Source organism: Callionymus lyra, chromosome 3 (genome assembly GCF_982586985.1).
Source record: "Callionymus lyra chromosome 3, fCalLyr1.hap1.1, whole genome shotgun sequence".
Lineage (NCBI taxonomy): Eukaryota > Metazoa > Chordata > Actinopteri > Syngnathiformes > Callionymidae > Callionymus > Callionymus lyra.
The window spans coordinates 6,049,444-6,121,532 of NC_141820.1; the positions used below are offsets into that span (position 1 = coordinate 6,049,444).

Here is a 72,089-nt window from a genome sequence, read left to right on the forward strand (position 1 = left end):
ATTGTATTTGCAATAGTCAATAAAAGGAATTTAAACCTCAACCTCTCTCTCTCTCTCTCTCTGCTGCGAGGGTGAACTGGGGAAAAAGTGAGGTCGTATGTTTGAACGGTTGGCGAGACGGTCCCAGTTCTACCCCAAAACGTGGAAAAATGATTGTTTTAAGTATCTTGGTGTGTTTTTAGGAAACAAAGATTATGAAAGAAGGAACTGGGATTGTGTTTTAGAAAAGATAGAAGGAAAAATAAAAAAAATGGAAATGGATAAAAAAAGAAATGTCTTTTAGAGGAAAAACACTTGTTTTAAACAACCTTATGTTTCCTCTAATGTTTTTGGCGTCTGAGCAAACATCTCCCTGAGCGTCCCTTGTACCACTGTGAGCAACATCAGACGTACTGTCATCAGGCCAGTATCGCATCCATTCAATATTAACTTGGGATAATATAATTGATTTATATAATAACCATGTCATCTTTGACAATTAATATTATGCTTCCTAGCTACAATATTACGATTTAATGATCAATTTCTCTAAATTCTACATTGAAATGATATAATATTTTGTGGAATAGTCACATCTTCAAGAAGAGATCAATGTCAGTCCATGATTGTTACCCATGGAAAGTATTTATTTATCGTAATCTTAAATCTTCCATTTAAATGATCTAAAACAGGGGCGTCCACACTTCTTCGGTTTGCGAGCTACTTTTCTAATGATCAAGTTCAAAAGATCTTCATCAAATTTGCTCAACAGAAGTAAGAACATACTTCACTCAGATGACTTGAATGAAGTGAATGATGATCAGTGATGATGGAAGGATGTGTGGATTTAATCATCTTCATAGAAATGCTGACTTACATAAATAACTAGAGTCAAATAGTTCAGTCAGTGAGGAGCATATTTCCTCTTAAGAAGATACTCTGAGAGTAACTTCCAAAAATGTCTTCAGCTCAGTGTCAGCCTGTGTTAAATCTCATCCTCCACTGCAGACAAGTTCAGACTCGTATGTACTAAGAATTGCATTGATTTCCTACTAAAAATGGTCGTTCATTCGAACCCAAATGGTGCACAAAAAATATTCAGATGCAAGAATCTGTGCGTGACACGAATTCAAGCCTTTTTCTATGTCAAAATCAACAAAGAATTCAGACGGGTTCATCCCTTTCCATGCCTCCATTTCAATATGTCCATCGTATTTAAATGAAGCACAAGACTTTTTCTGTAATCATGAAAAACAAAAACAAATGAAAACATGAATTTAAACAGTTTACATTTGCTTATTTTAAACATGTCTGACATGAATCCCACTAATGTAAATGAGTTCAGATGTCTCCGGTGTCAATGTTTATATTTTACATACAGGGTTATTAACAAGAGTACCTGCAGGTGTCACAGCGTGTATGGACACATACACAAGCGCTGTGTGCTATGATTGGCTGCGTAAGTAAAGCGTATCGTATCATTGGCTGGACACCTGTCACTCACTGAGGTGCGCGGCAGAGATGTTTTTGTGCGCGGAGCATGTTCTAGAGGCGCATCTTAGAGGGAACATTGCTTGTGGCGTCACTGCTGTGGCACCAACTCACTGTGTTAAACCTCCCCCTGCTCCACAAGATACAGGCACAAATGTTTTTACCTGGTGAAGAAGGGGGCGGGGCCTAACCCACCTGGCCAGTAGTGTCCAGAAGTACTTGACCAGTCCCTCAGGTGTGGAGGGATGTGAGCAGCTGGATCTTAAAGCGTGTCAACGATCTGGGGCTGGACACAGCTCTGTTTTTTTACAGATTTTAACCTTTTAAACTTCAACAATGTACCTTCTTTTTAATCAAGGTGTTTTTAAAGCGTGTTTGTGTCTTTTTAAATGGAGCCACAATCATGTCTCGAACTCTCTGCACTGGTTTTTAAAGCAGCCGCTGATCCACGGAGCAAGGCTGGACATCAGCAGCAGTACTTTACCTGGGCTGACGGGGGCGCTGGTCAGAAGAAGGACCATATCTCTGCAGCAACTCGTGGACGCTGTGGGACCGGGCTGCCGGGACATTACTGGGGATACGCTCTGTGGGGTTCGCTGGGAGATCACTGGACGAATGAAAGAATCACGGCTCCAGAAAAAACTGCGGCGGGATGGAGCCGGACCCAGCGGACCTCTTCCCGGACCTGCACCTGAGCCCTGAGGTCCGGGACAACAACAACACTCCTGTCCACCACGGACAGAGACGTTTTAACACAAGGCCACAAAGAGGAGTTTTTAGGTGAACTGTGTGAAGATTTTAAAGCAGAGACTCTTTTACGACGACCGACCAACACATGGACAGACAGACTTGGGGACTGGAGGTCACAGTGGAGGTCACAGTGGAGGTCACTGTGGAGGTCACAGTGGAGGTCACAGTGGAGGTCACAGTGGAGGTCACAGTGGAGGTCACAGTGGAAGTCACAGTGGAGGTCACAGTGGAGGTCACAGTGGAGGTCACAGTGGAGGTCACAGTGGAGGTCACTGTGGAGGTCACAGTGGAGGTCACAGTGGAGGTCACTGTGGAGGTCACAGTGGAGGTCACAGTGGAGGTCACTGTGGAGGTCACAGTGGAGGTCACAGTGGAGGTCACAGTGGAGGTCACAGTGGAGGTCACTGTACAAGCCACCTCTGAGGAAAAGAACCGGTGACCTCCAGTTGAGGATTTTACACGCGGCCATCGCGAGCAACTCCTTTTTAGCGCGTTTTAACCCCGGGGTTTTAAACGAGTGTCCATTCTGCATCAACCAGAGAAGACTTTTCACATTTTAAAGAGTGTGGGAGGCTGGCAGGGTTTTTAATGTTTGAACTGTTGTTTTTAGTCTTTTTATCCTCGTGTTCTCTGTCCCTGTTTTATAGGCGGAGTCAGATACACAAGAAGCACAAAGAGAGAAGATCTTAAAGTACCTGGTGAGGTAAAGATGTGTATCTGACTCGCAGGAGCTGCAGACACTCACTGGATGTGGTGACTCTGTGGAGACAGAACATCAGATCCAGACTGAGGCTGGAGTTCTGCTTCCACAGAGTCACAACAACACCGAGATGCTTTTAGAAAATGGGGAGAAAAGGGACAAATTTGTGCAATGAAAGAAAACATTCTACAATTTGCACACTGGCTTGACTGAAGTATTGCACTTGTCACTTTATATGGAACTATTGTAAAAAAAAACAACATTGCAATAAAGTATTTTTAAAAGTCAAAAGTCTCCTTCGCTCTCTCTCGCTCTCTCTCTCTCTCTCTCTCTCTCTCTCTCTCTCTCTCTCCCTCTCTCTCTCTCTCCCTCTCTCTCTCTCTCTCTCTCTCTCTCTCTCTCTCAAAAAAGGATAATTGGTGAAAAATGATTCTACAGAATAGAAAAACACATTTGACAAATGAGAAACACAACTAGCCTGAAATGAAGAAACATTCATATCAAGGTGGAGATTTGAACACAGAAAAATGTCGGTCATTTTAGGGAGAACATTTGGATTTAAGAGATATGTTCATTAGAACTGTTACAATGTGGTAAATGTATGTATAAATCAGTGTCATCAGATTATTGATGGTTGAATGTTATTGAAATTGATATTAATTAGACAACTAATTCGAACTGTTACAATTTGGTACTTCACCATCAGTATCTGGAACTCCTGTGTTGTTCTCTGTGTTATCTTGACCTTTTAAGTATATATTTTATTGATATTTGTTTTGATTGTTTAAGTGCTTTGTGACCCTGGTCTGGAAAAGCGCTCTATAAATATAAATTACTTACTTACTCACTATCTTAGGAGGACTAAATGATTCAAGAGATCATAGAAACTGGTCAATGATCTTAAGTTATCATAAGTTTATTTATACATCTAAGGTAAGGTAAGGTAAGGTAAAACTTTATTGATCCCTCAGGAGGTCTCCTTTGGGAAATTGTTTTTTACCAATAGCCAGCAATTTTTCATAAACAATAAAAAATAATACATAAAAAATAAAATAAGAAGAACATAAAGAGGAAGAACAAGATGACACAATCTAAGTCTAAAGACAAAGACAAAGGACATAGGTCAAGGAAAGAAAAACAACAAAGACAAAGATACAGAGACTAACATGGAACAGAACATCCAGATACTTTCACTGCACTCCTGCCCCCGAACCCAGAATTGTACAATTTAATAGCCCGAGGGATGAATGAGTCCCTGAGTCTATTTGTTTTGCACCTGGGTAGGAGCATTCGTGCACTCATTCTGCTTCTCTGCTCACTGATGACAGTGTTCAGAGGATGACTGTCATCATCCATGATGGACAGTAGTTTGTTCAATGATCTCCTCTCAGCAACTGTCACCAGTGAGTCCAGCTTCATTCCAACCACAGAACCAGCCCTCCTGATCAACCTGTCCAACCTGTTGACTCTCCTCTTGGACACATTTCCACCCCAACACACCACAGCATAGAACAGGACACTGGCCACCACAGACTGGTAGAACATGCAGAGGAGCTTCTTGCAGATGTTAAATGATCGAAGCCTCCTCAGAAAGTACAGTCTACTCTGAACCTTCTTATACACATGGTCTGTGTTGCAGGACCAGTCCAGTTTACTGTCCATCCACACACCGAGGTACTTATAGTTGTCCACTATCTCCACCTCGTCGCCTCTGATGGACACTGGACGTGGCTTTGTCCTGGACCTCCCGAAATCCAAGACCAGCTCCTTGGTTTTTGAGGTGTTCAGCTGCAAGTGGTTCCTCTCACTCCAGTCCACAAAGTCACATATCAGACTCCTGTACTCGTCTTCGCTGTTGTCCCTGATGCATCCAACAATGGCAGTGTCGTCAGCATACTTCTGGACGAGACTCAGCTCTGAGTTGTAGCAGAAGTCTGAAGTGTAGATGGTGAAGAGGAGAGGGGCCAGTACTGTCCCCTGAGGTGCTCCTGTACTGCACACCATAGTGTCAGACTTGATGTCCTTCAGCCTGACATACTGTGGTCGATCAGTAAGATAGTCCGTAATCCAGGAGACCAGACCAGGGTCCACATGCATCAGTGTCAGTTTGTCCTGCAGCAGAGTGGGTTGGATAGTGTTGAAGGCACTAGAAAAGTCCAGGAACAGGATTCTCACTGAACCGCTTCCTTTATCCAAGTGGGAGTAGGTCCGATGCAGGAGGTGAAGGATGGCATCTTCCACACCAACTGCTGGCTGGTAGGCAAACTGCAGGGGGTCTTGCGCGTGCTGGACTTGTGGCGTGAGATGTTTGAGGACCAGCCGCTCCAGTGTCTTCATCAGCTGCGAAGTCAGTGCCACCGGTCTGTAATCGTTCAGCACACTCGGTCGGATCTTTTTAGGGACTGGAACGATACAGGAAGTCTTCCACAGAGTTGGTACTTTCCCCAGCCGTAGACTGAGGTTGAAGACATGCTGGAGTGGCTCAGCTAGTTCAGCAGCGCAGGTCTTTAGCAGTCGAGCAGACACCTTATCAGGACCAGCAGCCTTCCCTGGACGAATCCTCCGAAGTACATCCTGTACCTGGAGTGAGGTGAAGCTGGGAAGTGGTTCTGTGGAGCTGGGGGGGGCACAAGAAGGTGGGGCAGGTCCTGAGGCGGGCAGCAGTGAGGGTGAGGTGACCTGCTCAAACCTGTTGAAAAAGTTGTTCAGTCCATTTGCCTCATCCACCGTGTCCACTGCAGTCAGAGAGGCCTTGGTCTTGTGTCCAGTGATGGTTTTAACACCATCCCAGACCTCTCTTATTTCTTCTCGGCTCAGCTTCTCCTCCAACCTCCTCCTGTAGGTGTCCTTTGCCTCCTTCAAGCATCGCTTCACCTCCTGCTGAGCTGACCTCATGGCGTCCCTGTCTCTGCTCCTGAATGCCACTTTCTTCCTGTTAAGGACATCCTTGACCTCCTTTGTTACCCACGGTTTATTATTAGGGTAACAGCGGACAGTCTTAGTAGGGGCGACAACATCCAAGCAGAAATTTAAATAATCTGTTAGACAGTGTGTCTGTCCCTCGATGTCCTCACCATGAGACCTCAGCAGCACATCCCAGTCTGTTGTTTCAAAGCAGTCTCTGATGGCGTCCTCCACAGCTGGTGTCCACTTTCTGATTGTCTTAGTGGTCACAGTCTGTCTCTGCACCAGAGGAGTGTACTGTGACTGAAGGTGGACCAGGTTGTGATCGGACCTTCCAAGTGGAGGAAGAGGTTTGGCTCTGTAGGCGTCCTTCAAGTTGGAATAAAGAAGGTCAATTGTCCTGTTATTCCTGGTGGGACAATCCACGGCCTGATGGAAAGTAGGCAGAGTAGAGTCCAGGTTGGCATGATTAAAGTCTCCAGAGATGATGATAAACGCGTCAGGATGTTGATTCTGAAGTCGAGCTGTCATTGTGTGGATCTTCTCACAGGCAGATGCAGCCGCAGCGCTCGGAGGAATGTAGACACACAGCGCGATCACGTGACTGAACTCACGCGGTAGATAATATGGACGCATGCTGACAGCCAACAGTTCTAAATCTTGACAACAAGAGACTGTCTTTACAGTAACGTGTCCCGGACTACACCAGCGTTTATTCACGTACATGATCAGACCTCCTCCTCTGCGCTTCCCACACGCGCGTCTCTGTCCGCTCTGACGGAGCTGAAACCAGGCAGATCCACGTGTGAGTCCGGAGTCAGTTGAGTGAGCCACGTCTCCGTGAAGATCAACAAGCTGCTCTCTCTGTAGATCCGCTGGTTGTTGAGGGCAGACAGCTCGTCCATCTTATTCGTCAGTGAATTGACGTTCCCCATCGTGATCGTTGGGATCGTTGGTCTGTGACGTCTCCGATTGTCCGATAGCTTAGCCTTTAGCCTCCTCCCTGCCCGACAGCCTCTGTAACGGCGCTGAAGTTCGATCGGGATCTTGTGGCGATCTCCAGCCCGTGCCATTGACTTCAGCGACAGTAGATCCTCTCTTGAGTAAACAAGACGATTCTTTCCATGTTCAAAAGTATCCATTTAAAAAGATTATAGTAAAAAATTAATAAAAAACAGAAAATTATAGAAATTGCTGCGGAGCTACTGGAAGAGGCAGCCGTCCTCGTCGGCGCCTTCAATGATGATCTACTAGTAAAGTAAAAGTGAAATGACACTCTGTACCAGCAGGTGGTGCTGGTGCACCTTTAACTGCTATAGAAGAAGATTTCAGAAGTACTTTCACTTTCTCTGTCGCTGCAGTGACATCCGTTCGTGTTTTGAGAACAACATTCATCATCCATCTGTTGGTTTCCATCCTTTTGAGTGGCAGTAGAAGTAAGTAGAAGTATTGTGTACTGTATCCAGAGTATGTATCTGATGATATCTTAGTATTATTCTTGTTTTCTTGTCTTGTTTGAACATATTTCACTTTCACACTTCCTTGCATTAAGTCCTGTTCAATTCAACACTGTTCTGTTCAAAACGAGTCACATGTTGGACGTTGGACAGATATTCGCTCCAGACTAGTCTTTGTCCGAGTCTTTACATCATATGTCGCTGATCATTTCTGCGCGGGTTGGTTCGTGACATAGTTTCCGGTTTCAAAGTAAAACCGTTTTATTTTGAAAATGAGTAACCGGAACGGGAGCTGTGTGATGAACACTAACTTGTGTCGCTCACTGCTACGCAGTTAGTAATATGATCGCATCAGATACACGTTTAAAGAAGAATCTCGGTGTATTTTTAGTGTATTAACAACAAAAACTAACAAATAAAACACGGAACAACTTCGGTGATCGACGAACTCACAACAAAAGCGACAAAACAACAACATTAATCCACAGAAGTGAACATCCTGGTTCTTGGACAAAACGAAAGTCAAAGTAAGTGAACTTCATCTAATGTCATGTTCCGAGTGTCATAAATCAAGATATTTACGGTGTATTTGTATCTGTTATTATTCTGTTCTCCGTGTTCACGTCACTTTTAACTTGTCTTTATATTTGATGGGATTAAACTAACTTTATCTGTGTTCCATGATTGAACTGAATCAAAGTCATGGGTTTGTTTGTTTGTCTCTAATAATGTTTGAAAAAGAGACGAAGATCATTCTTTTTAAAAGGAAAAGGAATCAATGACAGAAAACCTGTAAACTTTGTTATTATTTATATTATTGAGCCTTAATGTAGTTGATTTGTCTTGTATCGTTGACGTCAGGTTCTGCTGTACCTGATGTTATAAGATTGTAAATATTTATTCGCCATCATTACATTCCACTGTGATCTTTTCACTGTCAGGAGCTTCTCTGCCGAGTTAAAAAGGAGGAAGTGCGGTGGGGATCCACACCTCTATAGGAAGTGAACTACACCCAGCTGGGTGAGAGTTCATAAGCTTCTCAGAGACGAGGATAAAACGATAACAAAGCAGTTAGAGGACGGAGATTGTAAATAAACCAGACGCAAACTTGTCTTTCTCTTTACTGTGAGGAAGTGTATCAACACATTTGTATTTTTGTCTGATGTTCTCATCTGTGGAGACTTCGTCAGCATTGACATGTGATCATCATCGCAAGCAGAAGTGTTGCAGAATTCTATACAGTGGTAAATACAAGATACTTCCATGCTTTACATTTGAAAAATATGTATTCATTTGTCTAAATTTCACTGAGAACCATGTATTGAACATATAATACTGTGCAGTCTTAAATGTCACCTAAATCGGGAAAAAAGTGTCACCTTTAAAAATGTTTGCCTCAATTAAACCATTTGAAATGAGAGTTTCTGTGTAAAGCATGAGCTATTGTACACCAGGATAGTAACATTATATTTGATGGACATGCATACGTTGATTTACGGACTCAATTAATGTGTCTCTGTTACAATGTTTGTGGTCAAAAACTGCACCTACTGCCTCTGAATGACTCGCATGTCAAATGACATACTTTCCATCTTGCAAACCGGGGGAGGAGGAACAACAGAGAATGTTAGGAAAACTATAAGTTACAGGTATTGTTACTTCTTAAATCACAGTTTCAAAGTATTGTTCATTTGAAAACACCAAGTATGTCAAGTGTGCTTAAATAAAACAATAAAACAAACAAACATTAAATGACAGATAAATAAATACATCTCATAAAGATAAATATACTGTATCTGCACACGTCACATAAAACAGTGATAAAGATAAAGGAATAAATATTGTAAAGATAAAGAAAGAAACATAATAAAATTGATTGTTATTGTTATTAAAGTTGTGAACTAAAAAGTACTGTGTGTTTTTCTTTAAACACAGTTAAGAAATGGTATTGAAGTATCTAATGTACTAGTATTTGTATCCACTACTGACATTAACCATGACAACATGGTTTCAAACACAGGGAGAGAAAAATGTAGCAGTTTCTGTGTATGTTGGACAATATTTGTATATTATTCTCTGAAAATCTATATCGTGGTAAATCTAATGGTGATATAAGATCATCCATATCATGATAGAAGATTTCTCGACTCGGCTTAACTCGTGACTTTGTCGCAGATCTCGTCTTTGAATGGAGACTTGCTGGCATCATGTGAGGATTTGTTTTGTTTTCCTCAGTGTGTAGGAACGATCTGAAGTACAGCTGAGAACTTCTAATCCAAAGTAACATGAATTTTACTTTAATATGAAACCGGCCCCAGCATGGGTGTGTGCCGATCCTCAAGTCCAAATCAGGCTTTGAATTTAAACTTTTTAAGGTCAAGGCCAAAGTCAAAGTGTTGCCTTAAAGAAGAGTACACGTTTTAGGGCACCAACGCAAACATTTCTTTCGAAGTAGCGGCACCAAAGCTAATGTGTGTATATATAGATATATATATATATCTATATCTATATATATCTATAGATATATATAGATATATATATATATATATATATCTATATATATCTATAGATATATATACAGTATATCATGCTCTTGTTAACACCTATTGAAAACAACAAAAAAGTAAAATGACAACTTCAATATATATTTCTTTAGTCATTTATTTTACTTACAACAAATAATGCAATAACATTTTTAAATAATGCACTCGGGTTTGACATAAGATCATTTTAGCATATCAGCTATGCATTAACATCTTGTGCTAATACTGCTAGTAATTATTCATTTATAACAAATATGTATTACAACAAATATTCACGAAGTTCCTCAATATATCTATATGTATAGATGTAGATGTAGATATAGATATATTGTAGAGGAAATTATAAACAAATATATAAAACACCATGCAATTATCATACCATAAATATTATAGTTTTCATGTGCAGCTTGTATTCAATGTTTACAAAAAGTATTAAAATCCACGTATGTTACACACTTTGTCGCTGACAGCCACGAATCAAAATAAACACACACATAAACTACATCGACAGGTTTAGGAAGCAAGTTTCGAGGGCAAACGAACCACTAAATACTTTGAAACAATGAAATAAACCTAAACAAGTTGTGTATTTTGCTACATTTTTTCCCCCAACAGCCTGTAATTCCTCGTCTTTCCTTTTTTCACCCTTTCCTTGCTCGGCATTTTCAAGTTGGCTGCCCGACCAACATTGACCTCCTGACCTCCTTGGAGACGCTGATGTAACGAGTGTATCACTCGGAGCCGTTCACTGTTTCTGTCGTCGGTTGACCTTTGATACAAGCTTCCAAAATGGCTGAACCCATGTTGTTTACCTTTTACCGTTAGATTTTGAACAGTTGAAAATGTTAAATTACAGTCAAGTCGGGTCGACTTAATTATGTTCATTCGACAAAACAATAACGCTACCAGTATTTATTAACAAATTAAAAACCAAGGGCGCTCACGGCAACTTGTTGCTCAGGTATATTTTTCAGGGCATTACGGCAAATGTGGAGGACGGTCGCGGCAAGTTACGTGGTTGCCACGGTTAAATTCGAACCCCGCCAATTACTAGTGAGTCCAAGCCCTAATTGCAGAAAACATTTTCTTGTCGTTTTTGAGGAAATATTGGAAACATTACTAATATTAATGAATACAAGTTATTAATCTTGCTGTAATATAAGTCAGTCATCTTTATGTATCATGTGTCCCCCTAAGATTTAAAGTTGATCTGACATCAATAGGTCACATTTCTAGGAAGCAATTGAAAAATGATATTACAAAAATGACATTGAATTTGTTGACGGTCCCTAACTGACACGTACTGAAGTAGAAGTGCTTCAAGTGAGAGACTCCGATCTGGTGCATTGAATATATGTCCAATATCCACCATTTGACTAACTTTACTCTGGTGCCTGTTCTTGAAGGATGTGGTTCAGAGGAGAGTTTAGTTTGCTGTGAACCTCCATATAAGAGTCACATTGAGTGTAAGAGTAGAAGTGTGTTTTATCTATTTTAATGACGTCCACTATTTCACTTTTGTACTTGAAATGATAATACTGGGTTTATATCAATGTCTGCTATGGTATTTTGTTAAAATTAATCAATAAAGTACATCTATTTTACAAAGACAGTGATGGGGTTAAATTAAAAATACATTAATATCGGGGTGGATTAGATTATTAATCTCAATGGCCCTCATGTTGAAGCTCTCGTGACCACTCCTGGATTCTTTCCTCTACTTGAACATTTTGACAAAAAAGTGTAAAACAGAGACGTCTTGACCCTCGTGGTAAATGTTTTGTTTTCATATTGTAACCGTGTGAATCAACAAACAATGTTGCACTGTTGGTCTCTGACAGGACACACCCCCTCACTCACGGGCGTTTTCATCGATCAGTGTTTCCCTGAGTCTGGATCAGAAGGAGCTGAGCTCACCTGGAAGTTTCATCTACAAACATGGACACAAGTCTTCAGAGCAGAGAGCTGCTCACAGGTCAGTGACTTTCTCACCGTCTACAATCTATCATGTCTGCCCAGCAAGAGTGAATGAATGAATCAAGAGTGTGGTCGTGAAGTGAATGAATGAATCAAGATTGTGGCCTTGAGGTGAATAAATGAATCAAAAGTGTGGTCGTGAGGTGAATGAATGAATCAAGATTGTGGCCTTGAGGTGAATGAATTAATCAAGAGTGTGGTTGTGAGGTGAATAAATGAATCAAGAGTGTGGTCGTGAGGTGAATGAATGAATCAAGAGTGTGGTCGTGAGGTGAATGAATGAATCAAGAGTCTGGTCAGGAGGTGAATGAATGAATCAAGAGTGTGGTCGTGAGGTGAATGAATGAATCAAGAGTGTGGTCGTGAGATGAATGAATGAATCAACAGTTTGGTCGTGAGGTGAATGAATTAATCAAGAGTGTGGTCGTGAGGTGAATAAATGAATCAAGAGTGTGGTCGTGAGGTGAATGAATTAACCAAGAGTGTGGTCGTGAGGTGAATAAATGAACCAAAACTGTGGTCTTGAGGTGAATGAATGAATCAAGAGTGTGGTCGTGAGGTGAATGAATGAATCAAGAGTCTGGTCGGGAGGTGAATGAATGAATCAAGCGTGTGGTCGTGAGGTGAATGAATGAATCAAGTGTGTGGTCGTGAGATGAATGAATGAATCAACAGTTTGGTCGTGAGGTGAATGAATGAATCAAGAGTGTGGTCGTGAGGTGAATGAATGAATCAACAGTTTGGTCGTGAGGTGAATAAATGAATCAAGAGTGTGGTCGTGAGGTGAATGAATGAATCAACAGTTTGGTCGTGAGGTGAATGAATGAATCAAGAGTGTGGTCGTGAGGTGAATGAATGAATCAACAGTTTGGTCGTGAGGTGAATGAATGAATCAAGAGTGTGGTCGTGAGGTGAATGAATGAATCAACAGTTTGGTCGTGAGGTGAATAAATTAATCAAGAGTGTGGTCGTGAGGTGAATGAATGAATCAACAGTTTGGTCGTGAGGTGAATAAATGAATCAAGAGTGTGGTCGTGAGGTGAATGAATGAATCAACAGTTTGGTCGTGAGGTGAATGAATGAATCAAGAGTGTGGTCGTGAGGTGAATGAATGAATCAACAGTTTGGTCGTGAGGTGAATAAATGAATCAAGAGTGTGGTCGTGAGGTGAATGAATGAATCAACAGTTTGGTCGTGAGGTGAATGAATGAATCAAGAGTGTGGTCGTGAGGTGAATGAATGAATCAACAGTTTGGTCGTGAGGTGAATGAATGAATCAAGAGTGTGGTCGTGAGGTGAATGAATGAATCAACAGTTTGGTCGTGAGGTGAATAAATGAATCAAGAGTGTGGTCGTGAGGTGAATGAATGAATCAACAGTTTGGGCGTGAGGTGAATAAATGAATCAAGAGTGTGGTCGTGAGGTGAATGAATGAATCAACAGTTTGGTCGTGAGGTGAATGAATGAATCAACAGTTTGGTCGTGAGGTGAATAAATGAATCTTCATCGTGATAATGTGTTGATTGAATAAATGAAAACATGCAAAAAAGAAATAAAACAAATTGAAGTGGAACAAAGAATGTTGTGTTTAAACAAGTGACTCAAACATTCAGATCCATGATGCTGTTGTGTTTGTGTGCAGGTGTGGACACAGAGGAGGAAGATCCTCCCTCTAAAAAACTTCAGGGTGAAGACCATGACAGTCAGACCAGAGCTCAGAGGTGAGAAGATCACTTCTCCTGTCAGACCTTCAAATACTGGAATCATTTTCTCACTGAAACTTGTGTGTTTTCAGATCAAAGCTACGTACATCTGCTGGACCTGGACCTGGACCTGGACCTGGACCTGGACCTGCTCCCAGCTGTGTTTCTCTGAAGAGTGACGTGTCTATGGGAAGATATGTTGACTTCAAAGGTGAACAGAAGCATCAGAGGTGAGAGACAACAGGAGCAACATGAGAACATCTAGTAGTTATTTAAATATGCAGAGAAAACTATACAGTATATCTTTACACATGAGAGGAAGAAGGAAAGAGAGACAGAGAGGGAGAGAATTAAAGCAGTGTTTGCAGTATTGCACTTAAATATTTGTTTTACATTCACCACAGAATATTGCATGTGATTAAGGTGAGGAAGTGTCTCGTGATTTTTTGCAGTGTTCAGTGTTTTTTATTTTTCCGCCTGGCTGTTGTCGGGAGAAAAAACTGTTAAAGCATCCAGGCCTGTTAGAACACTATCAACGACACTTGACAGCACTTTTTTGAAAATTGATTACTGTTGTTTTGTGGTAAAATGAGTGTTTTCTCTAGACATTTACGTCGGTATCTGCTCCAAAGATGCGTCGTCAGTGACCTAGCTTCAGTTTAGCTTCATCTACGTCACTAAGATGGCGGCTGTTAAGGGTGTGTAGCGATCCTGCTCTACCTAGTAGAATGCAGGACCCCGAATTCGCCAATTTACTTATAATAGACAAAGGCACACAAAACCCCACAATCAATTTAAACTAAAGATGTGACTTGATAAAGCAGTGCAAACTCAAAATAGTCACCAGTTTGTCCATCAGTATTCAAAATAAACGTTGCAGGCCTGAATCGTCGCTCGGGCGCGTTGAGTCCAAAAACGATGAGGCCGCTTCGCTTCGCAAAGCCAGTAAATAAAAAGGTACCTGAGCATCTGGTGGATCGGCGCGGGTTCCTAGTCGAGGGGACTTGGAGGTGGTTGGTTAGCTTATCCAGCTAACCGGCTTCAGGTGGTGTTGGCGATCCTGTCAGCTGTGAGACGTCAACAAGTTGTTACGCGAGTTGCGCAACGCCGCCAAACTCTTTAACTCTGCTCTGGACGCTTGGTCTCGACTGTCTGACAGAACAATCACCAATGCTTGATTCTGTTGTTCACACCCTCGGATCGCCGTTGTCCTCCATCAAAAACTCGCTGTGTCATGCTGTAAAACATTGTTTAAAAAGTCCCAGTCTCAGCTGACAGTCATGCCATCACCGAAAATAAATATTCAATGATAAGTTAAAGGGTTCATCATTTGAATATAATACATTTAAATCAAGCACAACACAAAGCACATCACTCAGTGTAAACAGTGGGTTACAGGTGGAATCGATCCACACTCAATTTTCCGGCCATTTGAGTGCACAGTTGAGTGCTCATTGCGCACTACATTTTTGCACACTGCTAATTGGGACATCCGTACAATAACGTGTAACAACAATCGCACTGGGATCGTACATTAAAAGCACATATAACTCACTTACCACGTACGATGCGCGCAACCGCTCACGGACAAGTGACACGTGTGGACCACTTACTTTCACCTTGTGCAACCGTGCGAGTGACATGCGTTCGTTGATGAATCTCCCCTCTATTCCAAAAGAAATAAGAAAAAAAAGGAATAACACATCTTAGTTTTAACACTTTTGAATAATAATAATAATAATAATAATAATCAACTTAAATACTGGCTCACAGAAACAAAAGGGCAACACAAGGAAAAGCCACTCATGGGCAAGTAGGCCGAGCAAAAATCTCATCATTTTGCAACAATGAGTTAGGTTTTTAAAGTTAGGTTTTTAAAACATCCAAACAAAACAACCAAAGTTACGGTACTTGGAGCTCACCTTTTCTGTTAGAGGCTAAATCTGATCAGTGGAGGTCGTAACGCATCACACCTTCAAATACTGGAAACATTTTCTTACTGCTACTTGTGTGTGTTCAGATCAAAGCTACGTACATCTGCTGGACCTGGACCTGGACCTGGACCTGGACCTGGACCTGGACCTGGACCTGGACCTGGACCTGGACCTGGACCTGGACCTGGACCTGGACCTGGACCTGGACCTGCTCCCAGCTGCGTGTCTCTGAAGAGTGACGTGTCTATGGGAAGAGATATTGAATTCAAAGGTGAACAGAAGCATCAGAGGTGAGAGACAACAGGAGCAACATGAGAACATCTAGTAGTTATTTAAATATGCAGAGAAAACTATACAGTATATCTATACACATGAGAGGAAGAAGAAAAGAGAGGGAGAGAATTAATTGCAGTGTTTGCAGTATTGCAATTAAATATTTGTTTTACATTGCATGTGATTAAGGTGAGGTATTGTCTCGTGATTTTTTGCAGTGTTCAGTGTTTTTTATTTTTCGGCCTGGCTGAAAATAGTGCAATATAAATATAAATAGAACAAATAAATTACGTATTAAATAGTGCATTGCTGGAAGTTATATTGCATTCAGCAGTCTGATGGCCGGAGGGAAGAAGCTGTTGCTAAATCTTTCTGTTACGCAGCGGATACTGCGGAACCTTCTGCCAGATGCCAGGAGAGAGAACGGTCCATAGAGGGGGTGGTTGGGGTCAGACAGAATCCTGTAGGCTCTGTTCAGGCAGCGAGATTTTGCAACGTCCTGATGGGGGGGAATGGTGTCTCGATGATCTTCTCCGCTCACTGGCTCACAAAAACAAAAGGGCAACACAAGGAAAACTTGCTATTTGTGTGTGTTCAGATCAAAGCTACATACATCTGCTGAACCTGGACCTGGACCTGGACCTGGACCTGGACCTGGACCTGGACCTGGACCTGGACCTGGACCTGGACCTGCTCCCAGCTGTGTGTCTCTGAAGAGTGACGGGTCTATGAGAAGAATAATTAACTTCAAAGGTGAACAGAAGCATCAGAGGTGAGAGACAACAGGAGCAACATGAGAACATCTAGTAGTTATTTAAATATGCAGAGAAAACTATACAGTATATCTTTACACATGAGAGGAAGAAGGAAAGAGAGACAGAGAGGGAGAGAATTAAAGCAGTGTTTGCAGTATTGCACTTAAATATTTGTTTTACATTCACCACAGAATATTGCATGTGATTAAGGTGAGGAAGTGTCTCGTGATTTTTTGCAGTGTTCAGTGTTTTTTATTTTTCGGCCTGGCTGTTGTCGGGAGAAAAAACTGTTAAAGCATCCAGGCCTGTTAGAACACTATCAACGACACTTGACAGCACTTTTTTGAAAATTGATTACTGTTGTTTTGTGGTAAAATGAGTGTTTTCTCTAGACATTTACGTCGGTATCTGCTCCAAAGATGCGTCGTCAGTGACGTAGCTTCAGTTTAGCTTCATCTACGTCACTAAGATGGCGGCTGTTAAGGGTGTGTAGCGATCCTGCTCTACCTAGTAGAATGCAGGACCCCGAATTCGCCAATTTACTTATAATAGACAAAGGCACACAAAACCCCACAATCAATTTAAACTAAAGATGTGACTTGATAAAGCAGTGCAAACTCAAAATAGTCACCAGTTTGTCCATCAGTATTCAAAATAAACGTTGCAGGCCTGAATCGTCGCTCGGGTGCGTTGAGTCCAAAAACGATGAGGCCGCTTCGCTTCGCAAAGCCAGTAAATAAAAAGGTACCTGAGCATCTGGTGGATCGGCGCGGGTTCCTAGTCGAGGGGACTTGGAGGTGGTTGGTTAGCTTATCCAGCTAACCGGCTTCAGGTGGTGTTGGCGATCCTGTCAGCTGTGAGACGTCAACAAGTTGTTGCGCGAGTTGCGCAATACCGCCAAACTCTTTAACTCTGCTCTGGACGCTTGGTCTCGACTGTCTGACAGAACAATCACCAATGCTTGATTCTGTTGTTCACACCCTCGGATCGCCGTTGTCCCCCATAAAAAAACTTGCTGTGTCACGCTGTAAAACATTGTTTAAAAAGTCCCAGTCTCAGCTGACAGTCATGCCATCACCGAAAATAAATATTCTGTGTGTCTCTGAAGAGTGACAGGTCTATAGGAAGAATAATTAACTTCAAAGGTGAACAGAAGCATCAGAGGTGAGAGACAACAGGAGCAACATGAGAACATCTAGTGGTTATTTAAATATGCAGAGAAAACTATACAGTATATCTATACACATGAGAGGAAGAAGAAAATAATAATAATAATAAATCTTATTTAAAACCACCTCTCAGGAGACTCAAGGTCGCTGCACAAGAAAATCACAAATACAATAAAATCACACAATACAATACAATCACACAATACAGGTGGTTTTGAGCTGAGCTGTAAAGAGGGAGAGAGAGTTCCAGTGTGGGGGTGGAAGTGACGAGTTGGGTTTGCATGGAAGGTAGAGCTGGGTGTCATCATCGAAGCAGTGGAAACTGGTGGTGAAAGAGAGACAGAGAGGGAGAGAATTAATGGCAGTGTTTGCAGTATTTCAATTGAATGTTTATTTTACATTCACCACAGAATATTGCATGTGCAGCTGCTGTGGGACAGACAGGTGCTGTTGGACTCATGAAGAAATCCACAACTTGATGTCAAATACAGTGAATTCATTTCACTGGATCATTCCATCTGTTGTTGAAGAAGTTTGTATCATGTGACGACCAACAGTCTCTTCAGTTGTTGAGTCAAGAAGAAGAATTCTAAATAGTGCAACTACTTTTCTTCTCCTCCACCTGAAGTATGTGAAACTTGACACACAACAAACGTGATGAAATATTCATCAAAAGTCAAGTTTGATTTGAGTGTTTTTCTTGTGATGCAACATTCACGTGGATCATATGAGCGCCTCAGATGAAGGTCACTGATAAGAGAAAATACTTCAAGTGATTTAAGAGTCACTGATTCAATGATTGAGGGAATGTTTGAGTCGTCAAAGACTGTTAGTTGATCCTCAACAATCATTCTTTCACTCACAGCTGTGTGTGTTTCTATCAGCAGTTAGTGACTCTTGGTGACTTCAACTGAAGATGTTCATGAGTCAATGCAGCTCAAAACTTCTCTTTTATTGAGCTTCACGAACTGCTCGTCAAAAGTGCTGCAGACAGTCGTGGAGGAAAGTCGACTCACAAGAGAAGAAGCAACAAACTGCAGCCATGAGAATGAAATCACGACTGAAGTGTGAGACAAACTTGTGTTTCACCTGGTTTTCCATGAATGTGGAAGATTCTATCTTAGGTGGTCTGCACATGGAAGAGTCAGAGTCTTGCTCAGATCATTGGTGTCCTTGTAGAAGTAGACAGAACTTATTGACGGCCTGATGTTCTTCACAGAGAGGATCAGCAGGTCTCGGATGTTCTCAGTCTCCAGTGTGTCCAGCAGCATCAGACAGATGTGGACTCCACACTTCAGGTACGTTCAAGTCTTCAGCCTCACCTGCTGACTACAACAGCTGCTAACTCACCAGTCAGCTGCTTCTGCTGCTTCATGAAGCTCTGATCCTGGACAACTCCACCTGTCAGCTTCATACATGAAGTAGAAGGTCTGGTGTGGCTGAGACTCTTGTTTAGTTTTAGAGAGAAGATGAGATTTGAATGTGACTCAGACTCTCTGGTCCTGAGACTGAGACATACCTCTGGTGACCTCTGTAGGTCACATGATCAAGTCACATGTTTGTGTTTCAGCTGCTGGAGGACAAGGTCATGGCCCTGGTGAATGAGGAACTGGAGAGAGTGAAGAAGTTTCTCAGACCAGGTGAGCAGAAACACCTGGATGATGAGGAAGAGGAGGAGTTGAAGTGTGAAGAGGAGCAGATGAGGAGCAGCAGAGAAGCTTTCCTGAAGATCATCCAGAACCTCCTGAGGAGCATGAAGCAGGAGGAGCTTGCTGGTCTTCTGTGGGGAAGTAAGAGGATTTGAACCTTCAACCTGCTGAAAATGAAGTCTTGAATCTATTAGAACATTTGAGATTGAAATTCCTGCAGCTGATGAGAAGATTGATCTTCAGCTTCTAGAATCTTGTGACTTCTCTTCTTCAGGAAGTCGTGCAGGAAAGTGTCAACGACGGCTGAAGAAGAGCCTGAAGAAGAAGTTCCACAGTGTGTCTGAGGGGGTCGCTAAAGCAGGAAACTCTGCTCCTCTGAATCAGATCTACACGGAGCTCTACATCACTGAGGGGGGCACAGACCAGGTCAACCAGGAGCACGAGGTCCGACAGATCGAAGCAGCCACCAGGAACCAGACCAGACCAGAAACCACCATCAGACAAGAAGACCTCTTTAAAGCCTCACCTGAGAGAGACCCACCAATCAGGAGCCTGCTGACGAAGGGCGTGGCTGGCATTGGGAAGACCCTCCTGACACAGAAGGTCACTCTGGACTGGACTGAAGGCAAAGCCCACCAGAACTTCCACTTCATGTTTCCTTTCACCTTCAGAGAGCTGAACCTGCTGAAAGAGAAGAAGTTGAGTTTGGTGGAACTTGTTCATCTTTTCTTTCCTGAAACCAAAGATCTCAGCAGCTTTGAAGAAGTCCAGGTTCTGTTCATCCTTGACGGTCTGGACGAGTGTCGACTCCCTCTGGACTTCCTCAACAGTCGGGTCCTCACAGCAGCTACAGAGTCCACCTCAGTAGACGTCCTCCTGACAAACCTCATCAGAGGGAATCTTCTTCCCTCAGCTCGTCTCTGGATGACCACACGACCTGCAGCAGCCAATCAGATCCCTCCTGAGTGTGTGGACATGGTGACAGAGGTCAGAGGGTTCACTGACCCCCAGAAGGAGGAGTACTTCAGGAAGAGGTCCAGTGATGAGGAGCAGACCAGCACCATCATCTCTCACATCAAGACCTCCCGAAGCCTCCACATCATGTGTCACATCCCGATCTTCTGCTGGATCACTGCCACAGTTCTGGAGGACATGTTGAAGAGCGGAGACACAGGACAGCTGCCCAACACCCTGACTGAGATGTTCATCTACTTCCTGGTGGTTCTGTCCAAAGTCAAGAAGCTGAAGTCCCATGGAGCAGCTTGGACAGACACAGTTTGGGATCCTGAGAGCAGCAAGATGATGGAGTCTCTGGGAAAACTGGCTTTTGAGCACCTGAAGAAAGGAAACTTGGTCTTCTATGAATCAGACCTGACAGAGAGTGACATCGACATCACAGCTGCTTCACTTCACTCAGGAGTCTTCACTCAGATCTTCAGAGAGGAGAGAGGACTGTACCAGGACCAGATGTTCTGCTTCATCCACCTGAGTCTTCAGGAGTTTCTGGCTGCTCTTCATGTTCACCAGAAGTTCTTCAACTCTGAAGTCAACCTGCAGTCAAGAATCGTTGACATAGAAAAGTTCTACCAGAAAGAAATCAATGATGCTGTAGAAAGTCCAAATGGACATCTGGACTTGTTCCTGCGCTTCCTTCTGGGTCTTTCTCTGCAGACCAGCCAGAGTCTCCTGACAGGTTTATTGAAACAAACAGGAAGAAGCTCTTGGACCAATCAGGACACAGCAAAGCTCATCAAGAAGAAGATCAGTGAGAATGTGTCTCCAGAGAGAATCATCAACCTGTTCCACTGTCTGAATGAAGTGAAGGACACTTCTCTGGTGGAGGAGGTTCAACAGCAGCTGAGATCAGGACGTCTCTCCACAGATCAACTGTCTCCTGCTCAATGGTCCACCCTGGCCTTCATCCTACTGTCCTCAGAGGAACATCTGGACGAGTTTGACCTGAAGAAATACTCTGCTTCAGAGGAGGTTCTTGAGAGGCTTCTGCCGATGGTTCAAGCTTCACATAAAGTTCTGTAAGTGGATCATTGGAACATCTCTGAAGATATAAACATCAACGTTTGATTTCCTGTTTCATTTTTTTCAGGCTGAGAGACTGTAAACTGACAGAGAGAAGTTGTTCACTTCTGTCCTCAGTCCTCAGCTCTCCGTCCTCTAGTCTGACTCAACTGGACCTGAGTTACAACGACCTGAAGGATCCAGGAGTGGAGCTGCTGTCTGCTGGACTGAAGAGTCCACACTGTCACCTGGAGACTCTCAGGTCAGAACATCATTTCTACAGCTTCAGAGCTTGAGTCACAAGTAACTAGTAGGAGTCGACTCTTGAATCACAAGTTAAAGTTAATTCTCATATCAAGTCACACATTCCTAGTCCCAGTGAACACTGAAGAGACAAATAACTAGTCCGAGTCAAGTCTCAAGTAACAGATCCAGAATCTGAGTCGACTCTCAAGCCCAAAATCACAAGGACGATTATGGTCTCGAGTCACAAATAACTAGTTTAGGTCAAGTCTTAAGTCACAAATCACTAGTCCTAGTCGACACTTGAGTCACAAATAACTAGTATGAGTCGAGTCACTATGAATAAGTCCCAGTTGACTTGAGTCACAAATAACGAGTCTCAGTCACGAGTCATAGGTGTGACTCGAGTCTCCATCTCTGCCAAAAGTATTGTCTTGAAACATGGAAGGAGATTATTTCCAAATATCAATGAAAAGGTGAGTAAACTCTTGATTTGACCCTCGCAGGCCTCCATATTCAAACCTGGAAATACAGAGAAAACATTTGAAACCTGGAGATTTAAAGAAACGACACATGTTTGAACAATGATGGAGGGAAACTTTGAAGACTTTGATGAATGAAAACATAATTAGAAGTAGAAAATAACAACTTTATAGAAAGAAAACTTTATAGAAATCTTCAATTGAGACATTTTCATGAATCACAAATAAAAGGTGTCACCAGATGAAAACAAGTTGATCGATGTATTGATTGATAAACAACCTTCAAAAATAATCTACAAACATCTTTGTTTTTCTCATGACTTTTATTCATTTATTTCTATTGTGACTTTAGTTTTTCTTCTTCTCTTGTGTTTGTTTCTGGTATAAAAACAACATCAATCCTCTCACAACAGTCTCTGTGTATCATGTGACACTTTTATAAATAATGAAACAAAGTCAGGAAAGTGTTGAACTGATGAAAACATCATTATTTCATGTGTTTGATCAAGTTGATCCTGATTGATAGAAAAGTCTTCAAATATTCACACAATCATGTGATGATCTTATGAATTTAAAGAGTTCAGTGTTTCCTCAAATCAAGTCTTTCAAGTCAAAATAGAGAAAAAGTCACTTGTTGACGACACTCGTCTCTTTCACAGGCTGATCGACTGTCGACTGAGAGAGAGAAGTTGTTCACTTCTGTCCTCAGTCCTCAGCTCTCCGTCCTCTAGTCTGACTCAACTGGACCTGAGTCACAACAAAGACCTGCAGGATCCAGGAGTGGAGCTGCTGTCTGCTGGACTGAAGAGTCCACACTGTCACCTGGAGACTCTCAGGTCAGAACATCATTTCTACAGCTTCAGAGCTGAAATGTGAAAGTCAGAGGTGAGACTCTAGAGAGTTTTGTCAAGTTGAGTCTTTAGTAAATAATCCTGAGTTCAAGTCACACATCACTAGTACGAGTCAAAACTCGAGTCATAAATCATTAGTCCGAGTTAAGTTTCAAGTCATAAATCACTAGTCCGAGTCAAGTCTCGAGTCATAAATCACTAGTCCGAGTCAAGTCTCGAGTCATAAATCACTAGTCCGAGTCAAGTCTCGAGTCATAAATCACTAGTCCGAGTCAAGTCTCGAGTCATAAATCACTAGTCCGGGTCAAGTCTCGAGTCATAAATCACTAGTCCGAGTCAAGTCTCGAGTCATAAATCACTAGTTCGAGTCAAGTCTCGAGTCATAAATCTCTAGTCCGAGTCAAGTCTCGAGTCATAAATCACTAGTTCGAGTCAAGTCTCGAGTCATAAATCACTAGTCCGACTCAAGTTTCGAGTCATAAATCTCTAGTCCGAGTCAAGTCTCGAGTCATAAATCACTAGTTCGAGTCAAGTCTCGAGTCATAAATCACTAGTCCGAGTCAAGTTTCGAGTCATAAATCACTAGTCAGAGTCAAGTTTCGAGTCATAAATCACTAGTCCGAGTCAAGTTTCGAGTCATAAATCACTAGTCAGAGTCAAGTTTCGAGTCATAAATCACGAATCCGAGTCAAGTTTCGAGTCATAAATCACTAGTCCGAGTCAAGTTTCGAGTCATAAATCACTATTCCGAGTCAAGTTTCGAGTCATAAATCACTAGTCCGAGTCAAGTCTCGAGTCATAAATCACTAGTCCGAGTCAAGTTTCGAGTCATAAATCACTAGTCCGAGTCAAGTCTCGAGTCATAAATCATTAGTCCGAGTCAAGTTTCGAGTCAAAAATCACTAGTCCGAGTCAAGTTTTGAGTCATAAATCACTAGTCTGAGTCATGTCTCAAGTCAAAAATCACTAGTCCGAGTCAAGTTTCGAGTCAAAAATCACTATTACGAGTCAAATTTCGAGTCATAAATCACTAGTCCGAGTCAAGTCTCGAGTCATAATTCACTAGTCCGAGTCAAGTCTCGAGTCATAATTCACCAGTCCGAGTCAAGTCTCGAGTCATAATTCACCAGTCCGAGTCAAGTCTCGAGTCATAAATCACTAGTCCGAGTCAAGTTTCGAGTCATAAATCACTAGTCCGTGTCAAGTTTCGAGTCATAAATCACTAGTCCGTGTCAAGTTTCGAGTCATAAATCACTAATCCGTGTCAAGTTTCGAGTCATAAATCACTAGTCCGAGTCAAGTTTCGAGTCATAAATCACTAGTCCGAGTCAAGTCTCGAGTCATAAATCACTATTCCGAGTCAAGTCTCGAGTCTTAAATCACTAGTCCGAGTCAAGTTTCGAGTCATAAATCACTAGTCCGTGTCAAGTCTCGAGTCATAAATCACTAGTCCGAGTCAAGTTTCGAGTCATAAATCACTATTCCGAGTCAAGTTTCGAGTCATAAATCACTAGTCCGTGTCAAGTTTCGAGTCATAAATCACTAGTCCGAGTCAAGTCTCGAGTCATAAATCACTAGTCCGAGTCAAGTTTCGAGTCATAAATCACTAGTCCGTGTCAAGTTTCGAGTCATAAATCACTAGTCAGAGTCAAGTTTCGAGTCATAAATCACTATTCCGAGTTAAGTTTCGAGTCATAAATCACTAGTCCGAGTCAAGTCTCGAGTCATAAATCACTATTCCGAGTCAAGTCTCGAGTCATAAATCACTATTCCGAGTCAAGTCTCGAGTCATAAATCACTAGTCCGAGTCAAGTTTCGAGTCATAAATCACTAGTCCGAGTCAAGTTTCGAGTCATAAATCACTAGTCCGAGTCAAGTTTCGAGTCATAAATCACTAGTCCGTGTCAAGTTTCGAGTCATAAATCACTATTCCGAGTCAAGTTTCGAGTCATAAATCACTAGTCCGAGTCAAGTTTCGAGTCATAAATCACTAGTCCGAGTCAAGTTTCGAGTCATAAATCACTAGTCCGAGTCAAGTTTCGAGTCATAAATCACTAGTCCGTGTCAAGTTTCGAGTCATAAATCACTAGTCCGAGTCAAGTTTCGAGTCATAAATCACTATTCAGAGTCAAGTTTCGAGTCATAAATCACTATTCCGTGTCAAGTTTCGAGTCTTAAATCACTAATCTGAGTCAAGTATCGAGTCATAAATCACTAGTCCGAGTCAAGTTCCGAGTCATAAATCACTAGTCCGAGTCAAGTTTTGAGTCATAAATCACTAATCTGAGTCAAGTTCCGAGTCATAAATCACTAGTCCGAGTCAAGTTTTGAGTCATAAATCACTAATCTGAGTCAAGTATCGAGTCATAAATCACTAGTCCGAGTCAAGTTCCGAGTCATAAATCACTAGTCCGAGTCAAGTTTCGAGTCATAAATCACTAGTTTGAGTCAAGTTTCGAGTCTTAAATCACTAGTTTGAGTCAAGTCTCGAGTCATAAATCACTAGTTTGAGTCAAGTCTCGAGTCATAAATCACTAGTTTGAATCAAGTCTCGAGTCATAAATCACTAGTTTGAGTCAAGTTTCGAGTCTTAAATCACTAGTTTGAGTCAAGTCTCGAGTCATAAATCACTAGTTTGAGTCAAGTCTCGAGTCATAAATCACTAGTTTGAGTCAAGTTTCGAGTCTTAAAGCACTAGTTTGAGTCAAGTTTCGAGTCTTAAATCACTAGTTTGAGTCAAGTTTCGAGTCTTAAATCACTAGTTTGAGTCAAGTTTCGAGTCTTAAATCACTAGTTTGAGTCAAGTTTCGAGTCTTAAAGCACTAGTTTGAGTCAAGTTTCGAGTCTTAAATCACTAGTTTGAGTCAAGTTTCGAGTCTTAAATCACTAGTTTGAGTCAAGTTTCGAGTCTTAAATCACTAGTTTGAGTCAAGTTTCGAGTCTTAAATCACTAGTTTGAGTCAAGTCTTGAGTCATAAATCACTAGTTTGAGTCAAGTTTCGAGTCTTAAATCACTAGTTTGAGTCAAGTCTCGAGTCATAAATCACTAGTTTGAGTCAAGTCTCGAGTCATAAATCACTAGTTTGAGTCAAGTCTTGAGTCATAAATCACTAGTTTGAGTCAAGTTTCGAGTCATAAATCACTAGTTTGAGTCAAGTTTCGAGTCATAAATCACTAGTTTGAGTCAAGTGTCGAGTCATAAATCACTAGTTTGAGTCAAGTTTCGAGTCATAAATCACTAGTTTGAGTCAAGTTTCGAGTCATAAATCACTAGTTTGAGTCAAGTTTCGAGTCATAAATCACTAGTTTGAGTCAAGTCTCGAGTCATAAATCACTAGTTTGAGTCAAGTTTCGAGTCATAAATCACTAGTTTGAGTCAAGTTTCGAGTCATAAATCACTAGTTTGAGTCAAGTTTCGAGTCATAAATCACTAGTTTGAGTCAAGTTTCGAGTCATAAATCACTAGTTTGAGTCAAGTTTCGAGTCATAAATCACTAGTTTGAGTCAAGTGTCGAGTCATAAATCACTAGTTTGAGTCAAGTTTCGAGTCATAAATCACTATTCCGAGTCAAGTTTCGAGTCATAAATCACTAGTCCGAGTCAAGTTTCGAGTCATAAATCACTAGTCCGAGTCAAGTTTCGAGTCATAAATCACTAGTCCGAGTCAAGTTTCGAGTCATAAATCACTAGTCCGTGTCAAGTTTCGAGTCATAAATCACTAATCTGAGTCAAGTATCGAGTCATAAATCACTAGTCCGAGTCAAGTTTTGAGTCATAAATCACTAATCTGAGTCAAGTATCGAGTCATAAATCACTAGTCCGAGTCAAGTTCCGAGTCATAAATCACTAGTCCGAGTCAAGTTTCGAGTCATAAATCACTAGTTTGAGTCAAGTTTCGAGTCTTAAATCACTAGTTTGAGTCAAGTCTCGAGTCATAAATCACTAGTTTGAGTCAAGTCTCGAGTCATAAATCACTAGTTTGAATCAAGTCTCGAGTCATAAATCACTAGTTTGAGTCAAGTTTCGAGTCTTAAATCACTAGTTTGAGTCAAGTCTCGAGTCATAAATCACTAGTTTGAGTCAAGTCTCGAGTCATAAATCACTAGTTTGAGTCAAGTTTCGAGTCTTAAAGCACTAGTTTGAGTCAAGTTTCGAGTCTTAAATCACTAGTTTGAGTCAAGTTTCGAGTCTTAAATCACTAGTTTGAGTCAAGTTTCGAGTCTTAAATCACTAGTTTGAGTCAAGTTTCGAGTCTTAAATCACTAGTTTGAGTCAAGTCTTGAGTCATAAATCACTAGTTTGAGTCAAGTTTCGAGTCTTAAATCACTAGTTTGAGTCAAGTCTCGAGTCATAAATCACTAGTTTGAGTCAAGTCTCGAGTCATAAATCACTAGTTTGAGTCAAGTCTCGAGTCATAAATCACTAGTTTGAGTCAAGTTTCGAGTCATAAATCACTAGTTTGAGTCAAGTTTCGAGTCATAAATCACTAGTTTGAGTCAAGTCTCGAGTCATAAATCACTAGTTTGAATCAAGTCTCGAGTCATAAATCACTAGTTTGAGTCAAGTTTCGAGTCTTAAATCACTAGTTTGAGTCAAGTCTCGAGTCATAAATCACTAGTTTGAGTCAAGTCTCGAGTCATAAATCACTAGTTTGAGTCAAGTTTCGAGTCTTAAAGCACTAGTTTGAGTCAAGTTTCGAGTCTTAAATCACTAGTTTGAGTCAAGTTTCGAGTCTTAAATCACTAGTTTGAGTCAAGTTATGAGTCTTAAATCACTAGTTTGAGTCACGTTTCGAGTCTTAAATCACTAGTTTGAGTCAAGTCTTGAGTCATAAATCACTAGTCCGAGTCAAGTTTTGAATCATAAATCACTAATCTGAGTCAAGTATCGAGTCATAAATCACTAGTCCGAGTCAAGTTCCGAGTCATAAATCACTAGTCCGAGTCAAGTTTCGAGTCATAAATCACTAGTTTGAGTCAAGTTTCGAGTCTTAAATCACTAGTTTGAGTCAAGTCTCGAGTCATAAATCACTAGTTTGAGTCAAGTCTCGAGTCATAAATCACTAGTTTGAATCAAGTCTCGAGTCATAAATCACTAGTTTGAGTCAAGTTTCGAGTCTTAAATCACTAGTTTGAGTCAAGTCTCGAGTCATAAATCACTAGTTTGAGTCAAGTCTCGAGTCATAAATCACTAGTTTGAGTCAAGTTTCAAGTCTTTAAGCACTAGTTTGAGTCAAGTTTCGAGTCTTAAATCACTAGTTTGAGTCAAGTTTCGAGTCTTAAATCACTAGTTTGAGTCAAGTTTCGAGTCTTAAATCACTAGTTTGAGTCAAGTTTCGAGTCTTAAATCACTAGTTTGAGTCAAGTCTCGAGTCATAAATCACTAGTTTGAGTCAAGTCTCGAGTCATAAATCACTAGTTTGAGTCAAGTCTTGAGTCATAAATCACTAGTTTGAGTCAAGTTTCGAGTCATAAATCACTAGTTTGAGTCAAGTTTCGAGTCATAAATCACTAGTTTGAGTCAAGTCTCGAGTCATAAATCACTAGTTTGAATCAAGTCTCGAGTCATAAATCACTAGTTTGAGTCAAGTTTCGAGTCTTAAATCACTAGTTTGAGTCAAGTCTCGAGTCATAAATCACTAGTTTGAGTCAAGTCTCGAGTCATAAATCACTAGTTTGAGTCAAGTTTCGAGTCTTAAAGCACTAGTTTGAGTCAAGTTTCGAGTCTTAAATCACTAGTTTGAGTCAAGTTATGAGTCTTAAATCAGTAGTTTGAGTCAAGTTTCGAGTCTTAAATCACTAGTTTGAGTCAAGTCTTGAGTCATAAATCACTAGTCCGAGTCAAGTTTCGAGTCATAAATCACTAGTCCGTGTCAAGTTTCGAGTCATAAATCACTAGTCCGAGTCAAGTTTTGAGTCATAAATCACTAATCTGAGTCAAGAATCGAGTCATAAATCACTAGTCCGAGTCAAGTTCCGAGTCATAAATCACTAGTCCGAGTCAAGTTTCGAGTCATAAATCACTAGTTTGAGTCAAGTTTCGAGTCTTAAATCACTAGTCTGAGTCAAGTCTCGAGTCATAAATCACTAGTTTGAGTCAAGTCTCGAGTCATAAATCACTAGTTTGAATCAAGTCTCGAGTCATAAATCACTAGTTTGAGTCAAGTTTCGAGTCTTAAATCACTAGTTTGAGTCAAGTCTCGAGTCATAAATCACTAGTTTGAGTCAAGTCTCGAGTCATAAATCACTAGTTTGAATCAAGTCTCGAGTCATAAATCACTAGTTTGAGTCAAGTCTCGTGTCATAAATCACTAGTTTGAGTCAAGTTTCGAGTCTTAAAGCACTAGTTTGAGTCAAGTTTCGAGTCTTAAATCACTAGTTTGAGTCAAGTTTCGAGTCTTAAATCACTAGTTTGAGTCAAGTTTCGAGTCTTAAATCACTAGTTTGAGTCAAGTTTCGAGTCTTAAATCACTAGTTTGAGTCAAGTCTTGAGTCATAAATCACTAGTTTGAGTCAAGTTTCGAGTCTTAAATCACTAGTTTGAGTCAAGTCTCGAGTCATAAATCACTAGTTTGAGTCAAGTCTCGAGTCATAAATCACTAGTTTGAGTCAAGTCTTGAGTCATAAATCACTAGTTTGAGTCAAGTTTCGAGTCATAAATCACTAGTTTGAGTCAAGTTTCGAGTCATAAATCACTAGTTTGAGTCAAGTGTCGAGTCATAAATCACTAGTTTGAGTCAAGTTTCGAGTCATAAATCACTAGTTTGAGTCAAGTTTCGAGTCATAAATCACTAGTTTGAGTCAAGTTTCGAGTCATAAATCACTAGTTTGAGTCAAGTTTCGAGTCATAAATCACTAGTTTGAGTCAAGTCTCGAGTCATAAATCACTAGTTTGAGTCAAGTTTCGAGTCATAAATCACTAGTTTGAGTCAAGTTTCGAGTCATAAATCACTAGTTTGAGTCAAGTTTCGAGTCATAAATCACTAGTTTGAGTCAAGTTTCGAGTCATAAATCACTAGTTTGAGTCAAGTTTCGAGTCATAAATCACTAGTTTGAGTCAAGTGTCGAGTCATAAATCACTAGTTTGAGTCAAGTTTCGAGTCATAAATCACTAGTTTGAGTCAAGTTTCGAGTCATAAATCACTAGTTTGAGTCAAGTGTCGAGTCATAAATCACTAGTTTGAGTCAAGTTTCGAGTCATAAATCACTAGTTTGAGTCAAGTTTCGAGTCATAAATCACTAGTTTGAGTCAAGTGTCGAGTCATAAATCACTAGTTTGAGTCAAGTCTCGAGTCATAATTCACTAGTCCGAGTCAAGTCTCGAGTCATAAATCACTAGTTTGAGTCAAGTCTCGAGTCATAATTCACTAGTCAGAGTCAAGTCTCGAGTCATAATTCACTAGTCAGAGTCAAGTTTCGAGTCATAAATCACTAGTACGAGTCAAGTTTCAAGTCAAACATCACTAGTACGAGTCAAGTTTCGAGTCATAAATCACTAGTACGAGTCAAGTTTCGAGTCATAAATCACTAGTACGAGTCAAGTTTCGAGTCATAAATCACTAGTCTGAGTCAAGTTTCGAGTCATAAATCACTAGTCTGAGTCAAGTTTCGAGTCATAAATCACTAGTTTGAGTCAAGTCTCGAGTCATAAATCACTAGTTTGAGTCAAGTCTCGAGTCATAAATCACTAGTTTGAGTCAAGTTTCGAGTCATAAATCACTTTTATTCATTTATTTCTATTGTGACTTTAGTTTTTCTTCTTCTCTTGTGTTTGTTTCTGGTATAAAAACAACATCAATCCTCTCACAACAGTCTCTGTGTATCATGTGACACTTTTATAAATAATGAAACAAAGTCAGGAAAGTGTTGAACTGATGAAAACATCATTATTTCATGTGTTTGATCAAGTTGATCCTGATTGATAGAAAAGTCTTCAAATATTCACACAATCATGTGATGATCTTATGAATGTAAAGAGTTCAGTGTTTCCTCAAATCAAGTCTTTCAAGTCAAAATAGAGAAAAAGTCACTTGTTGACGACACTCGTCTCTTTCACAGGCTGATCGACTGTCGACTGACAGAGAGAAGTTGTTCACTTCTGTCCTCAGTCCTCAGCTCTCCGTCCTCTAGTCTGACTCAACTGGACCTGAGTCTCAACGACCTGAAGGATCCAGGAGTGGAGCTGCTGTCTGCTGGACTGAAGAGTCCACACTGTCACCTGGAGACTCTCAGGTCAGAACATCATTTCTACAGCTTCAGAGCTGAAATGTGAAAGTCAGAGGTGAGACTCCAGAGAGTCAAAGTTTTGTCTTCAGTTTGTTCTTCAATGAAGCAGCTGATTCTAAGTGACATCAGTCTTCAGCAGGTTCTGACACTTGAACTTTGTTTATTTTGACTTCTGCTGGGGTCGTGCTGTTCAGTATGTTGACACATATTTACTGATCTCAAATACATTCAAAGACATTTGAGTGACACTTGTGATGTTCTAACTTGTTCTGTTTCTAGATTTCAATGCAGGGTAATGTTCATGGTGATGTGAGCATGTGTGATAAACACATCAGGAACTGTATGAAAACTGAAACATGTTCTTCTTCATCACAAGTCATATCATCATCACAATATTGAACAGTGTCATCACACATCCTGCTCTTATCTCTTCATTTCTACTCATCTTTGTCACCATTCTTGATTTCTCTCTTCCTTTCTCTTGTTGTTTTGTTCGTCACACATCACTAGTCCGAGTCAAGTGTCGAGTCACACATCACTAGTCCGAGTCAAGTGTCGAGTCACACATCACTAGTCCGAGTCAAGTGTCGAGTCACACATCACTAGTCCGAGTCAAGTGTCGAGTCACACATCACTAGTCCGAGTCAAGTGTCGAGTCACACATCACTAGTCCGAGTCAAGTGTCGAGTCACACATCACTAGTCCGAGTCAAGTCTCGAGTCATAAATCACTAGTCAGAGTCAAGTTTCGAGTCATAAATCACTAGTCCGAGTCAAGTTTCGAGTCATAAATCACTAGTCCGAGTCAAGTCTCGAGTCATAAATCACTAGTCCGAGTAAAGTTTCGAGTCATAAATCACTAGTCCGAGTCAAGTCTCGAGTCATAAATCACTAGTCCGAGTCAAGTCTCGAGTCATAAATCACTAGTCCGAGTCAAGTCTCGAGTCATAAATCACTAGTCCGAGTAAAGTTTCGAGTCACACATCACTAGTCCGAGTCAAGTCTCGAGTCATAAATCACTAGTCCGAGTCAAGTTTCGAGTCATAAATCACTAGTCCGAGTCAAGTCTCGAGTCATAAATCACTATTCCGAGTCAATTTTCGATTCATAAATCACTAGTCCGAGTCATGTCTCGAGTCATAAATCACTAGTCCGAGTCAAGTTTCGAGTCATAAATCACTAGTCCGAGTCAAGTTTCGAGTCATAAATCACTAGTCCGAGTCAAGTCTCGGGTCTCAAATCACTAGTCCGAGTCAAGTCTCGAGTCATAAATCACTAGTACGAGTCAAGTCTCGAGTCATCAATCACAAGTCTGAGTCAAGTCTCGAGTCAAAATTCACTAGTCAGAGTCAAGTCTCGAGTCATAAATCACTAGTCCGAGTCAAGTCTCGAGTCATAAATCACTAGTACGAGTCAAGTCTCGAGTCATAAATCACAAGTCCGAGTCAAGTCTCGAGTCATAAATCACTAGTACGAGTCAAGTCTCGAGTCATAAATCACTAGTCTGAGTCAAGTCTCGAGTCATAATTCACTAGTCAGAGTCAAGTCTCGAGTCATAAATCACTAGTCCGAGTCAAGTCTCGAGTCATAAATCACTAGTACGAGTCAAGTCTCGAGTCATAAATCACTAGTCCGAGTCAAGTCTCGAGTCATAAATCACTAGTACGAGTCAAGTTTCGAGTCTTAAATCACTAGTTTGAGTCAAGTCTCGAGTCATAAATCACTAGTTTGAGTCAAGTCTCGAGTCATAAATCACTAGTTTGAGTCAAGTCTTGAGTCATAAATCACTAGTTTGAGTCAAGTTTCGAGTCATAAATCACTAGTTTGAGTCAAGTTTCGAGTCATAAATCACTAGTTTGAGTCAAGTCTCGAGTCATAAATCACTAGTTTGAGTCAAGTTTCGAGTCATAAATCACTAGTTTGAGTCAAGTTTCGAGTCATAAATCACTAGTTTGAGTCAAGTTTCGAGTCATAAATCACTAGTTTGAGTCAAGTTTCGAGTCATAAATCACTAGTTTGAGTCAAGTGTCGAGTCATAAATCACTAGTTTGAGTCAAGTCTCGAGTCATAAATCACTAGTTTGAGTCAAGTTTCGAGTCATAAATCACTAGTTTGAGTCAAGTTTTGAGTCATAAATCACTAGTTTGAGTAAAGTGTCGAGTCATAAATCACTAGTTTGAGTCAAGTCTCGAGTCATAAATCACTAGTCCGAGTCAAGTGTCGAGACACACATCACTAGTCCAAGTCAAGTCTCGAGTCATAAATCACTAGTCCGAGTCAAGTGTCGAGACACACATCACTAGTCCGAGTCAAGTTTCGAGTCATAAATCACTAGTTTGAGTCAAGTTTCGAGTCATAAATCACTTTTATTCATTTATTTCTATTGTGACTTTAGTTTTTCTTCTTCTCTTGTGTTTGTTTCTGGTATAAAAACAACATCAATCCTCTCACAACAGTCTCTGTGTATCATGTGACACTTTTATAAATAATGAAACAAAGTCAGGAAAGTGTTGAACTGATGAAAACATCATTATTTCATGTGTTTGATCAAGTTGATCCTGATTGATAGAAAAGTCTTCAAATATTCACACAATCATGTGATGATCTTATGAATGTAAAGAGTTCAGTGTTTCCTCAAATCAAGTCTTTCAAGTCAAAATAGAGAAAAAGTCACTTGTTGACGACACTCGTCTCTTTCACAGGCTGATCAACTGTGGACTGACAGAGAGAAGTTGTTCACTTCTGTCCTCAGTCCTCAGCTCTCCGTCCTCTAGTCTGACTCAACTGGACCTGAGTCACAACAAAGACCTGCAGGATCCAGGAGTGGAGCTGCTGTCTGCTGGACTGAAGAGTCCACACTGTCACCTGGAGACTCTCAGGTCAGAACATCATTTCTACAGCTTCAGAGCTGAAATGTGAAAGTCAGAGGTGAGACTCCAGAGAGTTTTGTCAAGTTGAGTCTTTAGTAAATAATCCTGAGTTCAAGTCACACATCACTAGTACGAGTCAAAACTCGAGTCATAAATCATTAGTCCGAGTTAAGTTTCAAGTCATAAATCACTAGTCCGAGTCAAGTCTCGAGTCATAAATCACTAGTCCGAGTCAAGTCTCGAGTCATAAATCACTAGTCCGAGTCAAGTCTCGAGTCATAAATCACTAGTCCGAGTCAAGTCTCGAGTCATAAATCACTAGTCCGGGTCAAGTCTCGAGTCATAAATCACTAGTCCGAGTCAAGTCTCGAGTCATAAATCACTAGTTCGAGTCAAGTCTCGAGTCATAAATCTCTAGTCCGAGTCAAGTCTCGAGTCATAAATCACTAGTTCGAGTCAAGTCTCGAGTCATAAATCACTAGTCCGACTCAAGTTTCGAGTCATAAATCTCTAGTCCGAGTCAAGTCTCGAGTCATAAATCACTAGTCCGAGTCAAGTTTCGAGTCATAAATCACTATTCCGAGTCAAGTTTCGAGTCATAAATCACTAGTCCGAGTCAAGTTTCGAGTCATAAATCACTATTCCGAGTCAAGTTTCGAGTCATAAATCACTAGTCCGAGTCAAGTCTCGAGTCATAAATCACTAGTCCGAGTCAAGTTTCGAGTCATAAATCACTAGTCCGAGTCAAGTCTCGAGTCATAAATCACTAGTCCGAGTCAAGTCTCGAGTCATAAATCACTAGTTCGAGTCAAGTCTCGAGTCATAAATCACTAGTCCGAGTCAAGTTTCGAGTCATAAATCACTATTCCGAGTCAAGTTTCGAGTCATAAATCACTAGTCCGAGTCAAGTCTCGAGTCATAAATCACTAGTCCGAGTCAAGTTTCGAGTCATAAATCACTAGTCCGAGTCAAGTCTCGAGTCATAAATCATTAGTCCGAGTCAAGTTTCGAGTCAAAAATCACTAGTCCGAGTCAAGTTTTGAGTCATAAATCACTAGTCTGAGTCATGTCTCGAGTCAAAAATCACTAGTCCGAGTCAAGTTTCGAGTCAAAAATCACTATTACGAGTCAAATTTCGAGTCATAAATCACTAGTCCGAGTCAAGTCTCGAGTCATAATTCACTAGTCCGAGTCAAGTCTCGAGTCATAATTCACCAGTCCGAGTCAAGTCTCGAGTCATAATTCACCAGTCCGAGTCAAGTCTCGAGTCATAAATCACTAGTCCGAGTCAAGTTTCGAGTCATAAATCACTAGTCCGTGTCAAGTTTCGAGTCATAAATCACTAGTCCGTGTCAAGTTTCGAGTCATAAATCACTAATCCGTGTCAAGTTTCGAGTCATAAATCACTAGTCCGAGTCAAGTTTCGAGTCATAAATCACTAGTCCGAGTCAAGTCTCGAGTCATAAATCACTATTCCGAGTCAAGTCTCGAGTCTTAAATCACTAGTCCGAGTCAAGTTTCGAGTCATAAATCACTAGTCCGTGTCAAGTCTCGAGTCATAAATCACTAGTCAGAGTCAAGTCTCGAGTCATAAATCACTAGTCCGAGTCAAGTCTCGGGTCATAAATCACTAGTCCGAGTCAAGTCTCGAGTCATAAATCACTAGTCCGAGTCAAGTCTTGAGTCATAAATCTCTAGTCCGAGTCAAGTCTTGAGTCATAAATCTCTAGTCCGAGTCAAGTCTCGAGTCTTAAATCACTAGTTTGAGTCAAGTCTCGAGTCATAAATCACTAGTCCGAGTCAAGTCTTGAGTCATAAATCACTAGTCCGAGTCAAGTCTCGAGTCATAAATCACTAGTTTGAGTCAAGTTTCGAGTCTTAAATCAAAAGTCCGAGTCAAGCCTCGAGTCATAAATCACTAGTTTGAGTCAGGTCTCGAGTCATAAATCACTAGTCCGAGTCAAGTTTCGAGTCACAAATCACTAGTTTGAGTCAAGTCTCAAGTCATAAATCACTAGTTTGAGTTAAGTCTCGAGTCATAAATAACTAGTCAGAGTCAAGACTCGAGTCATAAATCATTAGTCCGAGTCAAGTCTCGAGTCATAAATCACTAGTCCGAGTCAAGTCTCGAGTCATAAATCACTAGTCCCAGTCAAGTCTCGAGTCATAAATCACTAGTCAGAGTCAAGTTTCGAGTTATAAATCTCTAGTCCGAGTCAAGTCTCGAGTCATAAATCACTAGTCAGAGTCAAGTCTCGAGTCATAAATCACTAGTCAGAGTCAAGACTCGAGTCATAAATCATTAGTCCGAGTCAAGTCTCGAGTCATAAATCATTAGTCCGACTCAAGTTTCGAGTTATAAATCTCTAGTCCGAGTCAAGTCTCGAGTCATAAATCACTAGTCAGAGTCAAGTCTCGAGTCATAAATCACTAGTCAGAGTCAAGACTCGAGTCATAAATCATTAGTCCGAGTCAAGTCTCGAGTCATAAATCACTAGTCCGAGTCAAGTCTCGAGTCATAAATCACTAGTCCCAGTCATGTCTCGAGTCATAAATCACTAGTCAGAGTCAAGTCTCGAGTCATAAATCATTAGTCCGACTCAAGTTTCGAGTCATAAATCTCTAGTCCGAGTCAAGTCTCGAGTCATAAATCACTAGTCCGAGTCAAGTCTCGAGTCATAAATCACTAGTCCGAGTCAAGTCTCGAGTCATAAATCACTAGTCAGAGTCAAGACTCGAGTCATAAATCATTAGTCCGAGTCAAGTCTCGAGTCATAAATCACTAGTCCGAGTCAAGTCTCGAGTCATAAATCACTAGTCCGAGTCAAGTCTCGAGTCATACATCACTAGTCAGAGTCAAGACTCGAGTCATAAATCATTAGTCCGAGTCAAGTCTCGAGTCATAAATCACTAGTCCGAGTCAAGTCTCGAGTCATAAATCACTTGTCCGAGTCAAGTCTTGAGTCATAAATCACTTGTCCGAGTCAAGTCTTGAGTCATAAATCACTAGTCCGAGTCAAGTCTCGAGTCATAAATCACTTGTCCGAGTCAAGTCTTGAGTCATAAATCACTAGTCCGAGTCAAGTCTCGAGTCATAAATCACTTGTCCGAGTCAAGTCTTGAGTCATAAATCACTAGTCCGAGTCAAGTCTCGAGTTATAAATCACTAGTCTGAGTCAAGTCTCGAGTCATAAATCACTAGTCCGAGTCAAGTCTCGAGTCATAAATCACTAGTCCGAGTCAAGTCTCGAGTTATAAATCACTAGTCTGAGTCAAGTCTCGAGTCATAAATCACTAGTCCGAGTCAAGTCTCGAGTCATAAATCACTATTCCGAGTCAAGTCTCGATTCATAAATCACTAGTCCGAGTCAAGTCTCGAGTCATAAATAACTAATTTGAGTCAAGTCTCGAGTCATAAATCACTAATTTGAGTCAAGTCTCGAGTCATAAATCACTAGTCCGAGTCAAGTCTCGAGTCATAAATCACTAGTCCGAGTCAAGTCTCGAGTCATAAATCACTAATTTGAGTCAGGTCTCGAGTCATAAATCACTAATTTGAGTCAAGTCTCGAGTCATAAATCACTAGTCCGAGTCAAGTCTCGAGTCATAAATCACTAATTTGAGTCAAGTCTCGAGTCATAAATCACTAATTTGAGTCAAGTCTCGAGTCATAAATCACTAATTTGAGTCAAGTCTCGAGTCATAAATCACTAGTCCGAGTCAAGTCTCGAGTCATAAATCACTAGTCCGAGTCAAGTCTCGAGTCATAAATCACTAGTCCGAGTCAAGTTTCGAGTCATAAATCACTAGTCCGAGTCAAGTCTCGAGTCATAAATCACTAGTCCGAGTCAAGTCTCGAGTCATAAATCACTAGTCTGAGTCAAGTCTCGAGTCATAAATCACTAGTCCGAGGCATGTCTCGAGTCATAAAACACTAGTCTGAGTCAAGTCTCGAGTCATAAATCACTAGTCCGAGTCAAGTCTCGAGTCATAAATCACTAGTCCAAGTCAAGTCTCGAGTCATAAATCACTAGTCCGAGTCAAGTCTCGAGTCATAAATCACTAATTTGAGTCAAGTCTCGAGTCACAAATCACTAATTTGAGTCAAGTCTCGAGTCATAAATCACTAGTCCGAGTCAAGTCTCGAGTCATAAATCACTAATTTGAGTCAAGTCTCGAGTCATAAATCACTAATTTGAGTCAAGTCTCGAGTCATAAATCACTAATTTGAGTCAAGTCTCGAGTCATAAATCACTAATTTGAGTCAAGTCTTGAGTCATAAATCACTAATTTGAGTCAAGTCTCGAGTCATAAATCACTAATTTGAGTCAAGTCTCGAGTCATAAATCACTAATTTGAGTCAAGTCTCGAGTCATAAATCACTAATTTGAGTCAAGTCTCGAGTCATAAATCACTAATTTGAGTCAAGTCTTGAGTCATAAATCACTAATTTGAGTCAAGTCTCGAGTCATAAATCACTAGTTTGAGTCAAGTCTCGAGTCACAAATCACTAGTTTGAGTCATGTCTCGAGTCATAAATCACTAGTCTGAGTCAAGTCTCGAGTCATAAATCACTAATTTGAGTCAAGTCTCGAGTCATAAATCACTAGTCCGAGTCAAGTCTCGAGTCATAAATCACTAATTTGAGTCAAGTCTCGAGTCATAAATCACTAGTCTGAGTCAAGTCTTGAGTCATAAATCACTAATTTGAGTCAAGTCTCGAGTCATAAATCACTAATTTGAGTCAAGTCTCGAGTCATAATTCACTAGTCCGAGTCAAGTCTCGAGTCATAAATCACTAGTCAGAGTCAAGTCTCAGGTCATAAATCACTAATTTGAGTCAAGTCTCGAGTCATAAATCACTAATTTGAGTCAAGTCTTGAGTCATAAATCACTAATTTGAGTCAAGTCTCGAGTCATAATTCACTAGTCCGAGTCAAGTCTCGAGTCATAAATCACTAATTTGAGTCAAGTCTTGAGTCATAAATCACTAATTTGAGTCAAGTCTCGAGTCATAAATCACTAGTCTGAGTCAAGTCTCGAGTCATAAATCACTAATTTGAGTCAAGTCTCGAGTCATAAATCACTAATTTGAGTCAAGTCTCGAGTCATAAATCACTAATTTGAGTCAAGTCTTGAGTCATAAATCACTAATTTGAGTCAAGTCTCGAGTCATAAATCACTAGTCCGAGTCATGTCTCGAGTCATAAATCACAAGTTTGAGTCAAGTCTCGAGTCATAAATCACTAATTTGAGTCAAGTCTCGAGTCATAAATCACTAATTTGAGTCAAGTCTCGAGTCATAAATCACTAATTTGAGTCAAGTCTCGAGTCATAAATCACTAATTTGAGTCAAGTCTTGAGTCATAAATCACTAATTTGAGTCAAGTCTCGAGTCATAAATCACTAATTTGAGTCAAGTCTCGAGTCATAAATCACTAATTTGAGTCAAGTCTCGAGTCATAAATCACTAATTTGAGTCAAGTCTTGAGTCATAAATCACTAATTTGTGTCAAGTCTCGAGTCATAAATCACTAGTTTGAGTCAAGTTTCGAGTCATAAATCACTAGTTTGAGTCAAGTTTCGAGTCATAAATCACTAATTTGAGTCAAGTCTCGAGTCATAAATCACTAATTTGAGTCAAGTCTCGAGTCATAAATCACTAATTTGAGTCAAGTCTTGAGTCATAAATCACTAATTTGAGTCAAGTCTCGAGTCATAAATCACTAGTTTGAGTCAAGTTTCGAGTCATAAATCACTAGTTTGAGTCAAGTTTCGAGTCATAAATCACTAGTTTGATTCAAGTCTCGAGTCATAAATCACTAGTTTGAGTCAAGTCTCGAGTCATAAATCACTAGTTTGAGTCAAGTCTTGAGTCATAAATCACTAGTTTGAGTCAAGTCTCGAGTCATAAATCACTAGTTTGAGTCAAGTCTCGAGTCATAAATCACTAGTTTGAGTCAAGTTTCGAGTCATAAATCACTAGTTTGAGTCAAGTTTCGAGTCATAAATCACTAGTTTGAGTCAAGTTTCGAGTCATAAATCACTAGTTTGAGTCAAGTTTCGAGTCATAAATCACTAGTTTGAGTCAAGTTTCGAGTCATAAATCACTTTTATTCATTTATTTCTATTGTGACTTTAGTTTTTCTTCTTCTCTTGTGTTTGTTTCTGGTATAAAAACAACATCAATCCTCTCACAACAGTCTCTGTGTATCATGTGACACTTTTATAAATAATGAAACAAAGTCAGGAAAGTGTTGAACTGATGAAAACATCATTATTTCATGTGTTTGATCAAGTTGATCCTGATTGATAGAAAAGTCTTCAAATATTCACACAATCATGTGATGATCTTATGAATGTAAAGAGTTCAGTGTTTCCTCAAATCAAGTCTTTCAAGTCAAAATAGAGAAAAAGTCACTTGTTGACGACACTCGTCTCTTTCACAGGCTGAGCTTCTGTTGGCTGACAGAGAGAAGTTGTTCACTTCTGTCCTCAGTCCTCAGCTCTCCGTCCTCTAGTCTGACTCAACTGGACCTGAGTGACAACAACCTGCAGGATCCAGGAGTGGAGCTGCTGTCTGCTGGACTGAAGAGTCCACACTGTCACCTGGAGACTCTCAGGTCAGAACATCATGTCTTTAGTTCTTCTGGTCTCATGATTTAATGAAACTGTTTCTCCTTCATTACAGTCTGTCAAGGTGTCAGATCTCAGCAGGAGGTTGTTCTTCTCTGGCCTCAGCTCTGACATCTAACCCGTCCCATCTGAGAGAGCTGGACCTGAGATACAATCATCCAGGAGGACCAGGACTGGAGCTGCTGTCTGCTGGACTGGAGAGTCCAGACTGGAGGCTGGAGACTCTCAGGTATGGACGGAGCAGCAGAACTCACTGACTGAGCTCCAAAGATCTTCAGACTGAACATGTGATCAGAAGCAGAGAGATGTGAGTGTGTGACGCTGATCAGACTCTTCATCTGAACTGAGCACATGAATCAAACTCTCAGAGCTTCTCCATGTTCTCCTGCTGGACACCAGTGGAAGAACAAGGAGACAGTGGAGACTGAGCGAGTGTTTCTAGATCCATCTTTGTTGTGGTCAACACAGTCATGAAAGAACGTCCACTTAGCAGCATGAAGTCATGAAACATCTGAAGTCAAATGAATCTGATCTTCTCAATGTTTCTTCCTCCAGGCTGGATCGTGGACCACAGAGATCAACATCTGGAGATGAGAAGTGTAAGTTTGATTTGATTGATGGATGAGAACTCCTCAACTCTGTCAGCTTCTCGTGGAGCAGTTGTGATGTTGGTGACTTCATGTTACACTTGAATCTGCTGATGGAGCTTCATCAAGTCCAGGTCACTGCCCAGAACACTGGTCACCAACATGGTGTCCAGCAGCAGCTGGTGAGGAGCCTCCGTGCAGATGTAGAAGCAGCAATGTTGACTTTCCTCATCATCTCACACTCATTCATTCACTCTTTTCACTCTTTGACTTGAGAGTGCAAATGAAGATCATCACGTTCTCAGTGGAGTGAGAAGATCTCAGTGCAGCATCTCACCTGGATGATGGTGGAGATGAACGCAGAGATGTTTCAACAACATGAAGAAACATCATGTTAGCTACATGCTAGTTTAGCTGCTGACTTGATATGGACACACTGGTGTCAATCAAATGTGACAGTCATCTCCTCAAGATTATTATGGGATGTTCCAGTTCTGCTGGTTCTTCTCTGGAGGTGGTCCCAGTCTCAGAAGACTTCACTTTGATGATGATCTCCACTAGATGTCAACAAACAGAGCAGCCCTCCCTGGCTTGCTGGGACACTGAGTCCATGATTGTCTTGAAGAGAAAGTTCTTCCACCATCATCACCTCTCGTGTCTTCTTCTCTCAGACTTCCGTCCACTCTCACTGGACCCGGACACAGCACACCGGCGCCTCCTACTGTCCAACGACAACAGGACGGTGGAACTTGTGACGCAGGATCAGGATTATCTGGACCATCCCGACAGATTCCACCGGTGTCTTCAGGTGATGAGCAGAGAAGCTGTGACTGGACCATGTTCCTGGGAGCTGGAGTGGAGAGGAGGAGCTTCTATCGCACTGACTCTCAGAAGAGACGGAGGGAAAGAAGACGAGTCTGAGTTTGGACAGAACCGTTATTCCTGGAGTCTGAGCTGCTCTGATGATGAAGGATATAAATTCTGTCACAATAAGATAGAAACTGTCATCAAGAGTCGAAAAGTCTCTCACAGAGTAAGAGTGAAGATCAACGTTCCTGAATCTGGATATTTGGTGTTTTACAGTGTTTCCTCTAATGGTCTTATACACCTCAACACCTTCTTCATCTCCACTGAACCTTTGTACCTGGGATTTGGACTCAAAGAGGTTCCTGGTTCTGGTTCTTCAGTGTGTGTGCGTGAGCTGAGTGTGTGAGTGTGTTCCTCCATCAAACGTGTGTAGCTGCTGTCAATCATCATGAAAAGTGCTGACAGTGAGGAAAGAAGAAATCTGCTCCTGAAACAAACGTGTTGTTTTGAAGGAAGAAAGAATGTGAAGAATTGTTGAAGAAACTTTCTCTTTCATCACTTGTTGTTCAGTCGACTGTAAGAGTTGAAGCTCAAGTACAGCCGAGCACATGTCAGGATCTTCTGATGGTTGATGTTCTGATGATGCACACACGTGACAACATGAATATGAAGTGTAGCGTTCATACTTCTGTCACTTCTTTCTCTTTTATTCTGACAATAAAGTGCATCAGTCTCCATGAAGCATAAACCTGACGACCTGAAATACAATCAAAGAAAACACTCGTCTCTGAACTGAAGCAAAAGTTGATCATTGACTCTATTGTTGACACTCAGCAGTAACTTCAGCAGCTAAACTGTCGACTGACGCTCTAAACTTCACATCCACACGGTAAGTGGTGCGTTCATGGACCAATTCAAACTATGAGATAAAATAACAGCTTTAATCAAAAGTGATCAATGTGGTGTTCAAAAGATGCTGAGACGAGGGAGACGGCAGCGTAAAGAACTGACTGGATATAAAAGAGGGAAAAACATTCCAGAGGTATCAAAGGCAGATGCTCCAAACTTGATAAATATGTTCTGAAAGACTTTTATTTTCATCCAGTTGTTTTTCTGCTGGATAAAAAAAAAGCCATGAATTCATAAAGTGACATTCAACTGAAGAAATGAAGATCTGAGTCACTGTATTCCGAGCATATATTTTACATGTGGACACTCGAAATATCACTTAAAACACAGAAAAGCATAAAAGTCCTGTTTATTAAACTTCCTTTTTCCTTTTCGCTTTGCTTTACCAGGGGATCCACCATTAGGACATAAAACCAGTGCTGTGTCTCAAATCGCATACTACTCTTAGTATACTAGAAGTTAGTATGCATCAGGATAGTGTACATACTAACTAATTCTCCACAGATAGTACGTCTCAAATCAAACTCTGCTGCTACACACTAACAGGAAATCACATGACAGCTTCTTCTTCTACTTCTATTTAATGATGTTTCAAGCAGCTGTTTGAATGCTATCGCCACCTGCTGGCAGCACGTATTGCAACTTTGGAAAAAGAAATAAAGAAAAAATATGAGAATCTAAATATTCGCGAGATATTTAAGATGGTATCAGCAGCGAAGACGTGTTTATCCTCCTACTGCTGCGGAAAATACACCTGTGAGTATATGAATATAATTGCATTTATATATGATGTAACTTCCGTTTAAAACGTCACTAAGATCGCGGCTGTTTAGTGTGGTTAGTGTCCATCGAACCATGCTCAGTTTTGTGGGCGTGTTAGTACGCCAATTTAGTGTGCATGGCGCACTAAATTTCGCATACTAAGAATTGAGACGCACTAACTCACTAAAAATACTAACTTTTAGTACGCTAGTATGCGATTTGAGACACAGCACCGGAATCCCCAAATTTGGATACTATACGTATACGTATTCGTCGAATGAATCTAGAGCCGAACGGAGCCAAAAAGACCCAAAGCTCCCCAAAGTGCCTCCTAGAGTTTTACTCCCTACACATGAATGATACAAATGAACAAAACCCACACAATAACATAAAATAAAGTAAAATAAAGAAATAATAAATATAAAGGGGTGCTCTTTCAATATACTAAATATTACTATTGATACACAGTGAAAAACCACGATGCTTGACAAATCACAGCAGAGTGGGAGGGGTTGGGGTAAACAGGATTTCATCTCCAGAAAAAAAGTGTTTTCAGTGGGCAGGGCTTAAGCACATTTTGTAATGTAGATATTTCAATGAAAAGAGTGTTTTGTACAAACAGACACTGATGGTACAATAGAGATCCAAGATCAATTTAAGAGAAACTCAAATCGACACTTTGGTTGCACTTTAAAGGGGTGAATGTTGTCCTCAGTGATTAAACATAAAAAAGGTGACTTGACACGACAACATTACAACACCACAAATGATACAATTTTATTAATTATAATAGTTATTTGATGCATTCATTTTAATTATGACAATGTGTTCAAATATAATACAACCCGAGCCTTGAGCGACGCCTGTAGTTTTCCGGGACTCGGCTATCCAGGAGGAGAGAAAGCGGGAGGAGGGGCGAGCGGAGGACGACCACTGATGTGAGCGAAGAAGAAGAAGAACCAGCAGAAGCGTCATCATCATCATCATCACCTCCAACACTGACGAAAAAAGCTGTGTCTCAAATCACATACTTGCGCTCTCAAAGTTAGTATTTTTAGTGCGTAAGTGCGTCTCAATTCTCAGTATGTGAAATGTAGTGCTCCAAAACTGAGTATGGATCGATGGACACTTTCTACCCTAAACGGCTCCATCTTAGCGACGTTGATTAGTAAATGAAAGTTACCATATATATATATATATTGCATTTTCAGCCAAAAGTAGGACAATGACACGTCTTGGCTTCTGATACCGACGTACATATCTCGCCAATATTTCGTTTCTCATATTTTTTCTTTATTTCTTCTTCCAAACTTGCAAGACGAGCTGCCAGCAGGTGGCGATAGTGTTCCTACAGCTGGTTGCAACCATCGTTAAATAGTAGTAGAAGAAGAAGCTGTCGTGTCATTTCCTGTTAGTGTGTAGCAGCAGAGTTTGATCTGAGACATACTATCTGTGGAGAATTAGTTACTAGTTAGTACGTACACTATCCTGATGCACACTTATTTCTAGTATACTAAGAGAAGTATGCGATTCGAGACACATCTCATGTCTTCAGGTAAATCCACGTTTCTCCTCCATCTTCCTCCACGAGTGACGTTCGTGTGTCACTACAGCACTCAATATGTGATTGTCAAGCAAATCGATCGTTTCTCACCACGCGACCCTGTTTTGAATGAGGGAGAGTCGGGGTCACAGTGACCTGGACCAGCCAGCACCCACTGACACCACTACCTCACCAGCAACAATTTAAAGACACTGTTTGTAGCTTCATTATCGAGCTGGATTATGACCACCTGCTGAATAGCAATTGTACTTTAGTGAGTCAGTGGTTATCAAAAGCGAAGGTAATAAAAGAAGAAAAAGTTAAATGAACGATTTCCCCCGTTTCGTGTCCTAATTAGACACATTTGAAGACAAAATGAAACTAATACACAAGTGATAGCATTGTTTTTTTTTAATTCCCGAAACTAATAATATTATACATGTGCTGTTTTCTGTTTCTGAATATTTCTGGAAGATAGATAAAGTAAATAAATACAGATAAAGTACATCCATACATCTACAAACCAACATGCAAAAAAACAAACAAAACAAAAAAATGCCCACATCATTTATATCAGACCTGGGTAAAGTGCGGCCCGGGGGCCACATGCAGCACTTTGACTGTATTTATGGGGGCCCCATAATGTCAAAATATGATCATGTATGAATGGTTCTGTTAACAAATGTATTTTGTATTTATTATTAATTTACATTTTCACACTTTCTTTTTCCCTCCTTTCTTGTGTGTAAATTTTAGAGTATATATTAATCCCTCAAAACATTTTTTTTAAGTTAGTTGAAGAAATGTTTTGAAAAAAACTCATATATACAAGAACAAAATTGCATCTTATTTATCTTAATAAATGTCACGGCCTAATGACAAATGAAGAACAGATATCCTTGAAGAATTATAATTGCTCACCTGTGATTTAGATGTATAGCCTGACAAAGGACGTTTACATACAAATTAGTGGTTACAAAAACATTGAGCTACATACATAAATACACAAGAAACACACATAATAAAACAAATAAAAAGAAACAATCAAACAAATATTTACATAACAAACAACAAGAATATTTTGGATAATATAATATTATATATTTATAATATTGTTATTTATGGAAACAAGAACAAATGTTAAATAAAGGACATTCCTGCCGACTCTTGTCAATTATATACAGAAAGTCGATATAGAAGAGTCAGAATTGATGATGTTGCATCGGAAGAAGTTCGAATGGAAAACATAAGAAAGACACCAAGAGTCACCAAGATGGCGGTCGTTTAGGCGTTTAGTTTAGAACGTGTCCATCGATCTATACTCACTTTTGTGGCTGTTTCAGTGATAATTTAGTGTGCATGGGGCACAACATTTCACATATTAAGAATTGCGATGCACTTATGCACTAAAAATAAAGTTTAAGTACGCAAGTATGCGATTTGAGACACAGCTCTGCACTTAACTGAAGCCTGTGTCGCTGTTTACCATCATAACACACATAACACACACCTTTTTGCAGCATATTTTCACCAAACACACCTGATTTAAACATATTTTTAGTCTTAATTATGTATATCTTAGATTTTTATAATATTTATCTTTGCCATTACTTTTTATTTTATTTATGCAGTTTTCTATTTTGTATTTTTCCTTAACATTCCTCCCACATTACTAGCAGCATCTGTTGTAACATTTCTCTCTGTGAGATGAATAAAGAATCTATTTAATAGACTATATAGTTTTTCTTCTAAAACTTGCAACTCAGATGACTTTATTGATATGGATGTGACAGAGATAACCATAGTCTGTACTAATGAAAATCTATTCATGCATTTCAATGTCTGCTGCTTAAATGGTGCTTTCTAACCAAATCCAGCATCAAAGCACGTATTGTCACTAATAGCAGCACAACATCATTGAGCAATATTGTTCATTAACACAAAAGTATCAACAGAAATACTGACCTGTGCTTCTCATGTGGTCAGGAAATGATGGTCGACAAAGATATACCAGGGTAAGAAGGGGAAGAGTCAGAGAGGACTCCCGCCTTCAAGCCTGGCAGTAGACAGCTCATCGCCGGCAGCAGTGGTTAAGTTTGAATAGCAGAACAATGTGGATCATCTTGGAAAACTTGTCTACTACGGTCAGGATAGTGGTCAGGCCGTTGGAAGGATGCAGACCAGTGACAAAGTCGACGGCGATGTGAGACCATGGGCAACCGGGACAGGGAGAGGCTGAACCAGACCAGGTGATATTAACCTGCATGGGCCCTGGAACTGCAGAACCTGGGTTCAGAGGTGAACTAGGACCGTAGGGGAACCTCTAAGGAAAACAACTCAGGTCGAGAGCGACCCTCACATCGGTGCTCCCAAAGCCGGTTATCCTCAAGAACAGCCAGGGAAATAAGGCCTTCTAGGGACTCTGGTTTATCCCAGGTCGATAATTGGTTGTGAATCTCATCACTGAGGCTGGTGGTGAACACTGATTTAAGAGCGGGTCATTCCAACCGGACTCAGAAGCTACCACCTGAAAATCGATGCTAAACTGGAAGACGGAGGAAGAGCTGTGGCGCAGCTTTAAAAGTTGACGAGAGACAGCTGAAGAGTTGTGGAATGGAAAATCAAACACCTGACATATCTGCTCAGAAAATGAAACAAAGAGTTAAGACGATCTGCCTTGGAGCTCGCTGAATCTTATTATCTTCCGCTGGGTTCATAATTGGTCAGCAGGTTCTGTCATGAGTTACTTCACAAGGTGACCCAGATGCGGAAGAGAATGAAATGACAACGGCTTAGGTGACAAAAAGACTATTCAATACAAAAACAATACAACAAATGTCCAGCAGATGGTGACAGTGTAACTTGAGTACTTTCTCTCAGTCCAACAATAGCGCGTGAATAAAAGAGAAGGTTCAGGCGGGTGTGGCTGAGAGCCACGAGATCCACTGGGGCAGACGAGAAACAAACAAAAGCATAAAATAATTAAATACACCCTTTGAACGAAGACAGTTAACACAGTCCACACAGAACTTTTAAAATGTACTGTGAAGGTCATTGTGAGATCCAGTTCAACAAAATCCCTCTCCGGCCATTGGGCACCTGCTCCCAGGTCATCTGAAGAGCAATAATTCTGTCTGAATGCAGGTCAGCAGATGAGATGATCAGCCCTGGAAGGCACTTGTCCCATGTATCACTTCCTGTTGTCCTTTCAAAAGCTTCTCTAAGATGAGTTTCTGAATGTGCTACGACGATAGTAACCATAGTTCTGTGAACAAAACAAACCCTCCTGTTCAAGCTGCTGAGCCTGTGTCCCAGCCCAGTCAATTCATCTATTACTGCCCAGTGAGTAGCCAGAAGCAGTCCTGTTATCCCAGCCACTCTAACACAACGAGGCTGTTGAGTTGGCGAAATTCATTTAGAAGAAGGTTTAATACCTTTTTATCAGTCAACCAGGAAGGTTTGTTTTTAAAGTAGATTGTAATAATATCTTCTTTAAGCTTTAGTAATCATTCTTATTTTTAAAATTGCGTTTAATTTCCTACGCTGGTAACTAGCCACACCACTAGGTATGGAATGCTAAAGTTATGAGAGCGATGAAAGCTTTTATTGTAAGTAAAATGTTGTCGATACTTGGAAAATACAGACCTCTATGTATCACCGCCAGACTGCCAAGTCAGGATCCAGTGCTGCTCCAAATGTTACAGATGAAAAGAGTTTCTAACTCTGGTTTTCATCCAGGATATATTTGCCGAGACTCAAAACAGGAAACCCAAATGCAGACGCAAGATCAGGATCAAATCATAACCTTATATTAGACAAAACAAAACGAGCAGGCACCACATGATGATATACTGATATAAAGAATCTTCCAACTAACACTAGGTCTATTGACCAACTGAAGACTCCAAATCAAGGGGAACAGGGAGAAGGTGAGAAGGCGTAGGTGACAGAGATCAAGATAGTCGGGTCAGGAGCATGAGAGAAGGTCCACGTGACACACAGGGATCAGGGCTTCACAATAAAGACAGGAAGTGAATGACGGTACATTAATATTAATCATTGAGTACCTCAAATACCTATTGGTGTATTTTCAAATGTGATTTAAACCCATCATTATTGGGATGTATAGATCAGTTATCCGTGTAATTCCATTTCCCAAGGTACAGTACACAGAGAATGACTAAGATAATAAATGATTTTCTCTGCTTCTTAAAAACCTTCCCTTCCTGCTTACATAGGGAACAATCTTCGGACCATTAATAGTTTACTTAACTGTTCTCTGAATAAATCTTAAATCTCTGTCTTAAAACTTTGAATGTGACTTAAAAGTTCTTCCTTTTAGGAAAAAAAAGGTTTGTTCTGTTTAGAATACATTCTTAGGCTTGTTATCCAATTAATTGAATAATTAATAATAAATAAATTCTTTTTTTTCCCTTTAAAAAGCCATGAAAGTCTGTCAAATGCTGCTCAGAGGAAAAACAAAAGAGACTCTGGAGAAAACTGTTGTTATGTCTGAGCTACATTCATCTCTCAAACACCTGAGGTCACTTTGAAACATACCAGTGATGTCACAGAGTAAATATATTATTGGCAGATATGAGCATGTCTGTTTTATTTTTGATGCTCTGAAAATGATGTCTTTTTATATTCTGTTTGTGTATGTTGTTTTGAAAGTTGTGTGTTTTCTGACGATCTGTTCATTTATCCCTCCGTTATGGAGTGCTTTTTGTTGATTCATTGAGAAGTAGATATTAAGTAAAGATAATTATTGTTTCCATTAAATAACTGCTGCCACTCCAGAGCTGTCATCGAACCAGAGCTCTGAACCTGGTAGATGCGTGTGTGACTTCCTCTCTATAGTCATTTGAGACGGTCTGTTGAAACTTGTTAAAAAACACAATTAGGAAGACAGGAGTGAAGCTTCCTAAACATTTCGCCTTTGTCCGGGGATTCAACTTTCCAGCAGTGTTAAGAGCGTGAGCAAACAACAGGAATGGTGGCAGCAAAACAGATGATGACGCGTGTGTTTAAAAGCATTCAATCACCCACTTGCCAAAATATACATCTGCTAACAGATGTTTCCGTCAGTGCTGGCAACCAAGAAAGATGATAAACATATTTGATTGTTGTGCGGGTATAGAAAGCAGTAACTCTTGTGAGGTTGCACTTGTGTCGAATAAAACGATTTCTATTAATAGATGTTATGTTTCCTTATATCGTAGATTAAAGTCTTTCACAGTGGGATTAACGCATGTGATGATGGTTGCTGTGGGCGAACGAATGGGTGAAGGGTGAACCTTTTCTAACTGTTATCCGATCACGTTGTTGAAGATGACAGTTCAGAATTTGTGTTGAAGACCCTGTTCAGAGTAGAGGTCATGTACAGGAAGTTTTGGATCATGTTTATTTGAACTGAATTTGTTTTCTCTCCCTTAGAGGACTTGAATGTTTTCTTCTGTCTTCTGCAGGCCAAGTTCTCTGAAATCAACTTGGCCTCGTATGTCAACTCAGGGTGCACTGTGGACATGCAGGTCACTAAATCTGGAACAAAGACGTATTCAGATGATCAGTGTTTTTTTTTTACAAACTCGCAGCATTAAAGCTGCATTCACGTAGTAGAATATTAGATTTCACAGGGTTGTTAATATTTTAACTATTTCATGGAAATATGAAGATTAAAAAAAAGGTGTACCATATTGTCTGTGTTGTGTTATCACTGAAGGACACACAACAATGTCCGACAAGCAATCTGGCGAAAAGACAGATATCTATTTTTGGTATTTACAAACACAAACAAACAAACACTAACACAAACTCACTCAGCGAACACAAAAACACACACACATCTTCGTGAACTTTGAGTTAATTGATGTTCATTTGAATTTGTGTGTTTTAGACTTTCTCATGGACAAACGGATGAACCAGCTTATGAATAGAATGGACTCATCACAAGTATGATAAGCTACGCGGAAACATTTTCCTCTTCTTTCCTTCTGCTGTTGCATTTCATAACGATTAATGGGTGAAGATCGTGGGCAACTGGCATAATGGTGACACATTCAATGGAGGGTTTGAAACTTTGGGTACAAGGTCTTGATCCCTGCAGAACACTCCAGACATCATAGCTACAGCTTAGATCTATATTGTTTTCAACAAACATTTCTATACGTTTTAGAGCAGGTTTTAGGATCAGCTGTTCGGTGGCAGAAGTGTGGTGAGGATGTGGGAGTCCACTTCACTCAACTACCAGTCCACAGTTCATCCCAGCCCGGATGTGAGAGGTTGGTGGACAGGTCGAGGACTTGCGATGAAAGCAAGGGGGTGACCAGAGAGCAAAACTCAAACTTGTTATTAACATGAAAGGGCAAACAGCCTTTCAACCTATTTAAGGTAAAACAAGCTCAGAAGATTCTTCTCTGATTATTTTCCTTTTCTTTCGGTTATGGTCTCATTCTGGGATTCTTCCAGACTGAATCAGTCCTTTGACTACAACAATAAACAAGACTTCAGGACGCTCAGAGATTAGATGAACCTTCTGGAGACGTGTGGGATGTTGGCTTAGCTTTTTTTTATGTTTAATGGTTCATGTGACAATATTCTTTAATTTATTTGATGTCTTTATGCAGTGAACTTTTCCGCCTAGTTTTAAGACTGACTTGATAGAAAAATGACATAACACTGTGTACAATGAAACATAAGTTGTCATGTTAAATTAATAAGTCTTGCATATGTTGATTCCTATAATTATATAGAATTTAAGCTTGAAACGCATAAGCTCGCCACCAAGCAAATGTAGTATAACGGCTAACTGGGAAACTACTCAACATCTTTAGAACAAGCTTGTTGTCATTTTCCTTTATTCTCATAAAAAATATTTCACCTCAGGCTCTACGTCAAAACATTTCAACTGAGGTGATTTAAATTAACAGTTTTTGTCTTCACGAGACGACATATCATCTCGTGAAGACATACTGTTGAGTTTCAGCGAATGTCAAGAGTGAGATATGAGTTAGATAGATAGTGTGGGTGGAGGATGATGATTTAACTATTAAGTTCTCCGAAAGCCTTTATTTATTGGATATGATATTTTCGCTTAGAAATTCTACATTTTCCAGAAGACAATGACATGTATGAGCAAAAGCAAAAATTGTATGTGTATATATATATATATATATATATATAGTTTGATCGCTTTCTCTAAAATTCTACATTTGAATGTTTTGAAATTATATTATATATATACTGTATATATTTTGATTCTATATATATATTTATATTATTTAAATATTAAAGCCTGCCATTTCTGATTATTTATAACCTATTTATTGGGTGACAATCTTAATTTGTTTTAAACAGTGAAATATTGACGTTCTGGGTTTGTGTTTGTGCTCCTATTTGTTTATGGGGCAAAGCCTGAGGCAGGTTAGGGAGGAGACGTCTTTGTGTGAGTCAACCTCTCAATAGAAAAATGATTTAAATCAGTTATTGAATGAAAAGAAATTCATCCTTTCATGTCATTCAATTATTTAAAAAAAAACATTTGATGCTTCTTTAAAAATAACAACATTTAAATCAAATAAAATATTCAACATTTGAAACGTTAAATTCAACCATTTAATATTTCGACGGCACTGATATACTTCCATAGTTATATTTCAAAATAATATGGTTGTTTTAAAAATATATTATCTGAGATACAAGTTGATTTTATTCTGAAGGATATAATGGTTAGTTTTATGCTCCTAAAAACCTCAGAGTCATGAAGTGTAAGATCATGAAAACTAACCTGAAACCTTCAACATCCCTTGTTTAGCAACATCTACTGTCCTGGTCGTAAAGAAAACTCCATGTTTCAACTGGTCTGGTCTCATCAAAGATAATCACCACCAGGTGAAGGACACGTCAGACTCCAGTGCTGTGTCTCAAATCGCATACTACTCTTAGTATGCTAGAAGTTAGTATGCATCAGTTTAGTATGCATACTAACTAGTACGCAAATTCTCCGCAGATAGTATGTCTCAAATCAAACTCTGCTGCTACACACTAACCGGAAATCACATGACAGCTTCTTCTTCTACTTCTATTTGATGATGTTTCAAGCAGCTGTTTGAACGCTATCGCCACCTGCTGGCAGCACGTATTGCAACTTTGGAAAAAGAAATAAAGAAAAAATATGAGAATCTAAATAATCGCGAGATATTTAAGCTGGTATCAGCAGCGAAGACGTGTTTATCCTCCTACTGCTGCTGAAAATACACATTTAAGTATATGAATATATATGCATTTATATATGACTTAACTTCCGTTTAAAACGTCACTAAAATGGAGCTGTTTAGTGTGTTTAGTGTCCATCGAACCATACTCAGTTTTGTGGGCGTGTTAGTACGCCAATTTAGTATGCATGGCGCACTAAATTTCGCATACTAAGAATTGAGACACACTAACGTACTAAAAATACTAACTTTTAGTACGTTAGTATGCGATTTGAGACACAGCACAGGTCTACTTGTCCGGCCGAACGACCTCGACGCAGGTTTTAGGAGTCGAGGAGTCACACCACGTTGACGCAGTTCCCGGCGCTCGCTGCTGCCCTCTTGCTGCAGTAGGAGAAGTTGCTGTGATTGGTGGACGAGCCGTTCATGTGCGAGAAGATTCACACAAGAGGTTGAAAGAGCTTCAGTACGATTGACTGACCTTTCACCCCAGTGACCCTGTTGGTATCTCCTCACTGGTGTCTGTCATTTTAAATAGACTTTGTGGATGTGTTGACAACTGAAGTGGGAATAGTTGACATTCCTGTGTGTTGCCAAGTGTTCACTAAACACTTTCAGCAAATATCTCTGCTCCCATCGCTGGAGGAAGAAATGACTGTAACTTTACTGAGATACTAGAAAAATACTAAGTATTTTAGTGCCATCAGAATATCGAAGCATTATTCCAGTTCAATCATTTTTTTTATTTAAAAGTTGAATTTGTTTTTATAAGAAAAAAATAAATAGAGAAATAATTAAATAATTAAAATAATACATTTTAATTGATTTTTCTTCAAATTGAAAAACTATACAAATGTGATGAATCGTGTCTGAAGTAAATCAGTGTCATTGGAATATTGATGGTTGAATTTAACATTTACTGAAATAGAATTTATATGCTGTATGTATATTTGTATATATATTTTTTAGTCCAACACATTTTATACACATATATCGTACAGTATTGTCTGGTTTAACATTTTTGGGATTTAATTTACAAGACCATCGATTCTTTGAATTAGACATTTTTTTTGATAACTTTTTTTTATTATTTTTTTTATGATATTAGCTATATTAGATAGAGCTCACATTATCAATTAATATTTATTTTGTTTAGTATATATATTTTTAAATATATTTATATAGCACACTCCACAACAAATTGGTGGGCTTGACTGTGGAGTCTTCATGCTGAAGGTGAGATAGTTTTAAGTATTTCAAATTCAGGTTCTATTTAACACGTTTATCATTTAACTTGTTTCCAATTTATCTTTTTTATTGTTTTTTTTAGTGGACCTGGTTCTGAGGGAGAACTTAAGGGACTTCCATGAAAGACAAGTCCTACAATATTGAATTACTGAGTGAAGAACCCACGTCTGACCAGATCATTGCAGGACAGAAAACCATGATGACGGAGAGATTCGTTTTTTATTTCACGTGTCACACCTGTATACGTGCCTGTCATGCGCGGAATAGTTTTCAAAACATCTTATTTTTATTTAAGTCACATTACGTAGCAGGTATCATTAGATCATCCATTATATTCCAGAAGTATCTTTAAAGCGCTGTTTACTCACTAGTTGTGTTGTTTCTAATTATAAATAAACTAAATACGTGTTGAACGTTCAACTAACTCCCCGTTTAATTCAATTTAATCACGCTTTGTCGTTCGATATGAAAATCATGTTTATCATTTTAATATGTTACAGATTAGTTTAAAAAACATGCTCGCAAACTGGTATTTAAAAATGTCTCTGTTTAACAAAATCACTCGTCTGAAACAACTTCCTGTCCGGATTTACGTTCCGTCTGAAATGACCGGCTGCAGATGGACCCTCCTCGGGCTGGGCGGCCAAGATGTTCACCTGGCGGGGAAACTACGACCTGAGGCGCTAAAACTCCCGAGCGGAGCTCGTTGTTTTCTTTTTATTCACCTTTTGGACAACTTTGTCGAAGCCTCGAGTGTCAGCCATGGCCTTGAACAACTGTTTCATCGTGTTTAGCGACATCAAAGACATCTTGTCGCTCCGACTGACTCCCCTACAATGTCAGAGTTTGTTTTGAAAATACCGGAAGTGGGTCCGCTTAAAATGTCATCCGGGTCTCTGAAGTCTGTTTTATAAATGTTTATTTTATTTTACTTTGTATCATAATATGGTTTCATTTTACTCCAAACACACATCCTATAAACTTGTGTTTATATACATATTTATTAAGATATTCTAATTCAAACTTGCATGTCTATAAATACATTTGACGTTTTTCTCAGTGTGTAGTTTTGTTGTTACAGTATTTCACGATTTAGTTTGGGTTAAAATATATTGTATATTATACTTAGAGTAATCTTATATTTAATACAAGATAAATATTAAATGAATATATTTTAAGATATTCAATCTCTTTGAGCTATTTTTTTTACGTGCACGTTTATAAAAAAACACGTTACATATGTTTTTCTTTTGTTTCAGTATATATAAAAATATTTAAAGGTTATCATTGAAAGTGATACATTTTACACTCTACACCAGTAACCACAGATCTTATAAACTATTATAGTTTTTGGTAATCAAGGAGATCTCCAGAGGGATTCAAAAAGTGTATCTATGTATCTATCCTTGTATTCACAGACTGCTTTGACACCACAGACTGGGATGTTCTGCTGAATTCTCATGGTAAGAAACACTGTCTAACAGATTAATTAAATTTCTGCTAAGACTGTCCGCTTTTACAGTAATAATAAACCATGGGTAACGAAGGAGGTCAAGGATGTCCTTTACAGGAAGACGGTGGCTTTCACTTGAAGGGACAGAGGCGAAGACGAGTACAGGAGTCATGATACTTGACTTTTTGGACTGGAGTCAGAGGAACCACTTTCAGCTGAACACCTCAAAGACCAAGGAGCTTGTCCTGGACTTTGGGAGGCCTAGGACAAACCCACGTCCAGTGTCCATCAGATGTGACGAAGTGTCCCAACCTGGGAGGCCAACCCACCTCATCAACCCCACCTGCGAGAGCTCGATGGAGGAGTAGAAGAGGCCTCAGAGCAACCCAGTCGGTGCCTGATCATCCAACTGTTATGGTTTGTCTTCAAGCCAGTTTAGTCTTTCCTAATCCACTTGTTTTGCCTGCCTGCCTGTCTGCCCACGTAGTAATTCCGACCTCTCCTCACAGGATAACCGACCTGCTCCGTCCAACCTTCCGCCTGCTCCTCAACCACCAGAACTCCGGTCCCGGGCCACCACCACCTGCGCACCGGCCCTGTCTCTCTCCACCAGCACTGTGGAACTTTCTGCTTCCTCCGAACCTCACCCACCTCAAGCAAGACACTGACGCTTCATTAAAGAGTGCTTTTCGGCCCTCGTCACAGAATGATCAGGCCACACTCGGACTCAGCGGACTAGGAAGCCGTGAAAGGAGCCTTTGCCGCTCAGGGATCACTCCTGGAACACCACAAGCAAACTCTGGATGAGCTGGTAGCAGTGATAAAACAACTTTCTGTTAGTGTTGGTAACCTGCGTGAGCAAGACAAAGCACCTGTAGCTCCCGCTGCTCACACGCATGCCGCTCATCCACCTGCTGCTGTCTCCGTCATGCTGCCTCGTCTCGAGGCATGGGTTCCTACTCCGGATCGTTACGATGGAAACCTGGGTCAGTGTCGAGCATTTTTATTACAATGTGAGATCGTGTTTGTACAACAACCCTACATGTAAGCGACGGAGGGATCCAGGATCGCCTTCATTATAAGCCCCTGTTGCGCCGAGACACTCTCGCCTGGGCAGCAGCTGTTAAAGAGAGAGGTCATCAGACTGCTTTTCTTAACAAGCTTTTGTTGTGGAAATGAAGAAGGTAATTGATCAGCCCGTGAGAGGAAAGGAAGCATCGCAGCGTCTTCTGTCACAGAAGACCGGCGTGATTTGCTGCTACCAGTTTCCTGATGTAATCAGATCTGGTAGTTTCCACCATTTCAATTTATGAAGACATCAGATCCCTGAGGTTAAGTCTCTGCACCTCAAGTTAAGTGGACTTCCAGAGACGCTTAGTCTTTCGACAAAGTCTCTTCAGACTCAGGAGATCTTCATTTGTCCAAGGGCACCATTTTTTCTGAATTTTCAAGTTCGATTTAACAGGTGCCACTTGATCCAGTATTTCATCACAATTGTCCTGTCACCAGTATTTTTATTATACTAAGAGCGGATGTCACGTGATGTGACGTCACAAGGCCATATAAGGAGGTAGGAAGCTGCAGTGCAAAGTTTCACAGCCAAGAGCATGATCACGTCTCATGTCAGCAGCTTTACGTCGTACGCCGTTTGTAGCATCGTTGGTATGTAACACTTTTTATTCTTTAGTGATGTTGAACTTATTTGTGTTGGTTAATCGTTTGATGTCTCGTGCGGGGATCGCCTCATTATCATTTGTGAACGCATGCTGCAGATCAATGTTCATTTATACACAATTAAACTGTGATCATCGTGTGATGATTTGCCTTTAATAGGTAATTGTCTGTTAATTTGAATATACTGTTTCTTAATAATGTACAGTTTATTTTTCAACAATGTATTGCAAATATATTTTGTCTGTTGTTGTTTTCAGTTTTACAAAAAGATTTGCAAGTCAATAAACCTGAGTACAAAGAATCCACCGCTTCAGAGTCTTGATGAGCAAATCGTGTTTAGCTTACTGCCAAAACGCAAGTCAACGTGTGGAGGGCAGGATAACAATGATCAGTGAAACAGTGAATCAAACTGTCCATGTCAAGGTGGTCATTAAAGGAAAATGGATCAAACATAGCAGAAAAACTGTCTGCAGTATCGGCTGAGATGACACGCCTCTGAGACCTGACGTTCAAAGGCTTAGGTTCAGGGATGAAGTCCTGGTTAAACAAGACAAGAGAATGATCACTCAGATGGACATCATGTACAGATACATTAGAAATGTCCAGGCCAAGAGTAAAAACCAACTCTAAAATGTGGCCTTTTTAGTTCAGAAACATGTTGCTCAAACTTAAAGGCTGAAGTCAAATTTAAAATTTATTATACAGAGCAAGATGTGATGTCATCAAAATGAAGATTAAAGTCTCCAAGAATAAGAAGAGATTCCAAGTCAAGTCAAGTTCTTTTATTGTCAAATACATCTACAATAAAATGCAAGTTGTAAAAAAAGATCAAAGTTGTTCTCGTATCACTGAACAATCTGGGTGTACGTGTGATGAAGTGAACTTTGTACAGGTGTGGCAGCAACAGGTGATCTCCACAAAACTGTTGAAGCTCTCGTGACCACTCCTGGATTCTTTCCTCTACTTGAACATTTTGACAAAAAAGTGTAAAACAGAGACGTCTTGACCCTCGAGGTAAATGTTTTGTTTTTATATTGTAACCGTGTGAATCAACAAACAATGTTGCACTGTTGGTCTCTGACAGGACACACCCCCTCACTCACGGGCGTTTTCATCGATCAGTGTTTCCCTGAGTCTGGATCAGAAGGAGCTGAGCTCACCTGGAAGTTTCATCTACAAACATGGGCACAAGTCAGAGCAGAGAGCTGCTCACAGGTCAGTGACTTTCTCACCGTCTACAATCTATCATGTCAGCCCAGCAAGAGTGAATGAATGAATCAAGAGTGTGGTCGTGAGGTGAGTGAATGAATCAAGAGTGTGGTCGTGAGGTGAGTGAATGAATCAAGAGTGTGGTCGTGAGGTGAGTGAATGAATCAAGAGTGTGGTCGTGAGGTGAGTGAATGAATCAAGAGTGTGGTCGTGAGGTGAATAAATGAATCAAGAGTGTGGTTGTGAGGTGAAAGAATCAATCAAGAGTGTGGTCGTGAGGTGAGTGAATGAATCAAGAGTGTGGTCGTGAGGTGAATAAATTAATCAAGAGTGTGGTTGTGAGGTGAAAGAATCAATCAAGAGTGTGGTCGTGAGGTGAATGAATGAATCAAGAGTGTGGTCGTGAGGTGAGTGAATGAATCAAGAGTGTGGTCGTGAGGTGAGTGAATGAATCAAGAGTGTGGTCATGAGGTGAATGAATGAATCAAGAGTGTGGTCGTGAGGTGAGTGAATGAATCAAGAGTGTGGTCGTGAGGTGAGTGAATGAATCAAGAGTGTGGTCTTGAGGTGAGTGAATGAATCAAGAGTGTGGTCGTGAGGTGAGTGAATGAATCAAGAGTGTGGTCGTGAGGTTAATGAATGAATCAAGAGTGTGGTTGTGAGGTGAATAAATGAATCAAGAGTGTGGTCGTGAGGTGAATAAATTAATCAAGAGTGTGGTTGTGAGGTGAAAGAATCAATCAAGAGTGTGGTCGTGAGGTGAATGAATGAATCAAGAGTGTGGTCGTGAGGTGAGTGAATGAATCAAGAGTGTGGTCGTGAGGTGAATAAATGAATCAAGAGTGTGGTCGTGAGGTGAATAAATGAATCAAGAGTGTGGTCGTGAGGTGAGTGAATGAATCAAGAGTGTGGTCGTGAGGTGAGTGAATGAATCAAGAGTGTGGTCGTGAGGTTAATGAATGAATCAAGAGTGTGGTTGTGAGGTGAATAAATGAATCAAGAGTGTGGTCGTGAGGTGAGTGAATGAATCAAGAGTGTGGTCGTGAGGTGAGCGAATGAATCAAGAGTGTGGTCGTGAGGTGAATAAATGAATCAAGAGTGTGGTTGTGAGGTGAAAGAATCAATCAAGAGTGTGGTCGTGAGGTGAATAAATGAATCAAGAGTGTGGTTGTGAGGTGAATAAATTAATCAAGAGTGTGGTTGTGAGGTGAAAGAATCAATCAAGAGTGTGGTCGTGAGGTGAATAAATTAATCAAGAGTGTGGTTGTGAGGTGAAAGAATCAATCAAGAGTGTGGTCGTGAGGTGAATAAATGAATCAAGAGTGTGGTCGTGAGGTGAATAAATTAATCAAGAGTGTGGTTGTGAGGTGAAAGAATCAATCAAGAGTGTGGTCGTGAGGTGAATACATGAATCAAGAGTGTGGTCATGTGGTGAATAAATCAATCAAGAGTGTGGTCGTGAGGTGAAAGAATCAATCAAGAGTGTGTTCGTGAGGTGAATGAATGAAGAGTGTGGTCTTGAGGTGAATGAATGAATGAAGAGTGTGGTCTTGAGGTGAATAAATGAATCAAGAGGGTGGTCTTGAGGTGAATAAATGAATCAAGAGGGTGGTCGTGAGGTGAATGAATGAATGAACCAAGGGTGTGTTCGTGAGGTGAATAAATGAATCAAGAGTGTGGTCGTGAGGTGAATAAATGAAGAGTGTGGTCGTGAGGTGAATAAATGAATCAAGAGTGTGGTCGTGAGGTGAATAAATGAATCAAGAGTGTGGTCGTGAGGTGAATGAATGAATCAAGAGTATGGTCGTGAGGTGAATGAATGAATCAAGAGTGTGGTCGTGTGGTGAATAAATCAATCAAGAGTGTGGTCGTGAGGTGAAAGAATCAATCAAGGGTGTGGTCGTGAGGTGAATAAATGAATCAAGAGTGTGGTCGTGAGGTGAATAAATGAATCAAGAGTGTGGTCGTGAGGTGAATAAATGAATCAAGAGTGTGGTCGTGAGGTGAATAAATGAATCAAGAGTGTGGTCGTGAGGTGAATAAATGAATCAAGAGTGTGGTCGTGAGGTGAGTGAATGAATCAAGAGTGTGGTCGTGAGGTGAGTGAATGAATCAAGAGTCTGGTCGTGAGGTGAATAAATGAAGAGTGTGGTCGTGAGGTGAATAAATGAATCAAGAGTGTGGTCGTGAGGTGAATAAATGAATCAAGAGTGTGGTCGTGAGGAAAATGAATGAATCAAGAGTATGGTCGTGAGGTGAATGAATGAATCAAGAGTGTGGTCGTGTGGTGAATAAATCAATCAAGAGTGTGGTCGTGAGGTGAAAGAATCAATCAAGGGTGTGGTCGTGAGGTGAATAAATGAATCAAGAGTGTGGTCGTGAGGTGAATAAATGAATCAAGAGTGTGGTCGTGAGGTGAATAAATGAATCAAGAGTGTGGTCGTGAGGTGAATAAATGAATCAAGAGTGTGGTCGTGAGGTGAATAAATGAATCAAGAGTGTGGTCGTGAGGTGAGTGAATGAATCAAGAGTGTGGTCGTGAGGTGAGTGAATGAATCAAGAGTGTGGTCGTGAGGTGAATAAATGAATCAAGAGTGTGGTTGTGAGGTGAAAGAATCAATCAAGAGTGTGGTCGTGAGGTGAATAAATTAATCAAGAGTGTGGTCGTGAGGTGAATAAATTAATCAAGAGTGTGGTCGTGAGGTGAATAAATGAATCAAGAGTGTGGTCGTGAGGTGAATAAATTAATCAAGAGTGTGGTTGTGAGGTGAAAGAATCAATCAAGAGTGTGGTCGTGAGGTGAATAAATGAATCAAGAGTGTGGTCATGTGGTGAATAAATCAATCAAGAGTGTGGTCGTGAGGTGAAAGAATCAATAAAGAGTGTGGTCGTGAGGTGAATGAATGAAGAGTGTGGTCTTGAGGTGAATAAATGAATGAAGAGTGTGGTCTTGAGGTGAATAAATGAATCAAGAGTGTTGTCGTGAGGTGAATGAATGAATCAAGAGTGTGGCCGTGAGATGAATGAATGAATGAATCAAGGGTGTGGTCGTGAGGTGAATAAATGAATCAAGAGTGTGGTCGTGAGGTGAATAAATGAATCAAGAGTGTGGTCGTGAGGTGAATAAATGAATCAAGAGTGTGGTCGTGAGGTGAATAAATGAATCAAGAGTGTGGTCGTGAGGTGAATGAATGAATCAAGAGTATGGTCGTGAGGTGAATGAATGAATCAAGAGTGTGGTTGTGAGGTGAATGAATGAATCAAGAGTGTGGCCGTGAGATGAATGAATGAATGAATCAAGGGTGTGGTCGTGAGGTGAATAAATGAATCAAGAGTGTGGTCGTGAGGTGAATAAATGAATCAAGAGTGTGGTCGTGAGGTGAGTAAATGAATCAAGAGTGTGGTCGTGAGGTGAGTAAATGAATCAAGAGTGTGGTCGTGAGGTGAATAAATGAATCAAGAGTGTGGTCGTGAGGTGAATAAATGAATCAAGAGTATGGTCGTGAGGTGAATAAATGAATCAAGAGTGTGGTCGTGAGGTGAATAAATGAATCAAGAGTGTGGTCGTGAGGTGAATGAATGAATCAAGAGTGAGGTCATGAGGTGAATGAATGAATCAAGAGTGTGGTCGTGAGGTGAATAAATGAATCAAGAGTGTGGTCGTGAGGTGAATAAATGAATCAAGAGTGTGGTCGTGAGGTGAATAAATGAATCAAGAGTGTGGTCGTGAGGTGAATGAATGAATCAAGAGTGTGGTCGTGAGGTGAATGAATGAATCAAGAGTATGGTCGTGAGGTGAATAAATGAATCAAGAGTGTGGTCGTGAGGTGAATGAATGAATCAAGAGTGAGGTCTTGAGGTGAATGAATGAATCAAGAGTGTGGTCGTGAGGTGAATAAATGAATCAAGAGTGTGGTCATGAGGTGAATAAATGAATCAAGAGTGTGGTCGTGAGGTGAATAAATGAATCAAGAGTGTGGTCGTGAGGTGAATGAATGAATCAAGAGTGTGGTCGTGAGGTGAATGAATGAATCAAGAGTATGGTCGTGAGGTGAATAAATGAATCAAGAGTGTGGTCGTGAGGTGAATAAATGAATCAAGAGTATGGTCGTGAGGTGAATAAATCAATCAAGAGTCAAAAGAATCAACAAACAAAGTTCAAGACACTCATGAGTGGATGAAGAGTTGATGGATATAAAACACAGGTGTGGCAGCAGCAGGTGAACTTTGATCCTTGACTGTTTTAATAACTTCTGTTCCAGCATCTTTTTATTTCATCAATAAAAGTTTATCAGAGACAAAACCAGAGTCAAAGTTCATGTTGAGAGCGACAACAACTTGTTATCTATCAGTCAGTATCAGAGAGTGAACACATGCATTAATTTATTCTTTAACTCAAGTGACACAAACATTCAGATCCATGATGCTGTTGTGTTTGTGTGCAGGTGTGGACACAGAGGAGGAAGATCCTCCCTCTAAAAAACTTCAGGGTGAAGACCATGACAGTCAGACCAGAGCTCAGAGGTGAGAAGATCACTTCTCCTGTCAGACCTTCAAATACTGGAATCATTTTCTCACTTCAACTTGTGTGTGTTCAGATCAAAGCTACGTACATCTGCTGGACCTGGACCTGGACCTGGACCTGGACCTGGACCTGGACCTGGACCTGGACCTGGACCTGGACCTGCTCCCAGCTGTGTGTCTCTGAAGAGTGACAGGTCTATGGGAAGATATTTTGACTTCAAAGGTGAACAGAAGCATCAGAGGTGAGAGACAACAGGAGCAACATGAGAACATCTAGTAGTTATTTAAATATGCAGAGAAAACTATACAGTATATCTTTACACATGAGAGGAAGAAGAACAAAAAAGACAGAGAGGGAGAGAATTAAAGCAGTGTTTGCAGTATTGCACTTAAAGCTATATTTTACATTCACCACAGAATATTGCATGTGATTAAGGTGAGGTAGTGTCTTGTTCTTTTTTGCAGTGTTCAGTGTTTTTTATTTGCAGTCAGTCTGGCTGTTCTCGGGAGAAAACTGTTAAAGAAGTTTTTCACACCTGTATTTGGGGATCCTCTGCCATTCTTCCTTGAAGAACCTTTTCTAGTTCTGTTAGGTTGTATGGTGAACGTTGATGGACAGACATTTCAAGAATGGTCACAGAGTTGTTCCGAAGCAACTCCTTTGTTATTTTGGTTCTGCTCGGGGTCATTGTCTTGTTGGAAGGTGAACCTTCGGCCCAGTCTGAGGTCCTGAGCACTCAAGGGTTTCTTCCAGGATATCTCTGTACTTGCATTCATCTTTCCTTCAAACCCTGCAGCTGAAAAACACCCTCATAGCATGAAGCTGCGTCCACTGTGCTTCACTGTTGGATAGTACTGGACACTTGATGAGCAGTGCCTGGTTTTCTCCACACATTCCTCTGAGAATTGAGGCCAAAGAGTTCCATCTTGGTCTCCTCAGACCAGAGAATCTTATTTCTCATAGTCTGGGAGTCCTTCACGTGTTTTTTGACAAACTCTGTGCAGGCTTTCATACGTCCTACACTGAGGAGAGGCTTCCGTGGGGCCACTCTGCCATGAAGCCCTGACTGGTGGAGAACTGCACTGATCGTTGACTTTCGAGAACTTTCTCATGTCTTCACTGCATCTCTGGAGCCACAGTGATCTTTGGGTTCTTCTTCACCTCTCTCACCAAGGCTCTTCTCCCACGGTCTAGGAAGAGTTCTGCTCGTCCCACACTTTTCCAAACCATTTAAGGATTATGGAGGCCACTGTGCTCTGAGGAACCTTGAGTGCTGCAGAAATTCTTCTGTAACCTTGGCCTGATCTTTGCCACAATTCTGTCTCTGAGCTCTTCAGGCAGTTCCTTCGACTTCATGATTCTTATTTGCTCTGACATGCATTGTGAGCTGTGAGGTCTTATATAGACAGGAGTGTGTTTCCTAATCCAGTCAGTTTAATGAAACACAGCTGGACTCAATGAAGGTGTAGAACCATCTCAAGAAGGATCAGAAGAAATGGACGACATGTCAGTTAAATATGAGTCACAGCAAAGGGTCTGAATACTTATGACCATGTGATGATTTCAGTTTTCATTATTTAATACATTTGTAAAAACTTCTACATTTCAGTTTTTTTCTGTCAAGGTGCGGAACTAAGTGAACATTAATGAGGAAGAAAAATGAACTTAAATGATTTTAGCGAATGGCTGCAATGAAACAAAGAGTGAAAAATCAAAAGCTCATATGATCCACTGATTACTTTCTGTACCCACCGTATGTAGTTACGTGTATGTGTATTTGAAGTACTGGTACAGATCTCATGCTACGAGTGTCTAGACAAAAAAAATCTGTGACTCACACCTGCAGATTCAAGAGGTTGTGTTTAGTAACTTGTACTCGTAAACTTATGTAAAAATATAGTCAAGGTTTCTTTTTCGTCTTTTACGACTACAAGTCTTCAATCACTCATGTGTACCTTCTTGATTACGAGTATGAATATGTAGTTACGTCAATGCAACTTAATAGTACGAGTACACATGTCATGTAACGGGTACGTTGGACTAAAGCACACGTTCATGACTTCATACATATTTGACTTGACTTACGGACATATTTAGTAGAAGATCTACGAACTTCTTAGTACATGAGGCACCAGGTTCTTTAGGAAACAACAATCTCACCACACCTGTCGGAATCCCCTCCCATCGGCACATTTGTAAACTTGCCAATTTTCCCGCCTTTTGAAATAAACGTGCACAAACTAGAATATACATACGTACACATAATTTTAAGAACATCAGAAATGCACATGCTATTGTTGCCATTGATATGTATATTCCTGTGACATCGCAAAGAACCCAAGTTACAGTGCATGGAGCTCACCCTCCCTGTTGGAAGCTGAATCTGATCAGTGGAGGTTGTAACTCTTTCAAGTACTGGAATCATTTTCTCTCTTGTCTTGTGTGTGTTCAGATCAAAACTATGTACATCTGCTGGACCTGGACCTGGACCTGGACCTGGACCTGGACTTGGACCTGGACCTGGACCTGGACCTGGACCTGCACCTGCTCCCAGCTGTGTGTCTCTGAAGAGTGACAGGTCTATGGGAAGAATAATTGACTTCAAAGGTGAACAGAAGCATCAGAGGTGAGAGACAACAGGAGCAACATGAGAACATCTAGTAGTTATTTAAATATGCAGAGAAAACTATACAGTATATCTATACACATGAGAGGAAGAAGAAAATAACAATAATAATAAATCTTATTTAAAACCACCTCTCAGGAGACTCAAGGTCGCTGCACAATAAAATCACAAATACAATAAAATCACACAATTTAACCAAACAATTAAATTTCTTCTTTTAGGAATCACTTTTACTATTGTCCTGGATGAACTCCCATTTATGTTACGACCTGTTCGTCTGTCTGTCTGTCTGTCTGTCTGTCTGTCTGTCTGTCTGTCTGTCTGTCTGTCTGTCTGTCTGTCTGTCTGTCTGTCTGTCTGTCTATTCCCAAAATATAATACAAAACCCAATAGAAAATACAAATTGGGAAAAACACTCTTCACTTCCACACTTTGTAATAATCAACTTAAATACTGGCTCACAGCCGTCAAAGAGGCAACAAAAGGAAAAGGCTGCTCAAGAGAACGCAGGCCAAGCAAACAACTACAATTTTACGACAATGAGTTAACGTTTAAAATATACAAACAAAAGAACCAAACTTAACTCCCGGTTACAGTGCATGGAACTGACCCTTCCTGTTAGAGGCTAAATCTGATCAGTGGAGGTCGTAACACATCACACCTTCAAATACTGGAAATACTTTCTCACTGCGACTTGTGTTTGTTCAGATCAAAGCTACTTAAATCTGCTGGACCTGGACCTAGACCCGGACCTGGACCTGGACCTGGACCTGCTCCCAGCTGTGTGTCTCTGAAGAGTGACGTGTCTATGGGAAGAGATATTAACTTCAAAGGTGAACAGAAGCATCAGAGGTGAGAGACAACAGGAGCAACATGAGAACATCTAGTAGTTATTTAAATATGCAGAGAAAAACTATACAGTATATCTATACACATGAGAGGAAGAAGAAATTAACAATAATAATAAATCTTATTTAAAACCACCTCTCAGGAGACTCAAGGTCGCTGCACAATAAAATCACAAATACAATAAAATCACACAATACAATAAAATCACACAATACAATAAAATCACAAATACAATAAAATCACACAATACAATAAAATCACACAATACAGGTGGTTTTGAGCTGAGCTGTAAAGAGGGAGAGAGAGTTCCAGTGTGGGGGTGGAAGTGACGAGTTGGGTTTGCATGGAAGGTAGAGCTGGGTGTCATCATCGAAGCAGTGGAAACTGGTGGTGAAAGAGAGACAGAGAGGGAGAGAATTAATGGCAGTGTTTGCAGTATTTCAATTGAATGTTTATTTTACATTCACCACAGAATATTGCATGTGCAGCTGCTGTGGGACAGACAGGTGCTGTTGGACTCATGAAGAAATCCACAACTTGATGTCAAATACAGTGAATTCATTTCACTGGATCATTCCATCTGTTGTTGAAGAAGTTTGTATCATGTGACGACCAACAGTCTCTTCAGTTGTTGAGTCAAGAAGAAGAATTCTAAATAGTGCAACTACTTTTCTTCTCCTCCACCTGAAGTCTTGTGAAACTTGACACACAACAAACGTGATGAAATATTCATCAAAAGTCAAGTTTGATTTGAGTGTTTTTCTTGTGATGCAACATTCACGTGGATCATATGAGCGCCTCAGATGAAGGTCACTGATAAGAGAAAATACTTCAAGTGATTTAAGAGTCACTGATTCAATGATTGAGGGAATGTTTGAGTCGTCAAAGACTGTTAGTTGATCCTCAACAATCATTCTTTCACTCACAGCTGTGTGTGTTTCTATCAGCAGTTAGTGACTCTTGGTGACTTCAACTGAAGATGTTCATGAGTCAATGCAGCTCAAAACTTCTCTTTTATTGAGCTTCACGAACTGCTCGTCAAAAGTGCTGCAGACAGTCGTGGAGGAAAGTCGACTCACAAGAGAAGAAGCAACAAACTGCAGCCATGAGAATGAAATCACGACTGAAGTGTGAGACAAACTTGTGTTTCACCTGGTTTTCCATGAATGTGGAAGATTCTATCTTAGGTGGTCTGCACATGGAAGAGTCAGAGTCTTGCTCAGATCATTGGTGTCCTTGTAGAAGTAGACAGAACTTATTGACGGCCTGATGTTCTTCACAGAGAGGATCAGCAGGTCTCGGATGTTCTCAGTCTCCAGTGTGTCCAGCAGCATCAGACAGATGTGGACTCCACACTTCAGGTACGTTCAAGTCTTCAGCCTCACCTGCTGACTACAACAGCTGCTAACTCACCAGTCAGCTGCTTCTGCTGCTTCATGAAGCTCTGATCCTGGACAACTCCACCTGTCAGCTTCATACATGAAGTAGAAGGTCTGGTGTGGCTGAGACTCTTGTTTAGTTTTAGAGAGAAGATGAGATTTGAATGTGACTCAGACTCTCTGGTCCTGAGACTGAGACATACCTCTGGTGACCTCTGTAGGTCACATGATCAAGTCACATGTTTGTGTTTCAGCTGTTGGAGGAGAAGGTCATGACCCTGGTGAAGGAGGAACTGAAGAGAGTGAAGAAGTTTCTCAGACCAGGTGAGCAGAAACACCTGGAGGATGAGGAAGAGGAGGAGTTGAAGTGTGAAGAGGAGCAGATGAGGAGCAACAGAGAAGATTTCCTGAATATCATCCTGAACCTCCTGAGGAGCATGAAGCAGGAGGAGCTTGCTGGTCTTCTGTGGGGAAGTAAGAGGATTTGAACCTTCAACCTGCTGAAAATGAAGTCTTGAATCTATTAGAACATTTGAGATTGAAATTCCTGCAGCTGCTGAGAAGATTGATCTTCAGCTTTTAGAATCTTGTGACTCATGTGACTTCTCTTCTTCAGGAAGTCGTGTAGAAAAGATTCAACGACAGCTGAAGAGGAGCCTGAAGAAGAAGTTCCACAGTGTGTCTGAGGGGGTCGCTAAAGCAGGAAACTCTGCTCCTCTGAATCAGATCTACACGGAGCTCTACATCACTGAGGGGGGCACAGACCAGGTCAACCAGGAGCACGAGGTCCGACAGATCGAAGCAGCCACCAGGAACCAGACCAGACCAGAAACCACCATCAGACAAGAAGACCTCTTTAAAGCCTCACCTGAGAGAGACCCACCAATCAGGAGCCTGCTGACGAAGGGCGTGGCTGGCATTGGGAAGACCCTCCTGACACAGAAGGTCACTCTGGACTGGACTGAAGGCAAAGCTCACCAGAACTTCCACTTCATGTTTCCTTTCACCTTCAGAGAGCTGAACCTGCTGAAAGAGAAGAAGTTGAGTTTGGTGGAACTTGTTCATCTTTTCTTTCCTGAAACCAAAGATCTCAGCAGCTTTGAAGGACTCGAGGTTCTGTTCATCCTTGACGGTCTGGACGAGTGTCGACTCCCTCTGGACTTCCTCAACAGTCGGGTCCTCACAGCAGCTACAGAGTCCACCTCAGTAGACGTCCTCCTGACAAACCTCATCAGAGGGAATCTTCTTCCCTCAGCTCGTCTCTGGATGACCACACGACCTGCAGCAGCCAATCAGATCCCTCCTGAGTGTGTGGACATGGTGACAGAGGTCAGAGGGTTCACTGACCTCCAGAAGGAGGAGTACTTCAGGAAGAGGTCCAGTGATGAGGAGCAGACCAGCACCATCATCTCTCACATCAAGACCTCCCGAAGCCTCCACATCATGTGTCACATCCCGATCTTCTGCTGGATCACTGCCACAGTTCTGGAGGACATGTTGAAGAGCGGAGACACAGGACAGCTGCCCAACACCCTGACTGAGATGTTCATCTACTTCCTGGTGGTTCTGTCCAAAGTCAAGAAGCTGAAGTACCATGGAGCAGCTTGGACAGACACAGTTTGGGATCCTGAGAGCAGCAAGATGATGGAGTCTCTGGGAAAACTGGCTTTTGAGCACCTGAAGAAAGGAAACTTGGTCTTCTATGAATCAGACCTGACAGAGAGTGACATCGACATCACAGCTGCTTCACTTCACTCAGGAGTCTTCACTCAGATCTTCAGAGAGGAGAGAGGACTGTACCAGGACCAGATGTTCTGCTTCATCCACCTGAGTCTTCAGGAGTTTCTGGCTGCTCTTCATGTTCACCAGAAGTTCTTCAACTCTGAAGTCAACCTGCAGTCAAGAATCGTTGACATAGAAAAGTTCTACCAGAAAGAAATCAATGATGCTGTAGAAAGTCCAAATGGACATCTGGACTTGTTCCTGCGCTTCCTTCTGGGTCTTTCTCTGCAGACCAGCCAGAGTCTCCTGACAGGTTTATTGAAACAAACAGGAAGAAGCTCTTGGACCAATCAGGACACAGCAAAGCTCATCAAGAAGAAGATCAGTGAGAATGTGTCTCCAGAGAGAATCATCAACCTGTTCCACTGTCTGAATGAAGTGAAGGACACTTCTCTGGTGGAGGAGGTCCAACAGCAGCTGAGATCAGGACGTCTCTCCACAGATCAACTGTCTCCTGCTCAATGGTCCACCCTGGCCTTCATCTTACTGTCCTCAGAGGAACATCTGGACGTGTTTGACCTGAAGAAATACTCTGCTTCAGAGGAGGTTCTTGAGAGGCTTCTGCCGTTGGTTCAAGCTTCACATAAAGTTCTGTAAGTGGATCATTGGAACATCTCTGAAGATATAAACATCAACGTTTGATTTCCTGTTTCATTTTATTCAGGCTGAGTGACTGTAAACTGACAGAGAGAAGTTGTTCACTTCTGTCCTCAGTCCTCAGCTCTCCGTCCTCTAGTCTGACTCAACTGGACCTGAGTCACAACGTCCTGCATGATCCAGGAGTGGAGCTGCTGTCTGCTGGACTGAAGAGTCCACACTGTCACCTGGAGACTCTCAGGTCAGAACATCATTTCTACAGCTTCAGAGCTGAAATGTGAAAGTCAGAGGTGAGACTCCAGAGAGTTTTGTCAAGTCGAGTCTACAGTAAATAATCCTGAGTTCAAGTCACAAATCAATTAGAGGAGTCGACTCTCGAGTCATAAATCACTAGCATGACTCAACTCTCGAGTCACTAATCACAAGTTCAAGTCGACTCTTGAGTCGCAAGTAACTAGTAGGATTTGACTCTCGAGTCACACATCACTATTCCAGGTCAAGTGTCGAGTCACTAATAACTTGTCTGAGTCGACTCTCTAGTCAGAAATAACTCATTGGGGGCAAGTTTCGAATTACAAATCACCAGTCCGAGTCAAGTCTTGAGTCAGAGAACACGAGTCTGAGTCAAGTTTATAGTTACAAGTCCGATTCAAGTGTCGAGTCACAAGTTAAAGTTAATTCTCATATCAAGTCACAAATTCCTAGTCCCAGTGAACACTGAAGAGACAAATAACTAGTCCGAGTCAAGTCTCAAGTAACAGATCCAGAATCTGAGTCGACTCTCAAGCCCCAAATCACAAGGACGACTCAGGTTTGAGTCACAAATCACTAGTTTAGGTCAAGTCTTAAGTCACAAATCACTAGTCCTAGTCGACACTTGAGTCACAAATAACTAGTATGAGTCGAGTCACTATGAATAAGTCCCAGTTGACTCGAGTCACAAATAACGAGTCTCAGTCACGAGTCATAGGTGTGACTCGAGTCTCCATCTCTGCCAAAAGTATTGTCTTGAAACATGGAAGGAGATTATTTCCAAATATCAATGAAAAGGTGAGTAAACTCTTGATTTGACCCTCGCAGGCCTCCATATTCAAACCTGGAAATACAGAGAAAACATTTGAAACCTGGAGATTTAAAGAAACGACACATGTTTGAACAATGATGGAGGGAAACTTTGAAGACTTTGATGAATGAAAACATAATTAGAAGTAGAAAATAACAACTTTATAGAAAGATAACTTTATAGAAATCTTCAATTGAGACATTTTCATGAATCACAAATAAAAGGTGTCACCAGATGAAAACAAGTTGATCGATGTA

General features: G+C 40.7%; 2 protein-coding genes across 2 annotated transcripts; both read left to right on the forward strand.

Moving 5' to 3' along the window:
• Nucleotides 1-7,179: 7,179 nt before the first annotated feature.
• LOC148083117 (NACHT, LRR and PYD domains-containing protein 3-like) lies at nt 7,180-42,666 on the forward strand. Its single transcript, XM_087786253.1, has 15 exons — nt 7,180-7,808; nt 11,666-11,799; nt 13,444-13,522; nt 13,597-13,734; nt 18,855-18,933; nt 19,206-19,425; nt 19,559-21,317; nt 21,389-21,562; nt 22,685-22,861; nt 30,934-31,107; nt 33,803-33,979; nt 40,420-40,593; nt 40,662-40,835; nt 41,162-41,205; nt 41,865-42,666. The coding sequence occupies exons 2-15, from the start codon at nt 11,763-11,765 to the stop codon at nt 42,404-42,406; spliced, it is 3,948 nt and encodes a 1,315-aa protein (XP_087642379.1). The 5' UTR covers nt 7,180-7,808; nt 11,666-11,762; the 3' UTR covers nt 42,407-42,666.
• A 26,869-nt stretch (nt 42,667-69,535) lies between these two features.
• LOC148083118 (protein NLRC3-like) lies at nt 69,536-71,456 on the forward strand. The gene is made up of 2 exons (XM_087785659.1): nt 69,536-70,765; nt 70,837-71,456. The coding sequence occupies exons 1-2, from the start codon at nt 69,657-69,659 to the stop codon at nt 71,048-71,050; spliced, it is 1,323 nt and encodes a 440-aa protein (XP_087641785.1). The 5' UTR covers nt 69,536-69,656; the 3' UTR covers nt 71,051-71,456.
• Nucleotides 71,457-72,089: the final 633 nt, after the last annotated feature.

Excerpts from the sequence above, each read along its gene's own strand:
- LOC148083117 (XM_087786253.1), top strand. The coding sequence starts at position 11,763 with ATGGACACAAGTCTTCAGAGCAGAGAGCTGCTCACAG. Across the intron at positions 11,800-13,443 it reads GAGCAGAGAGCTGCTCACAG|GTGTGGACACAGAGGAGGAA; the intron begins GTCAGTGACTTT and ends GTTTGTGTGCAG. Across the intron at positions 18,934-19,205 it reads ATGTGGACTCCACACTTCAG|CTGCTGGAGGACAAGGTCAT; the intron begins GTACGTTCAAGT and ends TTTGTGTTTCAG.
- LOC148083118 (XM_087785659.1), top strand. The coding sequence starts at position 69,657 with ATGACCACACGACCTGCAGCAGCCAATCAGATCCCTCCTGAGTGTGTG. Across the intron at positions 70,766-70,836 it reads CAAGCTTCACATAAAGTTCT|GCTGAGTGACTGTAAACTGA; the intron begins GTAAGTGGATCA and ends CATTTTATTCAG.